This window comes from Alosa pseudoharengus, unplaced genomic scaffold, assembly GCF_046254945.1.
Source record: "Alosa pseudoharengus isolate Yale_2024_CS ecotype anadromous, Long Island Sound unplaced genomic scaffold, YU_APseudo_1.1 YU_APseudo_1.1_scf_9, whole genome shotgun sequence".
Classification (NCBI taxonomy): Eukaryota; Metazoa; Chordata; class Actinopteri; order Clupeiformes; family Clupeidae; genus Alosa; species Alosa pseudoharengus.
In genome coordinates this window covers 4,923,135-4,995,223 of record NW_027468881.1, presented here as the reverse complement: position 1 = coordinate 4,995,223, position 72,089 = coordinate 4,923,135, and the positions used below count along the sequence as shown (strand labels likewise).

Genomic DNA, 72,089 nt, shown 5'->3' with positions numbered 1-72,089 from the left:
TGTTAGTTAAGTTAGCTAAGTAACATGGTTAGCATGTTAACATTGCTAGCACTACTATAAAACATTAGTTAAGTAGCATGGTTAACAGAATTAAAAATCTTAGCATAACTGCTAGCAAACATTAGAGCCGTTCAAACTTTTAGTTATCGTCAAATATCTACCTATGCACAGCCATTAAACTATTTGAATATCAACATTCATTAAACTGCTAGAAAACGTTAGCTAAGTAGCATGGTTAGCAGGTTAGCATTGCTAGCACTGCTATAAAACATTAGCTAAGTAGCATGGTTAGCATAGTTAAAAATCTTAGCATAACTGCTAGCAAACATTAGAGCCATTCCAACTTTCAGTTATCGTCAAATATCAGATATTAAACTATTTGAATATCAACATTCATTCAACTTCCAGTCTGTCAACAACTTTTAAACTATTTACCTTCAACTTTTAAACTGTCTACTTTTAAACTGTAATTAAACTATCTATTAAACTAGCTGTCTATCAACAACTTTTAAACTATCTACTGTCTATCAACAACTTTTAAACTATCTACATTCAACTTTTAAACAGTCTACTTTTAAACTATCAACTTTTATTAAGCTATGCAACCACCATGTCTATCCTAGCATCACCGTAGTAACCATCTCTTTATTATCTGTTTTAACTATACATGATATTTTACATCACAACTTTAGCATTTTCATGCACTGGTAATTCCTTGGAATTGCATTTCTAGTTACAGTGCATGAAAATGCACTGTACTGTTCTTCCTAGGCTTCTTCTTCTTATTATTATTATTAGAGTGCATGAAAATGCACTCTACTGTTCTTCCTAGGCTTCTTCTTATTATTATTATAGTGCATGAAAATGCACTATATTGTTCTTCCAAGTCTTCTTATTAGAGTGCATGAAAATGCACTCTACTGTTCTTCCTAGGCTTCTTCTTCTTCTTCTTCTTCTTATTCTTCTTCTTCTAACGCAGTTAATGCAGCTTCAACCGTTTAACGTAGAAACTTCATTCAAACTGCGTTGCGTAGGTCTTACTTATGACATGTGGGCTTTGTATTTTTCATCTTTGTAACTTTTATACTTTTTAAACTATTAATTAAAAACTGCTCAAAATTTCCCCATAGACTTAACATGGGCTGATGACATCACAATGGACTAATTAACTTGATTTGCACCTGGTATCATCTTCCAGCTGCTCATCTAGGCCCCATCAAAGAATCAGTTCAACTGATTGCACCTGTATCAACTGCTTTCTACTGAACTAGACCAACTCTCTCTGTCTCTCCATTCTACAAGGATATAAGACACATTTCCTCCAACTTTCTATCCATTCATCCTCTTCAAACCATTCACTCATCCACCCATTAAACTATCCATCAACATCCATTAAACAATCTGCCTATCAACATCCATTCAACTTTCTGTCTATCAACATCCATTACACTATCTACATTTAACTTTTAAACTATATACTCTGTCTCAGGCTTTAAGCATACAATATGGCTCTATTAAGACTGCCGTTAAGCAATTAGAATCCTAGGCCAGGTGGCCAGGCCACCTGCACCCTATCAGTTTCTCAGGCTAACCTTTTAAACTATCCAGCTATTTGACTGTTCAGTCAATCCAACTATATTAAACCTCATCTACCTAGTTCAGTCATTCCAACTATATTAAACCTCATCTACCTAGCAAATAATTTAACCTTTTACACTATCCACCTATTTAACCGTTCAGTCATTCCAACTATATTAAACCTCATCTACCTAGTTCAGTCATTCCAACTATATTAAACCTCATCTACCTAGTTGTCATTCCAACTATATTAAACCTCATCTACCTAGCAAATCATTTAACCATTTGAATCCTATGGCAGGTGTTCGGGCCACCTGTTTCAACTGCCATTCTCAGGCTTTAAGCATACAAACTGGCCCTATTAAGACTACACATCCTGTTCAACTGCCTCCTCTGCCAGAAACTGTTTCAAAATAAAAGTCCTCACTACAATATTTCACTGTTAAACAATTTAACCCTTTAAACTACTGAACTTTTTAACTGTTCAGCCATTGTAACTGTTACTTGTCATCAACTATGACTCCTACCCACTGTAGCTAGTTAGCATGGTTAGCATAGTTAGCATGCTAACATGTTAGCATGTTAGCATGCTAGTTAGCATTTTTTACAAAACTTCTAAAAATGATTAGCTAAGTTAGCTAAGTCACATGGTTAGCATAGTTAGCATGCTAACATGTTAGCATGCTAGTTAGCATTTTTTACAAAACTGCTAAAAATGATTAGCTAAGTTAGCTAAGTCACATGGTTAGCATAGTTAGCATGCTAGCATGTTAGCATGCTAGTTAGCATTTTTTACAAAACTGCTAAAAATGATTAGCTAAGTTAGCTAAGTCACATGGTTAGCATAGTTAGCATGCTAACATGTTAGCATGCTAGTTAGCATTTTTTACAAAACTGCTAAAAATGATTAGCTAAGTTAGCTAAGTCATATGGTTAGCATAGTTAGCATGCTAACATGTTAGCATGCTAGTTAGCATTTTTTACAAAACTGCTAAAAATGATTAGCTAAGTTAGCTAAGTCACATGGTTAGCATAGTTAGCATGCTAACATGTTAGCATGCTAGTTAGCATAGTTAGCAAAACTGCTAAAAATGATTAGCTAAGTTAGCTAAGTCACATGGTTAGCATAGTTAGCATGCTAACACGTTAGCATGCTAGTTAGCATTTTTAGCAAAACTGTTAAAAATGATTAGCTAAGTTAGCTAAGTAACATTGTTAACATAGTTAGCATGTTAGCATTGCTAACATGCTAGTTAGCATAACTACTAAAAATGAAAACATTAGCTAAGTTAACTAAGTTAAGTATTATCCACCTATTTAACCGTTCAATCATTCCAACTATATTAAACCTTATCTACCAAGCAAATCATTTAACCATATAAACTATCCACCTATTTAACTGTTCAGTCACTCCAACTATATTAAACCTTATCTACCTAGCAACCAATATAGTTTGTTTTTACTCTGTAATATATTTTACATCATATTTTTTGCATTTTCATGCACTGTATTTCCTTCAGGAAATGCTTTTCTAGTTATTATTATTACAGTGCATGAAAATGCACTGTACTGTTATTCCAAGGCATTTTATTATTATTATTACAGTGCATGAAAATGCACTGTACTGTTATTCCAAGGCATTTTATTATTATTACAGTGCATGAAAATGCACTGTACTGTTATTCCAAGGCATTTTATTATTATTATTATTATTATTCTTCTTCTAACGCACTTAATGCAGCTTCAACCGTTTAACGTAGAAACTTCATTCAAACTATGTTACGTAGGTCTTACTTAGGACATGTGAGCTTTGTATTTTTCAACTTTGTAACTTTTATACTTTTTAAACTATTAATTAAAAACTATCAAAATTTTCCCATTGACTTAACATTGCCCTTTATGACATCACAGCAATTAGAATCTTATGGCAGGTGTTCAGGCCAGCTGGCCCAACTGCCATTCTCAGGCTTTAAGCATACAAACTGGCCCTATTAAGACTACACATCCTGTTCAACTGCTTCCTCTGCCAAAAACTGTTTCAAAATAAAAGTCCTCACTACAATATTTCACTGTTAAACAATTTAACCCTTTAAACTACTGAACTTTTTAACTGTTCAGCCATTGTAACTGTTACTTGTCATCAACTATGACTACTCCTACCCACTGTAGCTAGTTAGCATGGTTAGCATAGTTAGCATGCTAACATGTTAGCATGTTAGCATGCTAGTTAGCATTTTTTACAAAACTTCTAAAAATGATTAGCTAAGTTAGCTAAGTCACATGGTTAGCATAGTTAGCATGCTAACATGTTAGCATGCTAGTTAGCATTTTTTACAAAACTGCTAAAAATGATTAGCTAAGTTAGCTAAGTCACATGGTTAGCATAGTTAGCATGCTAGCATGTTAGCATGCTAGTTAGCATTTTTTACAAAACTGCTAAAAATGATTAGCTAAGTTAGCTAAGTCACATGGTTAGCATAGTTAGCATGCTAACATGTTAGCATGCTAGTTAGCATTTTTTACAAAACTGCTAAAAATGATTAGCTAAGTTAGCTAAGTCATATGGTTAGCATAGTTAGCATGCTAACATGTTAGCATGCTAGTTAGCATTTTTTACAAAACTGCTAAAAATGATTAGCTAAGTTAGCTAAGTCACATGGTTAGCATAGTTAGCATGCTAACATGTTAGCATGCTAGTTAGCATAGTTAGCAAAACTGCTAAAAATGATTAGCTAAGTTAGCTAAGTCACATGGTTAGCATAGTTAGCATGCTAACACGTTAGCATGCTAGTTAGCATTTTTAGCAAAACTGTTAAAAATGATTAGCTAAGTTAGCTAAGTAACATTGTTAACATAGTTAGCATGTTAGCATTGCTAACATGCTAGTTAGCATAACTACTAAAAATGAAAACATTAGCTAAGTTAACTAAGTTAAGTATTATCCACCTATTTAACCGTTCAATCATTCCAACTATATTAAACCTTATCTACCAAGCAAATCATTTAACCATATAAACTATCCACCTATTTAACTGTTCAGTCACTCCAACTATATTAAACCTTATCTACCTAGCAACCAATATAGTTTGTTTTTACTCTGTAATATATTTTACATCATATTTTTTGCATTTTCATGCACTGTATTTCCTTCAGGAAATGCTTTTCTAGTTATTATTATTACAGTGCATGAAAATGCACTGTACTGTTATTCCAAGGCATTTTATTATTATTATTACAGTGCATGAAAATGCACTGTACTGTTATTCCAAGGCATTTTATTATTATTACAGTGCATGAAAATGCACTGTACTGTTATTCCAAGGCATTTTATTATTATTACAGTGCATGAAAATGCACTGTACTGTTATTCCAAGGCATTTTATTATTACAGTGCATGAAAATGCACTGTACTGTTATTCCAAGGCATTTTATTATTATTATTATTATTATTCTTCTTCTAACGCACTTAATGCAGCTTCAACCGTTTAACGTAGAAACTTCATTCAAACTATGTTACGTAGGTCTTACTTAGGACATGTGAGCTTTGTATTTTTCAACTTTGTAACTTTTATACTTTTTAAACTATTAATTAAAAACTAATCAAAATTTCCCCATTGACTTAACATTATGATTATGACATCACAATACGGCCGTTAAGCAATTAGAATCCTATGGCAGGTGTTCGGGCCACCTGTTTCAACTGCCAGTCTCAGGCTTTAAGCATACAAACTGGCCCTATTAAGACTACACATCCTGTTCAACTGCTTCCTCTGCCAAAAACTGTTTCAAAATAAAAGTCCTCACTACAATATTTCACTGTTAAACAATATAACCCTTTAAACTACTGAACTTTTTAACTGTTCAGCCATTGTAACTGTTACTTGTCATCAACTATGACTCCTACCCACTGTAGCTAGTTAGCATGGTTAGCATAGTTAGCATGTTAGCATGCTAGCATGTTAACATGCTAGTTAGCATTTTTTTCAAAACTGCTAAAAATGATTAGCTAAGTTAGCTAAGTCACATGGTTAGCATAGTTAGCATGCTAGCATGTTAGCATGCTAGTTAGCATTTTTTGCAAAACTGCTAAAAATGATTAGCTAAGTTAGCTAAGTCACATGGTTAGCATAGTTAGCATGCTAGCATGTTAGCATGCTAGTTAGCATTTTTTGCTAAACTACTAAAAATTATTAGCTAAGTTAGCTAAGTCACATGGTTAGCATAGTTAGCATGCTAGCATGTTAGCATGCTAGTTAGCATTTTTTGCTAAACTACTAAAAATTATTAGCTAAGTTAGCTAAGTCACGTGGTTAGCATAGTTAGCATGCTAGCATGTTAGCATGCTAGTTAGCATTTTTTACAAAACTGCTAAAAATGATTAGCTAAGTTAGCTAAGTCACATGGTTAGCATAGTTAGCATGCTAGCATGTTAGCATGCTAGTTAGCATTTTTAGTAAAACTGCAAAAAATGATTAGCTAAGTTAGCTAAGTCACATGGTTAGCATAGTTAGCATGTTAATTAGCATAGTTATCATAACTAATAAAAATGATTAGCTAGGTTAGCTAAGTCATATGGTTAGCATAGTTAACATTTTAACATTGTTAGCATGCTAGTTACCATAGTAACTTGGTTAACATTATTATCTTTATTAACATAGTTAGCATAACTACTAGCAAACATTGGAGCCATTCCAACTGTTAGTTATCGTCAACTATCTGCCTAAATAATTTAACCATTTCAATTATCAACCTATTTAACTGTTCAGTCATTCTAACTATATTAAACCTTATCTACCAAGCAAATAATTTAACCATATGAACGCATCATATTTTTGCATTTTCATGCACTGTATTTCCTTCAGGAAATGCTTTTCTAGTTATTATTATTATTCTTCTTCTAACGCACTTAATGCAGCTTCAACCGTTTAACGTAGAAACTTCATTCAAACTATGTTACGTAGGTCTTACTTAGGACATGTGAGCTTTGTATTTTTCAACTTTGTAACTTTTATACTTTTTAAACTATTAATTAAAAACTAATCAAAATTTCCCCATTGACTTAACATTATGATTATGACATCACAATACGGCCGTTAAGCAATTAGAATCCTATGGCAGGTGTTCGGGCCACCTGTTTCAACTGCCAGTCTCAGGCTTTAAGCATACAAACTGGCCCTATTAAGACTACACATCCTGTTCAACTGCTTCCTCTGCCAAAAACTGTTTCAAAATAAAAGTCCTCACTACAATATTTCACTGTTAAACAATTTAACCCTTTAAACTACTGAACTTTTTAACTGTTCAGCCATTGTAACTGTTACTTGTCATCAACTATGACTCCTACCCACTGTAGCTAGTTAGCATGGTTAGCATAGTTAGCATGTTAGCATGCTAGCATGTTAGCATGCTAGTTAGCATTTTTTGCAAAACTGCTAAAAATAATTAGCTAAGTTAGCTAAGTCACATGGTTAGCATAGTTAGCATGCTAGCATGTTAGCATGCTAGTTAGCATTTTTTACAAAATTGCTAAAAATGATTAGCTAAGTTAGCTAAGTCACATGGTTAGCATAGTTAGCATGCTAGCATGTTAGCATGCTAGTTAGCATTTTTTGCAAAACTGTTAAAAATGATTAGCTAAGTTAGCTAAGTCACATAGTTAGCATGCTAGCATGTTAGCATGCTAGTTAGCATTTTTTGCAAAACTACTAAAAATGATTAGCTAGGTAAGCTAAGTCTCATGGTTAACATTGTTAGCATTTTAACATTATTAGCATGCTATTTTTGCATTTTCATGCACTGTATTTCCTTCAGGAAATGCTTTTCTAGTTATTATTATTCTTCTTCTAACGCACTTAATGCAGCTTCAACCGTTTAACGTAGAAACTTCATTCAAACTATGTTACGTAGGTCTTACTTAGGACATGTGAGCTTTGTATTTTTCAACTTTGTAACTTTTATACTTTTTAAACTATTAATTAAAAACTAATCAAAATTTCCCCATTGACTTAACATTATGATTATGACATCACAATACGGCCGTTAAGCAATTAGAATCCTATGGCAGGTGTTCGGGCCACCTGTTTCAACTGCCAGTCTCAGGCTTTAAGCATACAAACTGGCCCTATTAAGACTACACATCCTGTTCAACTGCTTCCTCTGCCAGAAACTGTTTCAAAATAAAAGTCCTCACTACAATATTTGACTGTTAAACAATTTAACCCTTTAAACTACTGAACTTTTTAACTGTTCAGCCATTGTAACTGTTACTTGTCATCAACTATGACTCCTACCCACTGTAGCTAGTTAGCATGGTTAGCATAGTTAGCATGCTAGCATGTTAGCATGCTAGCATGTTAGCATGCTAGTTAGCATTTTTTACAAAACTGCTAAAAATGATTAGCTAAGTTAGCTAAGTCACATGGTTAGCATAGTTAGCATGCTAGCATGTTAGCATGCTAGTTAGCATTTTTTGTAAAACTGCTAAAAATGATTAGCTAAGTTAGCTAAGTCACATGGTTAGCATAGTTAGCATGCTAGCATGTTAGCATGCTAGTTAGCATTTTTTACAAAACTGCTAAAAATGATTAGCTAAGTTAGCTAAGTCACATGGTTAGCATAGTTAGCATGCTAACATGTTAGCATGCTAGTTAGCATTTTTTACAAAACTGCTAAAAATGATTAGCTAAGTTAGCTAAGTCACATGGTTAGCATAGTTAGCATGCTAGCATGTTAGCATGCTAGTTAGCATTTTTTACAAAACTGCTAAAAATGATTAGCTAAGTTAGCTAAGTCACATGGTTAGCATAGTTAGCATGCTAACATGTTAGCATGCTAATTAGCATAGTTAGTAAAACTGCTAAAAATGATTAGCTAGATTAGCTAAGTCACATGGTTAACATAGTTAGCATGTTAGCATTGCTAACTACTAAAAATGCATTAGCTAAGTTAACTAAGTTAAGTATTGTCCACCTATTTAACCGTTCAATCATTCCAACTATATTAAACCTTATCTTCCAAGCAAATCATTTAACCATATAAACTATCCACCTATTTAACTGTTCAGTCACTCCAACTATATTAAACCTCATCTACCTAGCAACCAATATAGTTTGTTTTTACTCTGTATGATATTTTACATCATATTTTTTGCATTTTCATGCACTGTATTTCCTTCAGGAAATGCTTTTCTAGTTATTATTATTATTCTTCTTCTAACGCACTTAATGCAGCTTCAACCGTTTAACGTAGAAACTTCATTCAAACTATGTTACGTAGGTCTTACTTAGGACATGTGAGCTTTGTATTTTTCAACTTTGTAACTTTTATACTTTTTAAACTATTAATTAAAAACGAATCAAAATTTCCCCATTGACTTAACATTATGATTATGACATCACAATACGGCCGTTAAGCAATTAGAATCCTACAGCAGGTGTTCGGGCCACCTGTTTCAACTGCCAGTCTCAGGCTTTAAGCATACAAACTGGCCCTATTAAGACTACACATCCTGTCCAACTGCTTCCTCTGCCAAAAACCGTTTCAAAATAAAAGTCCTCACTACAATATTTCACTGTTAAACAATTTAACCCTTTAAACTACTGAACTTTTTAACTGTTCAGCCATTGTAACTGTTACTTGTCATCAACTATGACTCCTACCCACTGTAGCTAGTTAGCATGGTTAGCATAGTTAGCATGTTAGCATGTTAGCATGCTAACATGTTAGCATGCTAGTTAGCATTTTTTACAAAACTGCTAAAAATGATTAGCTAAGTTAGCTAAGTCACATGGTTAGCATAGTTAGCATGCTAGCATGTTAGCATGCTAGTTAGCATTTTTTACAAAACTGCTAAAAATGATTAGCTAAGTTAGCTAAGTCACATGGTTAGCATAGTTAGCATGCTAACATGTTAGCATGCTAGTTAGCATTTTTTACAAAACTGCTAAAAATGATTAGCTAAGTTAGCTAAGTCATATGGTTAGCATAGTTAGCATGCTAACATGTTAGCATGCTAGTTAGCATTTTTTACAAAACTGCTAAAAATGATTAGCTAAGTTAGCTAAGTCACATGGTTAGCATAGTTAGCATGCTAACATGTTAGCATGCTAGTTAGCATAGTTAGCAAAACTGCTAAAAATGATTAGCTAAGTTAGCTAAGTCACATGGTTAGCATAGTTAGCATGCTAACACGTTAGCATGCTAGTTAGCATTTTTAGCAAAACTGTTAAAAATGATTAGCTAAGTTAGCTAAGTAACATTGTTAACATAGTTAGCATGTTAGCATTGCTAACATGCTAGTTAGCATAACTACTAAAAATGAAAACATTAGCTAAGTTAACTAAGTTAAGTATTATCCACCTATTTAACCGTTCAATCATTCCAACTATATTAAACCTTATCTACCAAGCAAATCATTTAACCATATAAACTATCCACCTATTTAACTGTTCAGTCACTCCAACTATATTAAACCTTATCTACCTAGCAACCAATATAGTTTGTTTTTACTCTGTAATATATTTTACATCATATTTTTTGCATTTTCATGCACTGTATTTCCTTCAGGAAATGCTTTTCTAGTTATTATTATTACAGTGCATGAAAATGCACTGTACTGTTATTCCAAGGCATTTTATTATTATTATTACAGTGCATGAAAATGCACTGTACTGTTATTCCAAGGCATTTTATTATTATTACAGTGCATGAAAATGCACTGTACTGTTATTCCAAGGCATTTTATTATTATTATTATTATTATTATTCTTCTAACGCACTTAATGCAGCTTCAACCGTTTAACGTAGAAACTTCATTCAAACTATGTTACGTAGGTCTTACTTAGGACATGTGAGCTTTGTATTTTTCAACTTTGTAACTTTTATACTTTTTAAACTATTAATTAAAAACTAATCAAAATTTCCCCATTGACTTAACATTATGATTATGACATCACAATACGGCCGTTAAGCAATTAGAATCCTATGGCAGGTGTTCGGGCCACCTGTTTCAACTGCCAGTCTCAGGCTTTAAGCATACAAACTGGCCCTATTAAGACTACACATCCTGTTCAACTGCTTCCTCTGCCAAAAACTGTTTCAAAATAAAAGTCCTCACTACAATATTTCACTGTTAAACAATATAACCCTTTAAACTACTGAACTTTTTAACTGTTCAGCCATTGTAACTGTTACTTGTCATCAACTATGACTCCTACCCACTGTAGCTAGTTAGCATGGTTAGCATAGTTAGCATGTTAGCATGCTAGCATGTTAACATGCTAGTTAGCATTTTTTTCAAAACTGCTAAAAATGATTAGCTAAGTTAGCTAAGTCACATGGTTAGCATAGTTAGCATGCTAGCATGTTAGCATGCTAGTTAGCATTTTTTGCAAAACTGCTAAAAATGATTAGCTAAGTTAGCTAAGTCACATGGTTAGCATAGTTAGCATGCTAGCATGTTAGCATGCTAGTTAGCATTTTTTGCTAAACTACTAAAAATTATTAGCTAAGTTAGCTAAGTCACATGGTTAGCATAGTTAGCATGCTAGCATGTTAGCATGCTAGTTAGCATTTTTTGCTAAACTACTAAAAATTATTAGCTAAGTTAGCTAAGTCACGTGGTTAGCATAGTTAGCATGCTAGCATGTTAGCATGCTAGTTAGCATTTTTTACAAAACTGCTAAAAATGATTAGCTAAGTTAGCTAAGTCACATGGTTAGCATAGTTAGCATGCTAGCATGTTAGCATGCTAGTTAGCATTTTTAGTAAAACTGCAAAAAATGATTAGCTAAGTTAGCTAAGTCACATGGTTAGCATAGTTAGCATGTTAATTAGCATAGTTATCATAACTAATAAAAATGATTAGCTAGGTTAGCTAAGTCATATGGTTAGCATAGTTAACATTTTAACATTGTTAGCATGCTAGTTACCATAGTAACTTGGTTAACATTATTATCTTTATTAACATAGTTAGCATAACTACTAGCAAACATTGGAGCCATTCCAACTGTTAGTTATCGTCAACTATCTGCCTAAATAATTTAACCATTTCAATTATCAACCTATTTAACTGTTCAGTCATTCTAACTATATTAAACCTTATCTACCAAGCAAATAATTTAACCATATGAACGCATCATATTTTTGCATTTTCATGCACTGTATTTCCTTCAGGAAATGCTTTTCTAGTTATTATTATTATTCTTCTTCTAACGCACTTAATGCAGCTTCAACCGTTTAACGTAGAAACTTCATTCAAACTATGTTACGTAGGTCTTACTTAGGACATGTGAGCTTTGTATTTTTCAACTTTGTAACTTTTATACTTTTTAAACTATTAATTAAAAACTAATCAAAATTTCCCCATTGACTTAACATTATGATTATGACATCACAATACGGCCGTTAAGCAATTAGAATCCTATGGCAGGTGTTCGGGCCACCTGTTTCAACTGCCAGTCTCAGGCTTTAAGCATACAAACTGGCCCTATTAAGACTACACATCCTGTTCAACTGCTTCCTCTGCCAAAAACTGTTTCAAAATAAAAGTCCTCACTACAATATTTCACTGTTAAACAATTTAACCCTTTAAACTACTGAACTTTTTAACTGTTCAGCCATTGTAACTGTTACTTGTCATCAACTATGACTCCTACCCACTGTAGCTAGTTAGCATGGTTAGCATAGTTAGCATGTTAGCATGCTAGCATGTTAGCATGCTAGTTAGCATTTTTTGCAAAACTGCTAAAAATAATTAGCTAAGTTAGCTAAGTCACATGGTTAGCATAGTTAGCATGCTAGCATGTTAGCATGCTAGTTAGCATTTTTTACAAAATTGCTAAAAATGATTAGCTAAGTTAGCTAAGTCACATGGTTAGCATAGTTAGCATGCTAGCATGTTAGCATGCTAGTTAGCATTTTTTGCAAAACTGTTAAAAATGATTAGCTAAGTTAGCTAAGTCACATAGTTAGCATGCTAGCATGTTAGCATGCTAGTTAGCATTTTTTGCAAAACTACTAAAAATGATTAGCTAGGTAAGCTAAGTCTCATGGTTAACATTGTTAGCATTTTAACATTATTAGCATGCTATTTTTGCATTTTCATGCACTGTATTTCCTTCAGGAAATGCTTTTCTAGTTATTATTATTCTTCTTCTAACGCACTTAATGCAGCTTCAACCGTTTAACGTAGAAACTTCATTCAAACTATGTTACGTAGGTCTTACTTAGGACATGTGAGCTTTGTATTTTTCAACTTTGTAACTTTTATACTTTTTAAACTATTAATTAAAAACTAATCAAAATTTCCCCATTGACTTAACATTATGATTATGACATCACAATACGGCCGTTAAGCAATTAGAATCCTATGGCAGGTGTTCGGGCCACCTGTTTCAACTGCCAGTCTCAGGCTTTAAGCATACAAACTGGCCCTATTAAGACTACACATCCTGTTCAACTGCTTCCTCTGCCAGAAACTGTTTCAAAATAAAAGTCCTCACTACAATATTTGACTGTTAAACAATTTAACCCTTTAAACTACTGAACTTTTTAACTGTTCAGCCATTGTAACTGTTACTTGTCATCAACTATGACTCCTACCCACTGTAGCTAGTTAGCATGGTTAGCATAGTTAGCATGCTAGCATGTTAGCATGCTAGCATGTTAGCATGCTAGTTAGCATTTTTTACAAAACTGCTAAAAATGATTAGCTAAGTTAGCTAAGTCACATGGTTAGCATAGTTAGCATGCTAACATGTTAGCATGCTAGTTAGCATTTTTTGTAAAACTGCTAAAAATGATTAGCTAAGTTAGCTAAGTCACATGGTTAGCATAGTTAGCATGCTAGCATGTTAGCATGCTAGTTAGCATTTTTTACAAAACTGCTAAAAATGATTAGCTAAGTTAGCTAAGTCACATGGTTAGCATAGTTAGCATGCTAACATGTTAGCATGCTAGTTAGCATTTTTTACAAAACTGCTAAAAATGATTAGCTAAGTTAGCTAAGTCACATGGTTAGCATAGTTAGCATGCTAGCATGTTAGCATGCTAGTTAGCATTTTTTACAAAACTGCTAAAAATGATTAGCTAAGTTAGCTAAGTCACATGGTTAGCATAGTTAGCATGCTAACATGTTAGCATGCTAATTAGCATAGTTAGTAAAACTGCTAAAAATGATTAGCTAGATTAGCTAAGTCACATGGTTAACATAGTTAGCATGTTAGCATTGCTAACTACTAAAAATGCATTAGCTAAGTTAACTAAGTTAAGTATTGTCCACCTATTTAACCGTTCAATCATTCCAACTATATTAAACCTTATCTTCCAAGCAAATCATTTAACCATATAAACTATCCACCTATTTAACTGTTCAGTCACTCCAACTATATTAAACCTCATCTACCTAGCAACCAATATAGTTTGTTTTTACTCTGTATGATATTTTACATCATATTTTTTGCATTTTCATGCACTGTATTTCCTTCAGGAAATGCTTTTCTAGTTACAGTGCATGAAAATGCACTGTACTGTTATTCCAAGGCATTTTATTATTATTATTCTTCTTCTAACGCACTTAATGCAGCTTCAACCGTTTAACGTAGAAACTTCATTCAAACTATGTTACGTAGGTCTTACTTAGGACATGTGAGCTTTGTATTTTTCAACTTTGTAACTTTTATACTTTTTAAACTATTAATTAAAAACTAATCAAAATTTCCCCATTGACTTAACATTATGATTATGACATCACAATATGGCCTTTAAGCAATTAGAATCCTATGGCAGGTGTTCGGGCCACCTGTTTCAACTGCCAGTTTCAGGCTTTAAGCATACAAACTGGCCCTATTAAGACTACACATCCTGTTCAACTGCTTCCTCTGCCAAAAACTGTTTCAAAATAAAAGTCCTCACTACAATATTTCACTGTTAAACAATATAACCCTTTAAACTACTGACCTTTTTAACTGTTCAGCCATTGTAACTGTTACTTGTCATCAACTATGACTCCTACCCACTGTAGCTAGTTAGCATGGTTAGCATAGTTAGCATGTTAGCATGCTAGCATGTTAGCATGCTAGTTAGCATTTTTTGCAAAACTGCTAAAAATGATTAGCTAAGTTAGCTAAGTCACATGGTTAGCATAGTTAGCATGCTAGCATGTTAGCATGCTAGTTAGCATTTTTTGCAAAACTGCTAAAAATGATTAGCTAAGTTAGCTAAGTCACGTGGTTAGCATAGTTAGCATGCTAGCATGTTAGCATGCTAGTTAGCATTTTTTGCAAAACTGCTAAAAATGATTAGCTAAGTTAGCTAAGTCACATGGTTAGCATAGTTAGCATGCTAGCATGTTAGCATGCTAGTTAGCATTTTTTGCAAAACTGCTAAAAATGATTAGCTAAGTTAGCTAAGTCACATGGTTAGCATAGTTAGCATGCTAGCATGTTAGCATGCTAGTTAGCATTTTTTGCAAAACTGCTAAAAATGATTAGCTAAGTTAGCTAAGTCACATGGTTAGCATAGTTAGCATGCTAGCATGTTAGCATGCTAGTTAGCATTTTTTGCAAAACTGCTAAAAATGATTAGCTAAGTTAGCTAAGTCACATGGTTAGCATAGTTAGCATGCTAGCATGTTAGCATGCTAGTTAGCATTTTTAGCAAAACTATTAAAAATTATTAGCTAAGTTAGCTAAGTAAAATGGTTAGCATAGTTAGCATGCTAGCATGTTATCATGCTAATTAGCATAGTTAGCAAAACTGCTAAAAAGGATTAGCTAGATTAGCTAAGTCACATGGTTAACATAGTTAGCATGTTAGCATTGCTAACTACTAAAAATGCATTAGCTAAGTTAACTAAGTTAAGTATTGTCCACCTATTTAACCGTTCAATCATTCCAACTATATTAAACCTTATCTTCCAAGCAAATCATTTAACCATATAAACTATCCACCTATTTAACTGTTCAGTCACTCCAACTATATTAAACCTCATCTACCTAACAACTAATATAGTTTGTTTTTACTCTGTATGATATTTTACATCATATTTTTTGCATTTTCATGCACTGTATTTCCTTCAGGAAATGCTTTTCTAGTTATTATTATTATTCTTCTTCTAACGCACTTAATGCAGCTTCAACCGTTTAACGTAGAAACTTCATTCAAACTATGTTACGTAGGTCTTACTTAGGACATGTGAGCTTTGTATTTTTCAACTTTGTAACTTTTATACTTTTTAAACTATTAATTAAAAACTAATCAAAATTTCCCCATTGACTTAACATTATGATTATGACATCACAATACGGCCGTTAAGCAATTAGAATCCTATGGCAGGTGTTCGGGCCACCTGTTTCAACTGCCAGTCTCAGGCTTTAAGCATACAAACTGGCCCTATTAAGACTACACATCCTGTTCAACTGCTTCCTCTGCCAAAAACTGTTTCAAAATAAAAGTCCTCACTACAATATTTCACTGTTAAACAATATAACCCTTTAAACTACTGAACTTTTTAACTGTTCAGCCATTGTAACTGTTACTTGTCATCAACTATGACTCCTACCCACTGTAGCTAGTTAGCATGGTTAGCATAGTTAGCATGGTTAGCATGCTAGCATGTTAGCATGCTAGTTAGCATTTTTTGCAAAACTGCTAAAAATGATTAGCTAAGTTAGCTAAGTCACATGGTTAGCATAGTTAGCATGCTAGCATGTTAGCATGCTAGTTAGCATTTTTTGCTAAACTACTAAAAATGATTAGCTAAGTTAGCTAAGTCACATGGTTAGCATAGTTAGCATGCTAGCATGTTAGCATGCTAGTTAGCATTTTTTGCTAAACTACTAAAAATGATTAGCTAAGTTAGCTAAGTCACGTGGTTAGCATAGTTAGCATGCTAGCATGTTAGCATGCTAGTTAGCATTTTTTGCAAAACTGCTAAAAATGATTAGCTAAGTTAGCTAAGTCACATGGTTAGCATAGTTAGCATGCTAGCATGCTAGTTAGCATTTTTAGTAAAACTGCAAAAAATGATTAGCTAAGTTAGCTAAGTCACATGGTTAGCATAGTTAGCATGTTAATTAGCATAGTTATCATAACTAATAAAAATGATTAGCTAGGTTAGCTAAGTCATATGGTTAGCATAGTTAACATTTTAACATTGTTAGCATGCTAGTTAGCATAGTAACTTGGTTAACATTATTATCTTTATTAACATAGTTAGCATAACTACTAGCAAACATTGGAGCCATTCCAACTGTTAGTTATCGTCAACTATCTGCCTAAATAATTTAACCATTTCAATTATCAACCTATTTAACTGTTCAGTCATTCTAACTATATTAAACCTTATCTACCAAGCAAATAATTTAACCATATGAACGCATCATATTTTTGCATTTTCATGCACTGTATTTCCTTCAGGAAATGCTTTTCTAGTTATTATTATTCTTCTTCTAACGCACTTAATGCAGCTTCAACCGTTTAACGTAGAAACTTCATTCAAACTATGTTACGTAGGTCTTACTTAGGACATGTGAGCTTTGTATTTTTCAACTTTGTAACTTTTATACTTTTTAAACTATTAATTAAAAACTAATCAAAATTTCCCCATTGACTTAACATTATGATTATGACATCACAATACGGCCGTTAAGCAATTAGAATCCTACGGCAGGTGTTCGGGCCACCTGTTTCAACTGCCAGTCTCAGGCTTTAAGCATACAAACTGGCCCTATTAAGACTACACATCCTGTCCAACTACTTCCTCTGCCAAAAACCGTTTCAAAATAAAAGTCCTCACTACAATATTTCACTGTTAAACAATTTAACCCTTTAAACTACTGAACTTTTTAACTGTTCAGCCATTGTAACTGTTACTTGTCATCAACTATGACTCCTACCCACTGTAGCTAGTTAGCATGGTTAGCATAGTTAGCATGCTAGCATGTTAGCATGCTAGCATGTTAGCATGCTAGTTAGCATTTTTTACAAAACTGCTAAAAATGATTAGCTAAGTTAGCTAAGTCACATGGTTAGCATAGTTAGCATGCTAACATGTTAGCATGCTAGTTAGCATTTTTTACAAAACTGCTAAAAATGATTAGCTAAGTTAGCTAAGTCACATGGTTAGCATAGTTAGCATGCTAGCATGTTAGCATGCTAGTTAGCATTTTTTACAAAACTGCTAAAAATGATTAGCTAAGTTAGCTAAGTCACATGGTTAGCATAGTTAGCATGCTAGCATGTTAGCATGCTAGTTAGCATTTTTTATAAAACTGCTAAAAATGATTAGCTAAGTTAGCTAAGTCACATGGTTAGCATAGTTAGCATGCTAACATGTTAGCATGCTAGTTAGCATTTTTTACAAAACTGCTAAAAATGATTAGCTAAGTTAGCTAAGTCACATGGTTAGCATAGTTAGCATGCTAACATGTTAGCATGCTAGTTAGCATTTTTAGCAAAACTGTTAAAAATGATTAGCTAAGTTAGCTAAGTAAAATGGTTAGCATAGTTAGCATGCTAACATGTTAACATGCTAGTTAGCATAGTTAGCAAAACTGCTAAAAATGATTAGCTAGATTAGCTAAGTCACATGGTTAACATAGTTAGCATGTTAGTATTGCTAACTACTAAAATGCATTAGCTAAGTTAACTAAGTTAAGTATTATCCACCTATTTAACCGTTCAATCATTCCAACTATATTAAACCTTATGTACCAAGCAAATCATTTAACCATATAAACTATCCACCTATTTAACTGTTCAGTCACTCCAACTATATTAAACCTCATCTACCTAGCAACCAATATAGTTTGTTTTTACTCTGTATGATATTTTACATCATATTTTTTGCATTTTCATGCACTGTATTTCCTTCAGGAAATGCTTTTCTAGTTATTCTTCTTCTTCTTCTAACGCAGTTAATGCAGCTTCAACCGTTTAACGTAGAAACTTCATTCAAACTGTGTTGCGTAGGTCTTACTTATGACATGTGGGCTTTGTATTTTTCATCTTTGTAACTTTTATACTTTTTAAACTATTAATTAAAAACTGCTCAAAATTTCCCCATAGACTTAACATGGGCTGATGACATCACAATGGACTAATTAACTTGATTTGCACCTGGTATCATCTTCCAGCTGCTCATCTAGGCCCCATCAAAGAATCAGTTCAACTGATTGCACCTGTATCAACTGCTTTCTACTGAACTAGACCAACTCTCTCTGTGTCTCTACATTCTACAAGGATATAAGACACATTTCATCCAACTTTCTATCCATCCATCCTCTTCAAACCATTCACTCATCCACCCATTAAACTATCCATCAACATCCATTAAACAATCTGCCTATCAACATCCATTCAACTTTCTGTCTATCAACATCCATTACACTATCTACATTTAACTTTTAAACTATATACTCTGTCTCAGGCTTTAAGCATACAATAAATATGGCTCTATTAAGACTGCCGTTAAGCAATTAGAATCCTATGGCAGGTGTTCGGGCCAGCTGCATAAACTGCCAGTCTCAGGCTTTAAGCATACAAACTGGCCCTATTAAGACTACACATCCTGTCCAACTGCTTCCTCTGACAAAAACTGTTTCAAAATAAAAGTCCTCACTACAATATTTCACTGTTAAACAATTTAACCCTTTAAACTACTGAACTTTTTAACTGTTCAGCCATTGTAACTGTTACTTGTCATCAACTATGACTCCTACCCACTGTAGCTAGTTAGCTAAGTTAGCTAAGTAACTTGGTTAGCATAGTTAGCATGCTAGCATGTTAGCATGCTAGCATGTTAGCATGCTAGTTAGCATGCTAGTTAGCATTTTTTATAAAACTGCTAAAAATGATTAGCTAAGTTAGCTAAGTCACGTGGTTAGCATAGTTAGCATGCTAACATGTTAGCATGCTAGTTAGCATTTTTTACAAAACTGCTAAAAATGATCAGCTAAGTTAGCTAAGTCACGTGGTTAGCATAGTTAGCATGCTAACATGTTAGCATGCTAGTTAGCATTTTTTACAAAACTGCTAAAAATGATCAGCTAAGTTAGCTAAGTCACGTGGTTAGCATAGTTAGCATGCTAACATGTTAGCATGCTAGTTAGCATTTTTTATAAAACTGCTAAAAATGATCAGCTAAGTTAGCTAAGTCACATGGTTAGCATAGTTAGCATGCTAGCATGTTAGCATGCTAGTTAGCATTTTTAGCAAAACTGTTAAAAATGATTAGCTAAGTTAGCTAAGTCACATGGTTAGCATAGTTAGCATGCTAGTATGTTAGCATGCTAGTTAGCATTTTTAGTAAAACTGCTAAAAATGATCAGCTAAGTTTACTAAGTCACATGGTTAGCATAGTTAGCATGCTAACATGTTAGCATGCTAGTTAGCATTTTTAACATAACTGCTAAAAATGATTAGCTAAGTTAGCTAAGTCACATAGTTAGCATAGTTAGCATGCTAGCATGTTAGCATAACTGCTAAAAATGATTAGTGAAGTTAGCTAAGTCATATGGTTAGCATAGTTAACATGTTAACATTGTTAGCATGCTAGTTAGCATAGTAACTTGGTTAACATTATTATCTTTGTTAACATTAGCATAACTGCTAGCAAAAATTGGAGCCATTCCAACTGTTAGTTATCGTCAACTATCTGCCTAAATAATTTAACCATTTCAATTATCAACCTATTTAACTGTTCAGTCATTCCAACTATATTAAACCTTATCTACCAAGCAAATAATTTAACCATATGAACTCATCATATTTTTGCATTTTCATGCACTGTATTTCCTTCAGGAAATGCTTTTCTAGTTCTTATTATTCCTCTTCTTCTAACGCAGTTAATGCAGCTTCAACCGTTTAACGTAGAAACTTCATTCAAACATTGACGCGTAGGTCTTAATTAGGACATGTGGGCTTTGTATTTTTCAACTTTGTAACTTTTATACTTTTTAAACTATTAATTAAAAACTATCAAAATTTCCCCATTGACTTAACATTGCCCTTTATGACATCACAGTCCAACTGCTTCCTCTGCCAAAAACTGTTTCAAAATAAAAGTCCTCACTACAATATTTCACTGTTAAACAATTTAACCCTTTAAACTACTGAACTTTTTAACTGTTCAGCCATTGTAACTGTTACTTGTCATCAACTATGACTCCTACCCACTGTAGCTAGTTAACATGGTTAGCATAGTTAGCATGCTAACATTTTAGCATGCTAGTTAGCATTTTTTGTAAAACTGCTAAAAATAATTAGCTAAGTTAGCTAAGTCACATGGTTAGCATGTTAGCATGTTAGCATGCTAGTTAGCATAACTATTAAAAATGTTTTGTGAAGTTAGCTAAGTCACATGGTTAATATAGTTAGCATGTTAGCATGCTAATTAGCATAGTTATCATAACTAATAAAAATGATTAGCTAGGTTAGCTAAGTCATATGGTTAGCATAGTTAACATTTTAACATTGTTAGCATGCTAGTTAGCATAGTAACTTGGTTAGCATTATTATCTTTGTTAACATAGTTAGCATAACTACTAGCAAACATTGGAGCCATTCCAACTGTTAGTTATCGTCAACTATCTGCCTAAATAATTTAACCATTTCAATTATCAACCTATTTAACTGTTTAGTCATTCCAACTATATTAAACCTTATCTACCAAGCAAATAATTTAACCATATGAACTTATCATATTTTTGCATTTTCATGCACTGTATTTCCTTCAGGAAATGCTTTTCTAGTTATTTTTCTTCTTCTAACGCAGTTAATGCAGCTTCAACCATTTAACGTAGAAACTTCATTCAAACTGCGTTGCGTAGGTCTTACTTAGGACATGTGGGCTTTGTATTTTTCATCTTTGTAACTTTTATACTTTTTAAACTATTAATTAAAAACTACTCAAAATTTCCCCATAGACTTAACATGGGCTGATGACATCACAGTGGACTAATTAACTTGATTTGCACCTGTATCATCTTCCAGCTGCTCATCTAGGCCCCATCAAAGAATCAGTCCAACTGATTGCACCTGTATCAACTGCTTTCTACTGAACTAGACCAACTCACTCTGTGTCTCTCCATTCTACAAGGATATAAGACACATTTCATCCAACTTTCTATCCATTCATCCTCTTCAAACCATTGACTCATCCACCCATTAAACTATCCATCAACATCCATTAAACAATCTGCCTATCAACATCCATTCAACTGTCTGTCTATCAACATCCATTACACTATCTACATTTAACTTTTAAACTATATACTCTGTCTCAGGCTTTAAGCATACAATATGGCTCTATTAAGACTGCCGTTAAGCAATTAGAATCCTAGGCCAGGTGGCCAGGCCACCTGCACCCTATCAGTTTCTCAAGCTAACCTTTTACACTATCCACCTATTTGACTGTTCAGTCAGTCCAACTATATTAAACCTCATCTACCCAGTTCAGTCATTCCAACTATATTAAACCTCATCTACCTAGCAAATAATTTAACCTTTTACACTATCCACCTATTTAACCGTTCAGTCATTCCAACTATATTAAACCTCATCTACCTAGTTCAGTCATTCCAACTATATTAAACCTCATCTACCTAGTTGTCATTCCAACTATATTAAACCTCATCTACCTAGCAAATAATTTAACCATTTGAATCCTATGGCAGGTGTTCAGGCCACCTGGATCTCAACTGCCAGTCTCAGGCTTTAAGCATACAAACTGGCCCTATTAAGACTACACATCCTGTTCAACTGCTTCCTCTGCCAAAACCTGTTTCAAAATAAAAGTCCTCACTACAATATTTCACTGTTAAACAATTTAACCCTTTAAACTACTGAACTTTTTAACTGTTTAGCCATTGTAACTGTTACTTGTCAACAACTATGACTCCTACCCACTGTAGCTAGTTAGCATGGTTAACATAGTTAGCATGCTAACATGTTAGCATGCTAGCATGTTAGCATGCTAGCATGCTAGTTAGCATTTTTAGCAAAACTAAAAATGATTAGCTAAGTTAGCTAAGTCACATGGTTAGCATAGTTAGCATGCTAGCATGTTAGCATGTTAGTTAGCATTTTTAGCAAAACTGTTAAAAATGATTAGCTAAGTTAGCTAAGTAACATGGTTAGCATAGTTAGCATGCTAGTTAACATAGTTAGCATAACTGCTAAACATTATTAGCTAAGTTAGCTAAGTAACATGGTTAGCATAGTTAACATGTTAGTTAGCATAACTGCTAAAAATGATTAGCTAAGTTAGCTAAGTATCATAGTTAGCATGTTAGCATGCTAGTTAGAATAGTTAGCATAACTAGTAAAAATGAAAACATTAGCTAAGTTAACTAAGTTAAGTAACTTGGTTAACATTATTATCTTTGATAACATAGTTAGCATAACTGCTAGCAAACATTAGAGCCATTCCAACTGTCAGTTATCGTCAATTATCTACCTAAATAATTTAACCATTTAAATTATCCACCTATTTAACCGTTCAATCATTCCAACTATATTAAACCTTATCTACCAAGCAAATCATTTAACTATATAAACTATCCACCTATTTAACTGTTCAGTCATTCCAACTATATTAAACCTCATCTACCTAGCAACCAATATAGTTTGTTTTTACTCTGTATGATATTTTACATCATATTTTTTGCATTTTCATGCACTGTATTTCCTTCAGGAAATGCTTTTCTAGTTATTTTATGTTATTCCACTGCTTGGTTGAATTTCCCATTGTCCTACGTAATTTAGAACGACCATTAACCGTATGTTATCTGCACACCTATGAAGTAGATCCATTTTTTGGCCGTATCACACTTGTATATTAATTCGCCAAACTCGTTGTGAAGTTTAAATGAACTGTCACGTTGCATCCGAGCTGTAAAATGCAGACGTTCAGAACATTGCAACATTGTAGCATATGACGGAGGTGGCTTTTAGCTAGATGGATGACAGCAGGCTAAGTAAAATAGCGATGTTTCAAAGCTAAAGTTCATCAGAATCTTGGGATACGCCCGCTTGACAACGGGAGAGATAGAACTAACGACTGGCCTTTGGCCGTAGCAACCATCCATTTAGATAATGCGGGATAATGGACTCCACGGTGGTCTGTTCACAGAAGTTAAAGAAGCCCTATGCAGGTCTGGTTATTTCTTCGCTGTTTCTGGGTTTTCGCCTGATTTGGGCTCGCATTATTCACGACATAGCTCCCCCTGCAGCTTCGGTAGCAAGTGACTGCTACGCTAAACCCCCAATAGCTAGCGAGCTAGCATCAATAAACCAAGCTAAACACATAGGGCTCACAATAAAACGGTCGAGCAAAAATCACATTACAAAAACGAAGTTCACCCAAAGGTAGGCTACTTACAATTTCAACAGCAACAAAGCCAAGTCGGAGTCCGTTTTGCAGTCTTCTTAGAAACTACAATCTGACTAAATCTGACTACATTTTCGAGTATTTCCGCTGAGTTACATCCGGATGTGTTCCGACCGTGACCAGAAAGTTGCATATTCGGTTTTTCCGCGGAGAAGCACTAGGGGGAGACGAAGCACCCACCAAACGACCCAAAAAGTGTTGTAGAACCATCAGAACGACTCTCAACCTGCATAATTAAGGTCATTTTTGCTAAAATTGTTGCATAGGGCCTCTTTAATGCACTACGAGGTTTAAACAGCCCTCCGCTTCGCGTCGGGGCCGTTTTACAACCTCGACAGTGCATTAACTTCTGTGAACAGACCACCGTGTCGTCCATTATCCCTTACTTAAGTAAGGGGGTCAGTCGTGTTTATGACGTACAGACAGCCTTGTAGCCCATTTTGCTTAGGCCTCACTTTTAATGACAGTAGGTTGTGAGCGTATGTTGACAAAAAATAACCATGCAATTAAAATAGTCAACTTAAAACTTTGCTATTATTAATGTATAGCACAAAACCATAACCAGTAGGCCTACCAGAACCTCGCATATTAGCGTCATGATTTGTGTACGTTTATCTATAGCTGACCGTTTTTGCGCTAAGTAGGCTATGCATGTTCTTTCATAGCACAACATGACCTGTCCCTCACCATATCGCAACCTCTTGTCAACCTTATACAATCTGTTGCTGAAGACAAAAGCGCCCTCTCCAGATTGTTGTTATCAGATGCGCAGACCTCCTGCATGAGCACACACAGTATTGCTGCTCATTGGAAAACTGAGTTGTCTGTAAAACTCAAAATTACCATGTTTTCATTAAATGCGGATGAGGCAACAAATGGAAATATGAACAGTATCTAGACTGTTCTGATTCATTACTTTGATGAGGAAATGTGAAGTCTTGCAAACTTCATTTTATAGATTTTACTTGGTGTTGAATTGCATATTAAGAAAAAAAATCTCCCCTTTAAATACTTTTGGCCTGAAGTAATTAAATAAGAGTTTAAGTTAAAGCCTTGCTACAATATTGCTGCAGTAGAAAAGAACAGCAATGGCTAATCAGCAATGGTCAGGGATGGTATTGAAATATTGTTTTGTTCATCAGGAAAACTCAATCTCAATCAAGAACACTCTCAATTCGCCTTATTCACATGGTGGCTAAAACGAGGCTACAGGGTACACAAACCATAGGATTGTTATGTTCTATGCCTTCACCTGCATTAATTATATAGTAACTTAAGAGTACCCTGTAGCCTCGTTTTGGTGTTTATTTGGTGCTTTACTTTGCTGTTTGCATCTTTTTGTACATTAAAAACCAATAGGTCGCGACCGCAAAAGGGGTGCTATCTCTATAGGTAGATATGAACAACTTATGACTTATGGCCTGAAAAAAGTTTTTTTTTTTCACTTTAATCCCTGAAATCAACTAGGTTCTATTCTGTGTAAATTTGTCCATGAAGCAGGACATTCAGTCACGTTACTACCACGACAAATCTTTGCGTTGCCACTGCACTGCTGTCATGTTCATCTTGGCATGTTCAAACACTTGTAAATAGTAATTATTTGAGGTTTAATCTTACCTTTAATATTATTTATTCTATCCGAATGGGTGCGATGTAGGTATTAAATTTCATCTGAAGTGGTATTAAAAAGGTCTTAAAAAGTCTTAAATTTAGGTCTGACAATTCTGGGGGTACCCTGCGCATGTATGAAATCACGTCCTCCGAATGCATTATAGTACAGCGGAACTAAGCCCTCAAATCAAGGGGAATTGTGCACTTTTTGAAAGAAACATGAAACTTCTACCATAGTTAGGTTATACCATAAGGTTTATTTTCAGATTTGGAGGGAAGTCAAATTTGACCTCTGAGGCCCGGGAGAGGTCAAATCCAAGATGGCCGCCAACAATATTCAAAAGTGCCTCACGTTGGAACCAAATACAGTAGAAAAACACTTAAGGTGTCATTTCCCACTAACATTTGGGTGCCCATTCTGTATCTGATAACTTTGAAACCACCAGAGTTCAAGAAAATGCATTTATGTAAAGGTCAAGGTAAACAAAACATCAAAATATTCATTTTTTATGTACCCTATGTACCCCAATTCATTTCTTTGTTGTCCCTGTATTATTCAGTTATTTCATGAGATGTGTGGCTAATTTCATTTCTTCACAGCACAGCATTATCCACAGATGACCCCCCTAGACCATTTTCACAGACCACCTGCCATACCACCGCTGGTTAAAAAAACCCTGCTTTAGAGAGTTGTTGCTACAGGCCACAGTACGCACAATGTAGAGAGCACTTCAATCGACATATTCTAACAGGTAAACTATGAACAAACAATATTATTACATAATTACATAATATTATTCATGTTGCAAATTAATTTAACCATAGCCAAGAAGGAGTTTTCCTTGGTAGTTAGCTTTTGAGGTAAACATCATGGACATTCATCAAAATAATTATCCTAGCTAAACTAGAAGACAGTCTGGAACATTTATGTGAGCTGAAGCTAGTTTAATGATTGAACAGAGTATATTGTAGATATGTCAGCTTGGTAATGTGAAATTTGTTATGGCTGAAATAGGTAATGTTAACAGAGTATTCCAGTTAAAAAGCCGGTCAACCGGGCTTGAACACATTTGTAGCTAGCATGTTAATATAAGGCTGTCTTTAATTACTACTACTTCTTACTGTTAAAGACTATCAATTGGGAGATTGTTAGGGCAGGTTTTGTGGTGGACTGATGCTCAATGTTTGTTCCATCAAGTACCATGTTGATAAAGGCCAAGAGAGATGGTGGCACAGCCCTCTGCTGGCAGTTTTCTTTGAATGACCCGTCAAAAGAGAAAGATGAACTAGACTGCATTTCCGGCGGGAACTGCGAAAGTGTGCTTGCCCTGGTCCGGTCACCAACATGAGCAGACAGTGACATACGCTATGCTGAACCTGGCTTGATCCAAGCATTCTAACAGTGCCTTTCAGTGTTGGAGCAGTGGCAATACCTCAAAAGCTCTATTCAATGAATGCGGTTCGTTGGATTTTACCTGTGGCCTGCCTTCGAATTTAGCTTCTATGACTAAAATCAAATCAATAAAATAAAACAACAGCAGTGATTGGCTGCAAAAATAAATAATGTCACGCGTCTTGCACCTCTCAAACTGGGCTATCAGGTAACCTAGAGAAAAATTTGAAATTATAAAATATGACTAAGGCATTCAAATGCTGCTTGTTTGTCAGGATAGTTTTTCACTGATTTATTTTAAAAATATGAGCTATGAGTGTGAATGTTATATATTCCATCCCCTAATTCTGTTTTACTGGTTTATTTGACAAATAATCTTTATGGATTTGCTCTATAAAGACCTTATGTCTGTTTGGGATTGTTTTGAGAGCCTATTGATGTATCTCAGAATAAAGGAATGTCCACAACATTAGTGATGGGGTTTTTTTTGTGTGTGAATGTATTTTACTTAACTCATTGAATGTAGCTGGATACTCATGAACGCATGTCTCTAATAGCCACAATAGGAGTAATTTTAGCAACACCGTATTTTGTGTGGCCCATAACGACCCAGTGGATCATGAAAATGTGCCAAAATTCACATTCCTTGCTTGTTGTTGGTACATTAATCCCATTCAGATTGCCACTTATCTGAGATGTAAGAGTTCAGTATAGGTTTAAGGTCTGGGGCAGGGATTTGACATTCTGTGACTTCTTCATTGAGGGCTTGCTTAGCAGCACTGTCCGCTTTCTCATTTCCCCTCAGACCAACATGGCCTGGGACCCAGCAAAAAACTACACTCAAGTTCTGGTTCTTTAGACGTTCTAGTTGATCAAGCTCAGCTTTGGTTGTACTTTTTGCGTGACATTAAAGCCTACTGGAAAGATTTTTAATTGCAATTTAATTGAATGCAATTTACTTTTACGATTAAATAAAATTAATTTATCCCTCTCACCCATAGTTTTCTATTTATTTACAAATGTACATAGGCCTACTGCAATTACATTTATACAGTTATTCTACTGATCTTTATACTATTCATCCTGCACATAGACTTATTCTTACTACTCTTATAATGTTGTTTCTGCACTACAATGACACTGTTTCCACACTGCACATAGCTGTATGTTATGTACATATCTGTTATATATTATTCTGTTTTATTATATTATGTTAATACACTGCATATATCTATATTATTATTTCTACATTATAATGTTACTGCTACATCTACATACATTATTCTACTTATTGTATGAGATAACTGCTAATACACTGCACATATTTATATTTAATTCATATTACTCTAAACCACCTTCTGTAAATCAACTGTATACTACTGTCTACATTGCACTAAATTTCTTGACCTGGCTCTGTATATTTCATCACCTTTCTATACTTTGCATCACATTGTATGCATACTGTAGCTACATGAATCACAGCTAAGATCCTTGGTTGCTATGAAGGCCAGTCGTTCTAAATGGATGGTTGCTATGGCCAAAGGCCAGTTATCTCTGCCGTTGTCAAGCGGTCATATCCTAACTTTATATTATTTTAAACATCTCTATTTTACTTAGCCTACTTCCATACAGTGACTCCTATTAAGAAGTGGCCACTTCATTCGCGCTTACCATGATTCACGCAGCAACATTATTAAATTAATCTGTCACCATGTATGGAGGACCGCAGGTGTCACTGAAAAAGTAATACAAGATTTCATTAATTTGCCATTGTAAATATGAAAATATGAAAACAACTTTTAAATTATGTATTAATCCATCAATAAATGCTTTTAATTCAAAGGGGGATTTACAAAACCAACATTAAACACCCAATAAAAAAATTAAATTGCAAAGTACATTAATGAATTTGTGAATAAATGATGGATTTTCATAATCTTTTTGAAAATTCAGTTTAATAAAATAGATAAGTAATTGGGTACTCCAATTTAATAATCTCGCATTTTAAATTATTTATTTTGGTTATCTGTTTTCCAGCTGCTTTTCCTTTTCCTTTTTCAAATTCGATTTGCAAAAGAACCATTGAAAAGAACGCTTCTTAAGAATGTTGATGGACGGCTGGTCATTTGGCAAATCCGTTTGGCAAAGAATGCCTTAAAAGAACGCTGATGAAACATTGTAACACACCTATTCTAGTTCTAGTGGGTAAACACGTTAACCCTCTCAAAGACAAACGGATGGACAAATGGACATCTCACGGATTTTGAGGGACCTCGCTGCTGAGATGGAACGGACCAGAGGGGCGAGTACTTCTTCTGCGGCCCACCCCGTTGATGGTAAGCCATGTTATGAAAAGTGCATCAGCTGTTAGCCATCGGTAACATAGACCAGCCCCCTCAGAACTTCACAGCTGTTAACCATACGATATTCATGGGTTTCATCAGGTCCCTTTCCACAGGTGTATAGGGCTTATTCGCAAACACTGCCGCGGCCATATTGTTGATATGACATTCCGTGACAATCGCCTGTAGCGCGTAGATTTGAGCTGAGCAGAGCACAGTAGCCTAACGGCTTCATCTCGTCAATATAAGTAAATAAACGTATGGACCCATATCTAATAGCATTAAGTAAAGATCCGTCATTATGGTCAACTGTAAATTACCCCGATATTTATTTATAGCCTAACTGTCTTGTTCATACATCGGCACACGTCGCAGCTGAAGGGGACAAGCGTTCAAGTCGCCTGAGTCAAGGTCGGCGAACTTATATTTGTTCCACCAACGACATCGTCTAACATTGCCATGATCGCAGAGAATAAAGTTGCATCTCATTGGACTGCAATTGTATCTTGCGTTTGCCTGTTGCTCACAACCTGCAGCCAAGGACTTTGCTAAAGTAGTTTAAAGTGGGTTAGTCAGTGATCGTTTTTGTCTGATAACTTCTACAGGAGATGCAACTACATGTCTGGAGGCAGAAAGGGCTAACATATTTCTCTGTAACATTTCCAAAATCCAAGTGAACAAAACACTATACAAATCAGAAGTATCTACTGATATCTTTCTCCGCTGAGTTTGTTCCTACTATTTGCCACTTGCCCTGCCACTAAGACAAGCTGAAAAGGGCGCATCATGAATAAATATATTAGCCTATAGGCTACTGTAAACGTTGGCTAACATTGCCTACCTAGCAATGCTATCTATGCAAATGCAATTATGTCCAAAGGTAATCTACGGTAGGCGACTACATCAGGCTATACTGCTGATGTCTCCGCATTGCATAGGGGCAGCTGTCTGCGCTGTCTAAAACGTATTTAACTTAAGCCCACAGAGGACAATAATATAGTATTAATAATACAAATATAATAATGGCGAATGGCGATGTGAGGAGTTGGCTGTAAGTTTAGCCTAGGCTATTTATCCTATGTATCCACAAGTCTCTCCTGCGCTGACTACTTATCAGTCTCATTCTCTTCTCGTTTTCTGACCATGTCAACATTGAGCAACGAAAATAAGGGAGATTTTCCGGGTTACTCACCCAAAATACAGGGAAATTTCAACATTCGTCTTTCTGTTGCTATCCCTCTGCTGAGAGCAAGAATTCGTAGGCCTACTACAAAACTGCTGCACTAATTAAACGAGGTGTGAAGCTAAGCTACTAGTTCTAATGAGATTGGCGTCAAATCGTGCTCTCTCCCACACTGTTCTGATCACTCAAGCAAAACGATGCTTTAAAAACATATTTTCGCTGGAAAGGCAGGGGGTACAGGACAACAGTAAAGAGACGGCCAAGTCCGATGGGGCTAATGTTATGAAAGTAATAAAATATGGGATATTTTACGGGAAAATATTAAAACAGGAAGACAGCTGGAAAAAAGTTGACAGGTAGGCAGTGGGTGACTCTAGGGCTATTTGCTGTTGTTAGAACGGCCTGCCCTGTAGCCTAGGCCTATTGCACAACATAGGCCTACCATCACGTTACATTTTGTACAAATAAATAAATAGCCTACAGCGATCATACCGGCGCTGTCGCGCTTGTCAATTGACAGCTGCATTAAATAGACCCACCTATGCATTTTCTATATCAACAAAATGGCCGCTGCGAACGTTATTACCTGGTTATTACGTAGATCGAATAAGCCTAATACAATCATGCACCTTGATTATGAATGCAGACTGCATGGTGCTTGATTAATACACCTGTGTAAAGGGACCTGATGAAACCCATGAATACCTTTGCTCTGAGTAGAACTAGCACTAGAAGCTACCTGTCCGCCTGGCTCAAGGAAAATGTTCACAAATCTGGTATCAAAATATCAAAGTATCAAATTGTCGATTGTAAGTAATTAAGTCATTATTATACAACGTATTATGTCGACTAAAGTGAACGTTAGCGTCACTTGATGTAATGTTAGCAGCTAGCCTAACGTTATCTCAGGGGTCTTCAACGCGTTAGCTCGCGAGCTAGAACTGACTTTAACAGTGTTGCCAGATGCCAGCAAGGTTTTCCAGCCCAAAACCTCATCAAAAACCGCGAGAATGCACAAAAAACCGCCCAAATTTGCTTTTGCTTGTTTCTCATTTGAACACATTGAAATCATTAACAAGCTTTAAAATTACCCATTTTTCGACTTAGCCTATCCAATTTCAGAAACAATATTCAATCAAATGAACACAAAAGTAGGCTACACGGACGTCAGACTATTCTTCTATAAGCTTATGTTACGGAAAATAATGCAATAGGCTAAACGTAGACTATCAATGAGTGTTTGTGTCAATAGACGCTTCAAACAAAAGCATTCAGTAGGCTATATGAACATACAAAATAGCCTAACGCACAACATTTCAATTATTTATAATAGCAACATGACACATGCATATTCATGTATAACATTAGATGAAAATCGCATTGATTATAGAACAGGGGTGTCGACTCTTTGCAGAGGCAGTGCGTTCATAACTGGTGGGCCAACTCTAGGCTACACAAAAAATATTTTCATAGGCCTACCCCAAATGTAGGCTAAAGGCTTGAGTTAAACTTGAGTCTGACACCTGTGATTTAGAACAATTAATTAATACCTAGGCGCTATCTATTCCCTGAGACAGGCAGTTAGGCCTAGAGTTTTCATGAAAATCGCGCTGAATAGGCTATTTAGGACAGTGTCAGTGCGCTCTTTGCAGAAGCAGTGCGTTCATGCATGGCAACTCTATACACGCAAAAAATATTTTCATACGCCAGATATAGGCTAAAGGCAAACTTGAGTTTGACACCTGCAATTTAGAACAATTAGTAGGCCTACCTGACAGGCAGTTAAACCTAGAGTTTTCATGAAAGTCGCGTTGAACGAACAGGGGTGTCAGTGCGCTCTTTGCAGAAGCAGAACGTTCATACATGGCGGGCCATCTCCACAAAAAACATAGGCCTATGGCCCTAGGCCCTTCGTGAAAATCGCTTTGAGCAATTGTTATTAGGCCTAAAAATAATAAAAAAGTTCTAGTAGGCTTTGTCAAACTTCCTCAACAACTGTCGGGCTGGACGGAACGTGGGCCGTAGTCCTATGTCAAGCCATTCGCGCAAGACCTGCGCACATCCATCAACCCTGAAAGAAGGGGTAAGTCCATCCTGTCTCGTAGGTAATCTTTCAGCAGTGTGCACACTCATGAAGAGATTGACTGTAATGAGAAAATGCTCTTTGCCCACTTTGGCATATTGACATTGTCAGCTAGCTAAGTTTGAAAACCCCGCGAGCTGTGTGTTTGAAGGGCGGTCTGCGCCGGAGTAGGGGAGAACTGGACTCAAACACTTTTTAATTAAACGTAATTTACAAAGACATCGTAAAACACTGAAAGCTAATATTTTGTCACAAGCAACCTACATCTGTCCTCTGTCAAATACCGTTGCATTTTCAGCTCTGAACAAAACCATTCAGGAGTTATTTAAGGAGAAATCGAACGTGCGTTTTGTTTCATTCGTCCCTCCTGAAACGACATGGGGGACGAAAGAAACATACAGCTTAAACTTCCCACAACTTCAATATTTGACAACATCATGAATGGTACTTGACATATGTGTTAATTTGGATAAATTACTGCTGGGCTTTACTGTCTGCTGTGAATATCTAACAACTAATTGCCGTCATTGTGAAGCGCATATCTCGCGGTTATGGAAATACCATGCACTATGCCATTTATATAGCTAGAATGCATAAGGTGACGTGAGCTGAGAGTGTCGTGAGTTTAGGGGGCACGTCAGCCAGAGGGTGTGTGAGTGACTGAGTGAGAGACTGCTGCCTGCTGACCAGAAACGGTCGCTGGAAGAAGGGTCTGAAGTGCCTCTGTTAAGGCTACAAAAACCCGCCGAACTGATCCGAAACCAGCCCAATTTTTATACACCCGCCCAAACCCATTTTTGCCCGCAAAATAGATGGCAAAACCGCCCAATTGCCCAATCTGGCAACCCTGTGCTTAACTAGCAGTAGAATACTATTGCACCTTTTTGTGAGTAGCACTAGAAGCTAGCTGTCCACCTGGCTCAAGGAAAATGTTCACAAATCTGATATCACAGTCAATTGGTAAACATGCTAAAAATGATGTCGATTGTAAGTTATTAAGTCATTATTATATAACGTATTATGTCGACTAAAGTGAATGTCAACAATGGGAACAGATGCATGTTTTAGATAGCCTCTCAAAATGATATGTTGACTGATGTAGTTAGTTCCTCAAGTGTTCACCTTACTAATCCAGTAAATATAAATGTTTTCCAGCTGAAGTAAGCAGAATATTTGCGCCATATCCCTGCAATTCCTCTACCCCAAGACGACGATCCAGCTACACTAGGACCTACTTTTGTTTCAGCGAAATGGATGATTTATTTGTGCCCAGTAGAGATGAGAAAGCCAGACTTGGTGCAGTGGGTCTTGGTGAAAATAAACTAACTTTTTTTGTTAAGTTTGGTGAAGGGTTTATAAAGGGTCAGTTTGATTGTTGACAATTAATCAGTTATTTGTTAATCAATAGGATGCTTGGTCTATAAAGTAGCAGCTAGTGTTAATTTCGTCAGACGAGACAAGAGGAAATATGTTCGTCAACGACCTTTTTTTTCATTACTAAGAGGAGACGATGTCAAGACGGCAGTAATGTCCTGAAACACTGACTAAGACTATCTTAAGATGCATTATTGTTGACGAAAAAAGACGAGACTAAAATGTTTTGCATGAAATAAAAACTAAGATAAAATCTCGTCTACAAAATGAGAAGACAGAATATCTAGCTCTTACGTTTTCAAAATATTCCGAATGAGTTCATACGCAACAGCTTTCCTGTAGGCTAGTCTGTGGCTGCAACTCTATGGGCTGCAACATGGAACAAGAACACCTAAGGAGATTTCTGCCAGAGTTAGCAAACTAACTACCTAAGCTTTATGCCACAATGCTACATACCCAGAAGTTGAAGCTTCTCTCAAACAAATTAACATCCCCCAGAATGTCCATACGAAAATGTTCATCATGTAATGTCAACTATTTTACTAGTTAGACTGATGATGCAAAGTTTGCTAGCAAGTAAGCTAATATGGAAAGTTCGCTAGCAAGTTAGCTATGGCTAAGATGGAGAGTTTGTTTGGGGAATGTGTTGCATTTGGGCGCATATCGCCATCTTAGTCAATTTAATGGTCTACAACTAATCGATTAATTGTTTGTTATTTCTGTTTTTTCTCTCTTTTTTGCAGGAGATGAGAACAGTGTGGAGGACTTTAGGGCACATATTCTGGGAGCTTACCCAAAACTGTCAGACTGTGGGGGATTTTAAATTTTGAGGTTGGGGGGTATGACGAGAAGCAAAAAACTCTGTGATGCCTTGTCCAAGTACAGGATATACAATCAAATTCATAAAAAACACCATTAAGAGCGCCATCATATACATCCGGCTGATGCAAAAAAACATCAATGTAATACCTGTAGGTTTTAAAGAGTATTTTGATAGAAGGAAATTATCCAAAACAAACTAGTATTGTCCTTCGTATTTTGTCTGGTGACTTTAACTCCTAACCTCTCACCATAGGTGGAACTTGAGGCTGTTGTGCCTGGGCCAAAAGAGAAGTGTATATTTTGTCACGAAGACATATTTTTTAATGACTTAAAAGATCATCTGAAACACTGCAGGTATGCACAGGATCTTAACTGACCCCTCCCCTGCATGTGAATTTTAAAAGGATGTAAACCTTCTCTAATGTACTATATTGAACAGTGTAGTGTAGCGTGTGGTCGCTAATACACTAACATACATTTTCATTTTCTTTAAAGGCATTCAAGTGAAAACGGCAGGGCATCGCCTAACGTCATTTGCACTCCAGACAGCCCAGAGTACTGCTGCTTCACCCCTAGTCCAAATGAAGTCGACGGAGAGTCATCCACAGATGCTTCACCATTACAGCTCATTGATTTAACCGAAGACGAAGCAATGCAGGTAACTTGTGACACTTCTATAGATTGGCGCATGCTTGTCTCAAATTTGTTGTCTAATTGAGTTTCTTTTTTATTGCTATTATTTTATTCTTGGAAAAATTATTGTTAGGAGTCTTTGGATGAGTGGAGAGCGGTGCGTCATCAGCAGGACCAAGAGTACCAAGAGTCTTTGGTTGCTGATCAAGAAAAGGTACGTCTGTCACCTCTTATATATCTGCTCAAGACATGGATTAATAACATCGACCATGGTAAAAAAATGTATATTAATCGTCTCGTTTAAAAATATTGATGGTAATTTTGATACCATAGATTTAATAGAGACCCAGTCAGACCAATAGTATGAAAAATCAGGAATAGAGTTTATTTACAATGATGCGCATCAAGGGAGAGACAGCATGACTTCACCTAAAGATCCATCAGCTGCTCTAACTAGACAAGGAAATAGTTAGAGTTTAAGTATCCTTCCAGGCTGACGGGAGATGCCGTTGGTCATCCCATCTCACGTGGACTACACTGAATCAGACCCTGATTAGTGGCAGCCTGGCAATCTGGAGCAGATAGCTACTGACGCAGCCATGCAGAACAGTGAAACACTGCAAAGTCATAATATTCATGCTTATCTCTAAACACAGTCACACACAGATATACACAGGGACAGTACAGATATCATACAGTCATTACATAGAATCATATTTTTAGTATAAAAGTGACCCACTAATGAGAAATGCAGAACATTAAACCACATATTGGAATATTGGACATAATGTTCTATTCCACTTTCTCTCAATATTAATCACCGCATGATCTCCTGACGGCATCATCTGAAATAGATGAAAGGCGCAGAAAGGTATGTGTCAGACTAACAAGTGTAAAACATAACCATTGCATATACAGTTTATTTAATTACACCCCCCCCCCCCCCCCCCCCACAGATCATACGTGAGAGGCAATTGAGAATGGCTCATATTTCCGAAGCAGCTCATGGGGTTCCCCTCAGATTTAAATACCCCAGTGGCATTATCAGAACAAGAAGATTTGAACTATCTGAATCCATCCAGGTTGTTATGGTGTACACTTTTATTGTTATTGTGATACAGACAGTGACTACTACACAATATTTTCAGTGATGAAGATGAATGTAAATTTAAATCTTTAAACATTGTTTAGATTTTATTCGACTTTGTGGGAGAAAATGATGATGCCACAGAATGTTTCCATATTCAAGATGCCCTGTCAATAGCAACCCTTAAAAGCAACATGTCTGGAACACTTTTGGAGAATAAAATTAGGGGGTCAAGAACACTGTATGTGCACTGGGTTCAACCTGATGATCCTGAGGTGAGAGACATGGGATTTGAGATTTGAAACTTAGCTGCATCACCTTTGTTTTTAGTATTTTGCTAGTTTGTAAGGTGAATGGATAACTTTATTCCAATGCAAGCTTATTAGAATGTATGAAAGTTAAAGGTCCTCTAAGCAATGCCATGCGTTTTAGGCTAAAACATTTGATGTCACTTACTGCAAACATCACCTAACCAACTGCTAGCTGTCTGTGTCCTGAATACACTGTAACAAAACCTGATCTCTGTGGACAGCCCAGGCTCCAAAAAAGGCAACAAAAACAACCTGGGCAAACCTAGCCCATAAAAACATAACAAACTGTTCCAGCAAATCACAGGCGAGATGCGCGTTTAGGAGGGTTTCAATTGCACGGGAGCAGCACGGAGGGAGGGGGAGGGAGGAAGTAGCAAGCTAGCTCTCTGTTTTGTTTGAAAGTCAACAGATGTGACGTTACCCAGCATCGCTTAGAGCACCTTTAACTTAGAGCAATTCAAATGTACAAGCACTCATATTCAAGCACTTTTGTGTTACTAATTCATTGCAGTTTGAGCCAGCACTTGATTCAAACCAAGAAATTGAACATTCCAATTCTGACAACTTTGCCCCCTCCTCTCTCTTGTCATCACCTGTGCTTTCACGCTGTTCTTCTCCTGAAAGGTATGTTGTTATAGAAATACAGTACATGGTTTTAGTTTTAATATGCCCGGTCCTTGTTATGTATGAAATCTTATGCTTTTCTACAAACAACTCCCATGCAAATCCTCTGATAAAATAGTTGTAAAACCGACACAATATTTTCTCTTGTCTCCTTGTTTCCAAAATCTGCTTTTCCCATCACTAAAAACCTTATTTGTTTGTACGCTTATTTGAATTTCCACAGGACTGACCTTAGAACAATTCTTAACCGTCTTCGGGAGAAAGTTGACGACACTTCAGCCCCAACAAGCAATCAAGTAAACATATGCAGGGACTACACTGGCAATGTACACAACATCTTCAAAAGTAGCCTTCAGGCATTCAGCCGACGGCGATTCAATCCAGAGGCTAGGCTGGATGTGGTGTTTGTTGATGCGGAAGAAACCGCTGAAGGTGCTATAGATGGTGGTGGACCCACTAGAGAGTATTTGAGGCTTCTGATGAAGGCCATTCATCAGTCCAGCATTTTTGAAGGACCTGAGACCGATAAGAGATTGACCCTCGACACCCTTGGTAATTCCACCATCCTTTTTACTTGTATTCCTTATTACAGTGCATGAAAATGTTTAGTTTGTCTAGTTTTGTGTTGAAATGTTTTTTGACAGCTTAAAGGATAATTCCGGAATTTGGCACTTTGAGTCCCTGTGACGACATCAGTAATCAAATATTATAGTTATGGTTCTTGGCAGATGCTTAATAGATATTACAGCTTTCAATACTTTCGGTTTGCAGCCTTGGAAAAAAAACTGTATGCACAGATATCGAGGATGATATCTGTGTGTATAGTACATGGAGATGTGCAACCAAGCTTTTTCTCAGAGAGACTATTTTGCCAGCTTTGCGACAAACCTACTCCCCAAGCAACAATTGATGACATAAGTGATGAGGCGTTTAAGGAGAAAATGTTGAAGGTGAGTTTTTTTTATTTTATTTATTATTTTTTTTAATTAGGGTTCCCACAGGTCATGAAATTTCTGGAATATCATGGATTTTTGATAAAAGTCTATTCCAGATTGTCAGTGCAACAATTGTTTGATCTTTTAGATCAAAGAAGCGAGAACAGTCCAAAACGCGAAAGCGGCAATTGAGAACGCAGAGGACAGCCTGGCTCTTGTTGGAGCGTGTAGGAACATCACAACTCTCAAACAGAGGGATGCCCTGGTGAATTCGGCTGTCGAATTCTTTGTTGCGGGCAGATTACATGCTGCATTGCAACAGTAAGTATTAGTTTAAACTTGTGAGACAGATTTGTTCTGGTATTTCTCTACACCTTAAATTTTAGGACTCTCCATGATTAAATAAGTAAGGGATACTGTATTGTCCGCCAGTCATTATCGAAAAATTAAGTCCCCACAGGGCGAACAGGACCCCGACGCGGATGGGTCTTGCTTCGTCCTGAAGGGACGTATTATTATATATATGAAAGACTGAATTCAGAGGCACAAAACATATTTCCTTGGCAGCAGTCTATTATACAAAATTGTCAGACATCTGAACGTTGGGTGGGCTCATTCAAGTGAATGGAGCATTCTACAGCATTATTAAGAGAGCCTTGTAATAACTAATGTTAACATTGATTTGTGTGCTCAGGTTTGTGGAGGGCTTCAACACCCTCGGACTCCTCCAGGAGATAAGGGCTCACCCGGATCTCTTCCATGGATTGTTTGTGGAGAATGCGGCCCCCTTGAAGGCCACTGACTTGTCATCACTCTTTCAAGTAAACTTCTCAGCAACAGGAACCCACACTAGAGAACGGGAAAATCAAACCATATGCTTCTGGAGAGACTGGCTCATTGATGTTGAAGGTAATAAACCATCTGCCTTTTTAAAGCCTTCCTTGTTTCCTCAGTGGTTCCTAGTTGGAATGAGTTGCCCAGTGCTCTCCGTTCCTGTTCTAGTTTTGGGTCTTTAAGAAGGGATGTAAAGGCATATCTGTTAAAGGTTGTATCATCGATTTCAGGCCCAAGAAAAGGCCCAAACATAAATGATCACATTCATCTAATCTTTCCAAACGATCCGCTAGCTGCCTGCCCCATAAGCAGGCCGTCAAAAAAACGCGTCTCTGTAGGCAGCCTAGGCTCCGAGATCTGTACACAAAAACAATTGCTACCAACAATTGCAACCAATAACCGACGAGATGCACGTTTAGGAGAGTTTTAATTGCACGGGGGGGAGGGAGTAGCGAGCTAGCTCTCTGTTTTGTTTGAACATCAACAGAAGTGACGTATCCCCGCTATCGCTGATACAACCTTTAAGCATGCACTTAGTAAATGAAGTGTTTCTTGTGAGTAAGGGTTTGTATATTATATTATAGTATTTTATTGTTTTTATTTACAATGTTTATTTTAATTAGGCTAATGATTGCATTTAAAATGTTTATTATTGCTATTCTCCTTAATATAGTCTTAACAACTTTTGAAAACTGTTCATTGTTAATTTCACTATTGTATTGTTTTATTTGTAAGTAGCTTTGGACAAAAGTGCCAGCCAAATCTCATAACCATAACAGGGGACAGGTGTTTGAAATACAGGGAAAATCCGTTTTCAACAACAAACTCAACTTTCGTTTCAGAAGGAGAAAGTGCCCCTTTAACGTTGGAAAAAGTCCTGGAGTTCTGTTCGGGCTCATCTTCTGTCCCCCCAAATGGCTTCCTTTTCCAGCCAACTATAGAGTTTTTATCTTCAGAATCCGGCAAGATTTTCCCTGAGGCCAACACGTGCAATATAATTTTAAAATTGCCCATTCTCAGAGATTTCGAATTATTCAAAAGAAACATGTGCAATGGAATTCTATGGGCTCCAACATTTGGCGTAGCATAAAATTGTGTGTGTGTGCGTGTGTGTGTGCGCGTGTGTGTGTGTGCGTGCGTTGTGTGTGTGTGTGTGTGTGTGTGTGCGCGCGCGGTGTGTGTGTGTGTGCGTGCATGCTACTAAAAAGTGCCTCTCATATGATGTTTGTTTAGTTGTTTTTGCTTGTTAACTTTTGTTCAAGTAACAGGTTTTTAAGCTAACTAGTATTACTTGAAAAACAAATTGTGTGTGTGTGTGTGCGCGCGTGCGTGCTACTAAAAAGTGCCTCTCATATGATGTTTGTTTAGTTGTTTTTGCTTGTTAGCTTAAAAACCTGTTACTTGAACAAAAGTTAACTAGTATTACTTGAAAAACAAATTGTTATTTTAACATGTAAACACTGTATTAGCTTAAAAACCTGTTACTTGAACAAAAGTTAACTAGTATTACTTGAAAAACAAATTGTTATTTAAACATGTAAACACTCCATTTATGTGAAAACATGTAAACACTCCATTTATGTGATGAATTGAAGATATACTGGTATTTTAAAATGTCATTTTATTATTAAAATAATTTACATTACATTCATCAACATTCATTTTGTCATTTCATCTGATGCAGTCTTTAACTCCCAAATCAATGCTCCAACAAGGTTCGAAGAATACGTACAGTCTCAATGTAAGTAGGTATTGTCTCTGGGAATGGGACAGAGGGATTTGGCAGTGTTGCCAATTCTGTGGCAGACAAAGCACGGGACAGCTCCAATTCAGGGATGTGAACTTCATCTGGTCTCTGTGGCCCACTCCAGTCAACTATACGGGTATCATCTGCCTGTAATTGTGTTCATTAGGGATAAAAGTGACATTTGTTCAGTTATTTGAGTCTGGTAAGCTTATGTACTTTGAATTAATTGAAAGTATTTCAATCACCTGACAAGGGCTTGTCCTGTTCCCATCTCTTGCTTTGCTAAACCACAATTGCAGAGGAGTTTTGTTTCTTTCTGATCTTACAGAGTGGTTGTTCCAGGCTCTCTGGAATTGCTGCAGATTGGACTGTATGTGAGGCATGTAACATCTATGTAACGCATACAGGTCTGTGTCATTAACAGGATTCAGCAATCCCATAGTTTCCAGTCGCAGGAACGTAATGTAAAACAGATCCAGGACATTTTCAAAAACATCCCTCCACAGCCGTTCCACTCTAAAAAAAAAAAAAAAGAAAGTCAGTTTGTTTCACCATTCACCTGTCATTGCCATTCTTTGAAACTGCTATGTTGTCTATTACAATAGATCGAAATTCTGGTGTTAGGCTAAGTAAGCACCTCTGATTGTGGACACTTCTTCCAGCAATATGAGAGTTCCTATTGAGTCCATTATTGGTCACCATGAAACGTGCCACAAGGATGTTCTCTCCTCCTTTGTCTGAACGCACTCTTGAGGGGATACCGTAGTGGTATACAGCAGTAAGGAAACTCTCAACAACAGTTTGAGCTCTGTTGTTATTTGCCGCTGTCAGGTAAACGATCAGTCGTGAAAACCCATCAATACCTCCGTGCACAACCACTCTCCATCTACGAATATGAAAAAGAAACTTTGATTACACAGTATCATGTTCATATTGGGTAAAGCTTCTAGTGCTGCTTTTAGAAATTAGATTCAGATTAGATTCAACTTTATTGTCATTTAGCAGAGTACAGGTGCAGAGCCAATGAAATGCAGTTGACATCCAACCAGAAGTGCAAAGAAGCATTAAATACCAAGTGCAGGTAGACTATAAATATAATGTATAGTATGGGGTGTTAGCAGTGCAAGGTTAGGCTATAGGTGAGACAGTATCGGAGTAAATGTAAACAGGTAAGCAGTGCAATACAGTCAATGTAAACAGTGCAGTAGTAAAAAGTAAACAGGTAAACTAGTAACAGCTAAAGTGCGAATGCTAGACAGGAGGTGAGGTTTTGTTCAGCAGTGTTACAGCCTCTGGCTGCCTGCTGTACAAACAAAGGTTGTAGGCATACCGTATAAGTTTGTGATTTCCGTCGATATGCCAAAGGCTGTTGGGGGCCGGAACAGAGTAACGCCTTCGCCTTATGGTTCGTAGTGACAGCCTGCGCATCAGTACACCTTGCGGATCCACACGCCTTAATGATGCCAGCACTCGCCTCTCTACAAAAGCAAGGGCACAATATTTCTGTTCAAGACATTTGTTATGCAATAGCAAAAAATAACGTTACATGCTAATCAGTTTCTGACTTTGACATGAGCTGTTCACTAAGTGTGCATAACTTACTTTTAACAAAATGTTGCCTTGATCTCAGGTGACCCAATATCATCTTGTAGCCAGCGCTGGGGTAATGGCGATGAATGTCAGACACAATTACATCCAATTCCTGGTCACTGATACTGTTATCCAAATCATCCCGTCTGAGACCACACACATGAAAGGCATTAGTTCTACAACCAGTGACGATGAATAAATAGGCCTACTATTCAGACGGAGCTGTCAAGTTCCAAAGCGTTAGCGTTACTAGGCAACCTATAGCCTAACTATCTAATGCTAGCTAACTTGGCGTCATACAACTCAATTTTGCTTTCTTACCTTAACCCCCATTGGGCAATCCTGCGTTGCAGTCTTCAGAGACACACCAAAGTTCCTCGCCATTTCCTTGCGCGGAAGTCCAAGTTTGATCTGACGCTTTAATTGCTCTCTTTCCATATTACGGCAGGCATCAGTGTTGGGAGAAAGGGCGATGTGTTGGCGCAGTAGATGCTCAGCTTGATCAAATCTGATCCCAATATCATCCTCCAGCTGGCTCGTTTCTTCCAGGTTTTCTTTTATTTGAAGCAGCCTGGCTAACGCACAATCATAGTCCACTGCCACGGTGTCAACATAATGTGACAGTGAAATTAGGGCAGTTACGTTGCACCTTATTGTCACCTCTTCCATTCTTGTTTAGGCTATGACCACAGATTCTAGAGCACTACGCGCTATGACTCCACCAGCCGTCCATCAACATTCTTAACCCTTAAAGGTGTAGGTTTTTGAACGTTCTAAGTTCCGCAACAATTTAAGGTTCTAAAATTCTATGTTGAATTCAATGAACCCAGATATTCTTTAGAATGTTAATTTCCCAACATTCCCACTCCTTTAAGGGTTAAGAAGCGTTCTTTTCAATGGTTCTTTTGCAAATCGAATTTGAAAAAGGAAAAGGAAAAGCAGCTGGAAAACAGATAACCAAAATAAATAATTTAAAATGCGAGATTATAATATTAAATTGGAGTACCCAATTACTTATCTATTTTATTAAACTGAATTTTCAAAAAGATTATGAAAATCCATCATTTATTCACAAATTCATTAATGTACTTTGCAATTAAATTTTTTTATTGGGTGTTTAATGTTGGTTTTGTAAATCCCCCTTTGAATTAAAAGCATTTATTGATGGATTAATACATAATTTAAAAGTTGTTTTCATATTTTAATGTTTACAATGGCAAATTAATGAAATCTTGTATTACTTTTTCAGTGACACCTGCGGTCCTCCATACCATATGCCTATGCCAACGTTTGCAAAGAGGAAAATCTTTTAATTTGATTCACAATGAAACGTTACATTTAATGCAGTGGCGTAACTATAGTAGGTGCAGCAAGTGCAGTCGCACCAGGGCCCGTGACCTCCCGGGGGCCCGTCGCTACCCCCGCCCTGCCTCCTTTTTTTTTTTTTTTTAGAACTTTAAAATGTTAGAGCACGGAGAGTGAAGCGTCACTTTGACGATCTATCTGAAGATGAGCGCTTAACCGATGCAGAGAGATACTTCAAAGTGCAGGTATTTAATGCAACTCTGGACATCATAATCAGTCAGCTCTCCCAAAGATTTGGAAGTATGCGGGAAACTTGTCATGTCTTTACGTATGACCCTTCAACTCGCAGGTGATGATGAACTGCTTGAAAAGGCAAGACGTTTGTCCGACCATTATAGCAGGGACATTGCACCGACATTCCCAACACAACTCCTCTCATTCAGGTCTTGCTTTAAAGCAGAGATTTCACAGAAGTCATCTATTTTTCAACTTGCCAAAATGCTGGTGGTAGATTATGACAGTGTAACATCCACATTCGGGGAAGTGTGTAATCATGTTTCTGACATTGCCTGTGACTGTGGCAACAGCTAAGCGATCTATTTCCAAACTCAAACTTATTAAGACCTATACCTTAGGAGCAGCATGGGGCAGGAGAGGCTCCGTGGGTTAGCTATCCTGTCCATTGAAAATACGAGAGCCAGAGCATTAAATATTGGGAACATCGTTGACGATTTTGCACAACGAAAGGCTCGTAAGATGGCCTTCTTCTAATGGCCTAATTCACGCATATTGGGGATTGTATGCATATGAATGATTTTATTTGGTTTCTGGACGGTTAAATAAGTTAGGCTACATTAAGTTTTGTGTCTGCGCAGTGCGAATTTATAAGCAAGCAATCTACGCTTGCAGTTTCAGCAGAGGTTTGAAGAGGGGCACTGAGTGTTCCCATAATTCCATGCGAGTTGATGTTAATGCAGTAATATTAGATTACCCTGGCCTGCAGGCTGTTAATACAATTATTTTTTAATGTTTTCACATGTAATGAAATAGTCGTGTGTTTTTTATTTGAAATTGTAATCTGTAACTACTAAACTACTTCGGTGCCTCAGGCCCTTTGCATAAACAATTGAAGTCACCCTTAATGTGTATTGCATGTATCAGAGCTAATTCATCCTGGGCCCAAAATTTGTCGGTATGAGGCCCGCACAGCGTTCTCGCACCTGGGCCCACCAATGGTTTGTTACGCCACTGATTTAATGTACAAGTAAACAATGAGTAGGCTAGTTTTGGTTGTTGTTGGTGGTGTTACTGCATCCCTTAGTTATGCCTACAATGCAAAATTGTTCCCTCATGATTGTTAGACGCATTTCAAAACATCGCGACGAGAAATGCCACCACAAAACATTGTTTGTGAATCGGTCTTATTAGGAGTCCTCGCTTAAGCTGTCACAGATTCAGGCGCTACTTTTAGGGCTAAAATGCTTCCTGAATTACTCTTAGTAAAAGGAGTCCTAAAGTTACGAGTGACGAAGTTACGAGTACAAGCATCTCATATCAAATGACCATGGCATTACACTAAGCAATAAATCTCATAACGTTACAGCAACATATCCTCCCTATGACCTAGCTAGCTAGCTTCTAGCCACACAAGAAATGAATGATGTTAAAATCTCCGCTTAGCATTCTAATAACAGAAAGGGCACATTTATGTGGACCACTACAACATGACTCATTATGTCTGTAACGTTAACTGTATAAAACACTTACTTTCATAAAGGAAGCACACCATCCAGCACATACACATGGAAACCGATATTTTAGGTACTTGGCCACGAACTCAAAACTCTGTGTCTCTCTGAAGCTCTATTCTAGAATCTTTGCTCTGAAGTCTTGGTTGCTAAGCAACATCAAATAAACGAATAGACAGTCTTCCAGTATTAAATGTGTACGTGTGATTACGAATGGGTGTGGTTTGTAATTACAATAAACAAGAAATAACATTTCCAATAATTTCCCATGATAAATTACATAATATTTGCACCTTCCTTACTTGTGAAGCTCACACCTAGTGAAATGTAATACAATGTTGCCACCTAGCGTAATTGCTTGCTTAGTCTTTCGTCAACTCCATGCTTTTAGGAAAACAATCTTTTTATCACAGTTCCCTCTTCAATGAGCGATTACCAGCTCGTTTTTGTAACAGAGATAGCTGTTTATTGTCCCTAGGTTTACAGAAACACCTATTCATATTAATACGTAGCCTATGGAGTGCTGCCGACCACTGTTCATTACGGCCCAGAATGCCTTGCATGTCTTTACAACAAAACAACACAGTAAAACCTAAATGCCCATAAACATATGCATTTGCATACTCGTAACATTTTTAATAATACTCTCCCATCATGATATTTAACAATAATTAAAATTTTAATTTGAACACCGTCAATGTGAAAACAACTCTATTATGTAAGCTATATATAGCTACTGTTCTCCTTGCTATTTCAGTTTGTAAGTCCATACTATCCCATGGCAGAGCAAGGATTTCATGATTGGGCAAGGGTAAGGTTGCCCCAAGACAATGTGGCTGCCCAGGGACATTGTGCATACTTGGAAGGCATTGTGATAGAAGTGCAACTGTAAAGGTGAAAGGTGATAGTTACCAAATACCTATGGGTGGTATGCCAAATGATGAGAACTTTTGGAATATTTCTTTTTTTTTTTTAGCTTATGCACCCTCACATTGGAGTCCCGAGTTCATATACAAAATTTGGTATCGATATGTGACAGTGTTCCTGAGATATGGACGACTTCCTGTTTTGGAGCTTCGCCACCGATTTCGTTTGGCTGTGACGGGCAAACGCTTTTGAAAATCAAAAATCCTTTCTGTAACTTTTGTGAAGCTTGGTCCAAGGATCATGTACGTCAAGTTTCGTGAAGTTCGGACCAAATTTGTGACCTGTGAAACTTTAGTTTCGCTTTCTATTCAATCCAATATGGCGGAAGAATGACAAGGGTCAGTGACATCCTTTTCAATTTCCACACTACACCGGTTCGGGCCGGACGTTCTAGAGTTGGACCGGTGGCGATATCTCAAAAGGTCTAGGAGCAGGAGCTGATGAAAAATTGGGCTTACAGGAATAAGAAAACTTAAGAAGAACAATAAGTGTGCTGCTTTCAGCAAGCACACTTAATTAAGGATCTCTTTGCGCACTACTTGTGCTGCTCGACTGCTTTCTGAGCTTCCACATCTGAGGGCACATTTACGCGAAAGAGACACACTCCTGAGTTTTGAGAAGGACATTGGACCAGGTCTCATGATAGTCTGTCAAACTGACAGTGATGCCATGCACTTAATGCGAGCAGCACAAGTAGTGCGCAAAGAGATCCTTAATTCATCTTTCTCTTTTGACGGGTCATTCAAAGAAAACTGCCAGCAGAGGGCTGTGCCAGGATCTCTCTTGGCCTTCATCAACATGGTACTTGATGGTACAAACATTGAGCACCAGTCCACCACAAAACCTGCCCTAACAATCTCCCAATTGATAGTCTTAACAGTAAGAAGTAATCAATTAAGTAGTAATTAAAGACACAGCCTTATATTAACATGCTAGCTACAAATGTGTTCAAGCCCGGTTGACCGGCTATTTAAAGGGACACCAGGCAAGCCTACTGCTTTTTCTCTATGAAACTCCCCCTCGCTCGGTCTGAAGCTCTTTTCCTTTTCTTTGCATCTTCTGTCAAGGGTTTTCGTTGCTTCTTCGCCGGCTCTGCCATACACACGTTTTCAACAATCTCTAGCGTTTCGTTAGCCTGCCTGCTTCGGTCGGCGGGTAGGATACACTGAACTTGCAAGCGGGATATTCTTCCTACAGGCAATAGGGGCGGGCGAGAGAGTCTTCACTCGCCCTGTAACGAGTCATTTAACCATATACCGACTTACGAAGATGAGTAATTAACACAAAAACGTTGCCTGGTGTCCCTTTAACTAGGCTACTCTGTTAACATTACCTATTTCAGCCATAACAAATTTCACATTACCAAACTGACACATCTACAATATACTCTGTTCAATCATTAAACTAGCTTCAGCTCACATAAATGTTCCAGACTATCTTCTAGTTTAGCTAGGATAATTATTTTGATCAATGTCCATGATTTTTAACTCAAAAGCTAACTACCAAGGAAAACTCCTTCCTGGCTATGGTTAAATTAATTTGCAACATGAATAATATTATGTAATTATGTAATAATATTTTTTGTTCATAGTCAATATGTTTACCTGTTAGAATATGTCGGTTGAAGTGCTCTCTACATTGTGCGTACTGTGGCCTGTAGCAACAACTCTCTAAAGCAGGGTTTTTTTAACCAGCGGTGGTATTGCAGGTGGTCTGTGAAAATGGTCTAGTGGGGTCACCTGTGGATAATTCTGTGCTGTGAAGAAATGAATTTAGCCACACATCTCATGAAATAACAACTAATAACTGAATAATACAGCGACAACAAAGAAATTAATTGGGATACATAAAAAATGAATATTTTGATGTTTTGTTTACCTTGACCTTTACATAAATGCATTTTCTTGAACTCTGGTGGTTTCAAAGTTATCAGATACAGAATGGGCACCCAAAAGTTAGTGGGAAATGACACCTTAAGTGTTTTTCTACTGTGTTTGGTTCCAACGTGAGGCACTTTTGAATATTATTGGCGGCCATCTTGGATTTGACCTCTCCCGGGCCTCAGAGGTCAAATTTGACTTCCCTCCAAATCTGAAAATAAACCTCATGGTATAACCTAACTATGGTAGAAGTTTCATGTTTCTTTCAAAAAGTGCACAATTTTCATGGTTACCCGCTGTACTATTACATCAATGATGAGTAGACATGGACCTTTATACCGCTATAGGCTAGGATGCTGCTTTCACATCTACGGTGTCATTTTCTTAATAAAGTAATACGACGTTTTAATGGGCATATCCCGTAGCATATTGTTCAAAACATCATCAGAGTAGGCCTAGGCTAGCCTAAGCTAAATTGTTCAAGCCATATTGTTTCAAAATATTAAAAACTAATAATAGCCAAAAATACTAAATGAATCGCAATGCATGCTGGGAAGCAAAACTCAACATGAAATAAAGTACATGAAATATAACTAGAATGCATTGAAGTTATATCCACTCTAAGCCGTTTTCTTGGACCTGTGATCAAACAGGCACAGCCTATAAATAGCCTATGTAAGCCTATCTTCCTGGAACATTGCAGATAAAGAACAATGTATCGTTTTCTCTAGGCTATGAATGCTCTTTGTAGCCAACTTTAAGCTGAAATAAATAGATTCCAGATGTTTCTATTCTATATCATTTTTTATTAATAAACAGTAAGGCTCTGGTGAGGCAGAGATCTTCTGCTCCTCGTCAGAAATATCATCGGATATGTGCACTCTTTGCTGTTTCCACAAGGAGCTGCTGTAACATCGGGGACAGCTATGCGTGACACTTTTAAACGCGAGCGTGCGTCAAATAAATTACAATGACATTTAAACAAGTCATGAAGAAGCAGTATCCTTAATTCTTCTGCAATGTAGAGCTTGTGGATTGTTTTGCTTTACAAATTAAGTAGTCACTTCTGTTGCTAGACAACCCTAAACAAATACGTGGTCTGTTTTTAACATTTCTCTAGTTTTATTGCCAGTGGTGGTTCTAGGATTTTTCTGAGACAGGGGCCATAAAGGGGCCACATCATACACTGAGGGGCCAAGAACCGGTCAACATCCATACACAGAAAATCCCTTGTTCAGTAAGGCAGAGGCACGTTGTCTACGTGATATGCAGGACTAGGCAGGACGAGGCACTCATCGGGCATCCTATTCAGCAGAAATGCGCGTGCGCAAGGCTTCACGACACCAATCTTGCTCCAGCGGCAAGTTCACAACACTTTGGCACGATGTCTTCACAACACACCATATGTAGTGACAGCTTTGCGGCGGTCACTTCTGAGAGCGGATAACTCCGGACAACGCGCGTCTTAGAATATAGAGTAATTTTATTAATCCACTTTTCGTCAAAATACAAACAAAAGCCTCTATCGCATTCACGCGGTTGAAAAATTGTTTGCCACTTCCGCTCTACCTGGCCACAGGTGTCCCAGCCCTATAATAGCTATCCGTCAATCAGACAGCCAGACGTTACTCTTAATTGGCCAGACAGTTTTAACATGTAAAATTATATACATTTAAACCATATTCATCATAATTATAAACCATATTACATGAACATAAATATTATCTTAATGTCATTGGCATTTCATCAATATTAATAATTTAAATGATTTTACAAACATAAATATCAAAATGGCTCCAACACTCCAGCCCCTAATTGACCATAATGTGGCAATTCATAACATAAACATTCATAAGGAGCCGCACAGTTCAAAGTCCATTATAACAGCATTTACATTCAAAGTTCTTTTTTTTTCTTTTTTTCACATATTAGTTTCAATAGTTCATAGAAAGTCCATCAAAAATGTTTTCCTTTCAAAAAATATTGCCCCTTGTAAAAAGAAAAAAGGTCAAGGGGACTTCAAAGTCTTTTCTCAAAAGGTTTTGCAAAATCAAAGTCCATTCAATAGTCCTTGTCAAAATCACATTATCTCACATTTACACATTCTTTTAATCTCTTTTTTCATAAACATCAACAGGTAAGTGTTCAACAGATTCATAGTTTATACTCACACCCATTCAATAACGTCAAAATATATATTACTTCGGTGAATGGCAAAGATTTCAGTAGGTATCAGGATATTATTGAAACAAACACCATGTTGTGTGCAGGGTAGTGTGTGTAGTGTATCAGTGTGTCAGTCTGGTCAGTTGATCAGTCAGGACATGTCTTTAAGAAGACACAGCTTGGTAATCGGTCTCTCCAAGATTCCTGTCTGAGTTTTTACTCTGACATGACGTACAAAGCCCTTTCTATCTGGAAAAGTTTCCATGATTCGTCCCATAGGCCAGGAGTTTCGTGGAGAGGTTTCATCTAGGATCATTACTATGTCTCCAGGTTTTAGATTTCTTTTAACCTCATTCCATTTTTGTCTCTCCTGCATTAAGGGAAGGTACTCCCGTGTCCATCTCTTCCAGAAGAGGTCTGATAGGTACTGAACCTGCTTCCACCTTCTTCTGGAGTAGCAGTCCTGCTTGGTGAAGAGCCTAGGTGGAAGTATGGGTTTCCCTTTTAAGAGAAGCAGGTGATTTGGAGTTAAGGGTTCAGGATCTTTAAAGTCTCCAGATGTTTCTGTAATGGGGCGGGCATTGAGAATTGCCTCCACTTCGCACAGGGTAGTTTGAAGACATTCATCATCTAAAGTCTGTTCCTTTGTGATGGAGTAAAGGATTTTCTTTATTATTCGAATAAGACGTTCCCACACGCCTCCATGGTGAGAACCATAAGGCGGATTGAACGTCCATTTGATGCCCTTTTCACGTATGGAATTCTGGATCTTATTCATGTTTAAGTGAGCAAGTGCTTGTTTTAATTCTCGCTCTGCGCCCACAAAATTCGTTCTGTTGTCTGAAATTATTTCTTTTACCTGACCACGTCTACAGATGAATCTTCGTAATACTGAAATACATGAGTCGGTATCCATAGAGTAAGCCATCTCTAGGTGTACAGCTCTACTTGCAAGGCACGTAAACAAGGCTCCGTATCTCTTTACCCGATTATGGCCAGATTTGACTTCTATGGGCCCGAAATAGTCCAAGCCAGTGTGTGTAAACGGGGGAAGATCTGGTGTTATGCGCATGAGGGGTAAGTCAGCCATTTTCTGTTTCATAGCAGTACCATGCCATCGTCTGCAGAGTATGCAATCACGGGTTATTTTCCTTGCAGCCTGATTTGCCTTGAGTATCCAGTATTTCATCCTGAGTTTCGAAAGCATTTGATTTTTTCCAAAGTGACCTACCAGATGGTGGGTATGGCTCAGAAGAAGTCTTGAGAGGTGGTCATCATTAGGCAGAATAGCCGGGTGTTTTATCTCCTCCGTCATGGCCAGCTTACTCAGTCTGCCTCCCACTCTTAATATTCCATCATGAAGCATGGGATCCAATTTGTAGAGTCTGCTATTCCTTCTTACAGCTTGGCCTGTTTGTAAGGCTTTCACTTCATCCCTAAAGGCTTGCCGTTGAACATAAGCTACAAGCGATTCCTCAGCATCTGCGAGATCCTGCATAGATAGCTGCTGGTCTGCAGGTTCTGATTTTATTGATTCAGTCTGTGAGGTACCTGCTCGTTTCAATTGGATTAAGTGTCTCAGAGTCATTTTAAACTTCAAGAGCCAGGCTGTAGATCTGATGAGTTTGTCCCATGATGAAAAGTATTCAATAAAGTGAGTCAGAGGATCTTCATGGGCTGCTGTTGCAAAAGCTACAACAGTTTTCTTTACCTCGGAGTCACTGTCTGAAAGCATCAATGGTTCTGTGGAACGTTTTGGCCAATCAGCTTCACATTTGGCCAGAAAGTCTGGACCCTTAAGCCAATTACCTCCTTTCAGAAAAGACTCAGCTCGCATTCCCCTAGACGCATTGTCTGCTGGGTTGAGATCAGTCTTAATGTGACGCCACTGAGATTTCTGTGTCAGACCGCGAATCACAGTTACCCTGTTCGCCACGAAAGTTTTGAATCTCTGTGTGTCGTTCAGGATGTACTTCAGGACCGAAGTACTATCTGTCCAGAAGAAGGAGTCTGAGATCGGAAGTTCCAGTTCTTTCTTGAGCAGATTATCCATCCGAGCAGCCAAAACTGCTGAAGTGAGCTCCAGTCTGGGAATTGTCACTACTTTCAAGGGTGCAACCCTCGCTTTCCCCATCACAAACGCAATGTGAGGTGGTCTACTTCTGCAGGTAAGTCTTAAGTAACTGACTGTCCCATAGCCCCTCTCACTGGCATCGCAGAAGTGGTGTAATTGGGCTTCAGTGACATCAAAATCCGCTGGTTTGTAACATCTTTCTATTCTGAAGTTAGAGATCATGTGAAGATCGTTCTGCCACTCGCTCCATTTTGACGCAAGGGCAATTGGGATTTCATCGTCCCATCCGCAGTTGATCTTACACAACTCCTGCTGTATCAGTTTTCCTGTGAGCATAACTGGTGATAAAAATCCCAGAGGATCATAGACAGAATTGAGCATGGACAAGATTCCCCTTCGACTAACCGGTCGTTGTTTCAGTGTGCTGTCAAAGAAGAATGTGTCTGACTCAACATCCCATCGCATGCCAAGGGCTCGCTCCACAGGAAGCCTGTCCTTCTCAAGGTCTATGTTCTTAACTTCCTTTGCTCTTTCTCCTACAGGTAAAGATGCGAGGACAGAACGGCTGTTACTGGTCCATTTGGTAAGTTTAAATCCTCCAGTTGCGCATATAGTCTTCAGGTTCTGAACCAAACTGATGGCTTGCTTTTCATCTGAAACAGATTTCAGACAATCGTCCACATAGAAATTGTGACAAATGGTGTTGAGTACCGAGGCATCAGCTTTCCCTTCATTATCCTTGGCTGTCTGCTTGAGAGCAAAATTTGCACAGCTGGGAGATGAAACTGCACCAAAAAGATGCACAGTCATTCTGCACTCTATTAGTGCTTGGTTACAGTCACCACCTGGCCACCACAAGAACCTCAGGAAGTCCACATCCTTTTCAGGAATCCTCACTTGGTGGAACATTCCCTCAATGTCCCCCATTACAGCTACTGGTTCCTGTCTGAACTTCATAAGTACACCTAACAAGGTGTTCGTAAGGTCTGGGCCTTGTAGTAGCTCAGTGTTCAAAGATATACCTTGGTAGGCTGAAGTACAGTCGAAGACCACCCGGATTGACTTTTTCCTCTTGTGATACACTCCGTGGTGGGGAATGTACCAGAGTCTCCCATCAGTCCGGCAGAGCTGTTCTTCAGGTACCATTTCCGCATGCCCTTTCTCAAAGAGATCATTCATAAAGCACACAATCATTTTTAAAAGACTCATCCTTCGCAAATCTTTTCTTAAGGCTCTGTGTTCTTTGTTCAGCCACTTGCCTATTATTAGGCATACAGATGTCATCCTTACGAAAAGGAAGTCGGATTTCATAATGACCATCCTTTTTTCTGATGGATTCATTCATGATTTTCAGAAACTTCTTGTCCTCAAATGAGTGTTCTGCTTTCTCTTTGTAGGTCAATTCTGGAAAGTCTTGTTTGTACTGTTGGACCAAAAGATCCTCCAGACAAGCCACTGATATCCTATTGGTTGTTATCTGTGGTCGGCCATGTTTGTCAACGAAAGAGTTGATTCCCAGTGGTCCATTTACTATCCACCCCAGATGTGTCAGGACAGCATATGGGCCATTGTCTTGACTGTTGATGACCTTCAGTGGTTCCATGGCTTTCGGTATATTCACACCAATCAACAGACTGACATCAGCTTCGATGGACTTCAACTTGACCGCATTCAGGTAAGGCCATCGTTTTAAGTCTTCTTCTCTCGGGATGTTCTGATGGTTCACAGGAATGGCTTGTTGTGTGAAAACCTCTGGAAGTTCTATGAAATCATTGCCTTCAAGGCTGCATACTTCCAGTCCACTCAATTTATATGTTTTCACAGGCTTTTCATAACTCATTGTTTGAAGCAGAATTTCTGTTTTCCTCCCTCTGACGGACAGTTGTTCCATTAATTTCTCCGTACAGAAAGTTGCAGAACTCCCGGGATCCAGGAACGCATATGTTTTGATAGACTGACTACCCTTAGCCGTCTTCACTCTTACAGGTACAATAGCCAGTTTGTGGTCAGTATTGCCAGCCCCTGTTTGATCGGTTGGTGCCATGGTGACAGTGACAGAGTTGGCCTGAACAGCTGTGCCACAGGTGGTATTGTTCGTGGTTACTACAGATGTTTTAGTATATGTGGCGCCACCTGGTTGCCAGTTTCCAATGTGCAAGATGGTAGGGTGTTTCTTATCGCATGAGCGACATGTTAGACGTTTTTTGCATGTTTTACTGAGATGTCCTCTAATCAAACAGCCAAAACAAAATCCATGTTTCTTGAGAAACTCCACTTTCTCCTTATGAGCAAGTTTTAATATCATTTTACATGTTTCCAATGCATGCTCTCCTTGACAGAAAACACAGGGTTCGGAAAAAGCATCCTTTGCATTAACGTGAGTAGAATTTTTGAAAGTTTGATTTCCATTTTCTTTGATGTCGGCATTAGCAACAACCGCATTAGAGATAACTGGAGAAACTGCAGTGACGAAGCTCTGCTTGCTGCTAGATTTCCCGTAGGTCGAGCTCACTGTAGGTGCTCTCACCACCTTTATTTCTCTGCGAGCATCTTGAATATTGCCAAAGACCGGATCCTGCATTATTCTGGCCTGCTTTTCAACGAATCTGACAAGGTCATTGAATTTAGGTCTCTGTTGGGTCTGTTCCATAATGTCGCATGCCACCGCTCTCCATCTCTCTCGGAGTTTATAGGGGAGTTTTGAAACAATTTGTTTCATATTGGATGGTAAATCAAGTTCTGACATATAGCGAAAGTTTTGGGCAGCATTATTACAACTTCTTAGGTATAAAGCATAACTATGAAGCGCCTTTCCATCGTCTGGTCTGATTACACTCCAATTTAAGGCTTTCTCCATATAGGCAGTCGTGATCCTAAAGTCATTGCCAAAGTGGCGCTTGAGCAGGCGCTTTGCTTCAGCATAACCAGCTGCTGCATCCATGTACAAACAACTTCTAACTAGTTCTTTTGGCTGTCCAATTGTATACTGTTCTAAAAAGTACAGTCGGTCCTCATTACTGTCAGTCTTATCCTCTATATTGTGTTTAAATGCTTGCATAAATAACTGAAAGTCCAGAGGGTCACCATTGAACACAGGCACCTCCTTCTTTGGAAGAGATGATTGGCATAGAACAGATACAAGCAGATTTGTCAACTCTGTGCCATCAGGGGGATCTACTGGTTCCCTTCCAGGAGTAGATTGTGTTCTTCTCGGCTTAGTCACAGTAGTTCGGTAAGTTCCTTGGCTTGGTACATTTCGCCTTGTTGCTGCAGTAGTGGTTGGTTCTGGTGCAGCTACCAACTTCTGATGTACACACATAGCTTTCTGAAATGGTGTTTTAGGTATTGGTCCCAATTCCACAAAATCCAGATGAGACATGCCAGTAACTCTGCTGCTTTCCACTGATTTGGACTCCACTGGCTCTTCGGCTCGGTGTGATCTTTTGTCCATATATTTCTCCAGGTAAGCATTCATGTCATCCTCAGACCTCAGACCTGATTCTGTTGGTTCAGTTTCCTCCAGGGCCTGTAGTTTTGCATTAGTGACAGAAATTTCCTCTCTTAATTGTAACGCTTCCATTTTAGCTTGTAACCTAACCTTGTCCATTTCCATTTCATGTTTCTCTCTCAAGGATTTGGCTCGGGCCATTAAACCAGCTTTATCCACAGCAATTTTAATGCGTGCTGTGTGGGCAGATGATTCCTTTGAGGCAGCCTTAGAAACTCTTGACACACTATCAGTCACATCAACAAGTGATTGTTCATTTGATTGACGTTCCAACCAGATCTCAGTTTGAGAAATAAATTCATTAAACTTTGCAATCTTTGGTTCATACCAGTCAATATTTTCATTTTCTTTCACATGATCAGTTAACAACATTTGAACAGATTCATGAGATATTTTAAATTTGTTCAGAATTTCATGAAATGCATTCAATTGTGTTGTCACCTTATCAGCATCACCAGTGCTAAACATTATCATTTCATTAATTTCATTCATTTTGCGAGTGCAATGACCAAGTTTGCCGCGACGCGTTGAGCTCTTTAAAAACAGGTTTTCTCTGATCGTCTTTATTTGTTTCTGGGCCTTCGGGCTCATATTGAGTTTGTTCAGGTTGTTCCGTTTCTTCCTCAGACATGATCACAATTATTTTATTTCGTTTTAGTACAATTAATATTATTCCCTCTTATTCAGTCACATGCATACAAACAGCGTTTTCATTTAATCATTGTTTAATTTTCTGCCGCCTGTTCGTTCGTTCTGTGTTGCGTGCAGGCTCGTAATTACTGTATTGCTTTATTGCAGGTTATGCTTAGTCTTAGTTTGTTATGAGAAGTTCTCTTACAACAATGTCCAATTTCAATCAAGACGTCGGGATCTCAATGATCAGAATCAGTTCGAATTGTCAACAATTGCGCAATTGTATTGTCCCATCAAACAAGTCTCTCTCGTAATGTCTGATCATACCTGGGTCTGAAGACAATGCAAATCGCCAGGTTACTCACAAAAGAAGATACTGAGTGATCGTAGTTCCAGGTATTTCCAGGTATATAATCCACGGAATAATCCACAAGTTTCCCGGCTTGTCCGACGTTTCATGAACCATTTTTCAACTTGATGTAGTGACAGCTTTGCGGCGGTCAATTCTGAGAGCGGATAACTCCGGACAACACGCGTCTTAGAATATAGAGTAATTTTATTAATCCACTTTTCGTCAAAATACAAACAAAAGCCTCTATCGCATTCACGCGGTTGAAAAATTGTTTGCCACTTCCGCTCTACCTGGCCACAGGTGTCCCAGCCCTATAATAGCTATCCGTCAATCAGACGGCCAGACGTTACTCTTAATTGGCCAGACAGTTTTAACACGTAAAATTATATACATTTAAACCATATTCATCATAATTATAAACCATATTACATGAACATAAATATTATCTTAATGTCATTGGCATTTCATCAATATTAATAATTTAAATGATTTTACAAACATAAATATCAAAATGGCTCCAACACCATATGATTGGCTCAATGTATTCACATCACACCACATGATTGGCTCACATGTATTCACATGTTGACGTTTTGCCGAGGAAGGGGTGGGATATGTGTAGGCCATATTGGCGTGACAAACTAGCCCCATGCATTTCTATGGAGGATTTTTTGAGTGCTGTGTCTCCTCATTAGAAAGTCTCTGGTATACCCACTTAAAAAGCATCACCATCTCAGTATACACACTTAAAACAGACAAGGATAGGTATTAATATTTGGGGTTGATCACAGTATACCCACTACAGCTAACTACACTACACCACAGCAGTAAGCTGTATACATTTCACCAGTCTTACCTTGTTCAAATACTTGAATGCTAAATGCTAAAAAACAAAAAAAGCAAATACAATTCTTAACAATTTTCCCATTTATTTATAATGTGCATTGAAAACACAATATAAAACTAAAATATAATAGACGCAAGTTTTACTTTAACTGTTTCCCTTTTTGTTGATAAGAGAAACCACTTTCAATGCCAGTTTGCATACATTAAAACAAAGACACACACACACACACACACACACACACAGCATGTCAGCAACAACTACATCATATTTACACAATTTTTTCAACAACTATTTTTACAATGGTCTTATTAGGGCCCGAGCACCGAAGGGCGCAAGGCCCTATTGTTTTTGTAAGGATTATTATTATTAGGGCCCGAGCACCGAAGGGCGCAAGGCCCTATTGTTTTTGTAAGGATTATTAGGGCCCGAGCACCGAAGGGCGCAAGGCCCTATTGTTTTTGTAAGGATTATTATTATTATTATTATTATTATTATTATTATTAGGGCCCGAGCACCGAAGGGCGCAAGGCCCTATTGTTTTTGTAAGGATTATTAGGGCCCGAGCACCGAAGGGCGCAAGGCCCTATTGTTTTTGTAAGGATTATTATTATTATTATTATTATTAGGGCCCGAGCACCGAAGGGCGCAAGGCCCTATTGTTTTTGTAAGGATTATTATTAGGGCCCGAGCACCGAAGGGCGCAAGGCCCTATTGTTTTTGTAAGGATTATTATTATTATTATTATTGTTATTCCACTTTTTTGCTTTCCTGTTTTTGAGGTGGTTAACATGGTCGAAACCTCTTGAAATTTGGCAAAAACGTCAGGTGTCATGCATCGCAGTTAGGTACAAGAGCTTGACCCCGGGCGTGGCCCAGGGACTTGCTAGCGCCCCCTTAGGTGACTGATCGATCCCGTGGTTGGCAAATATTTTGAGGTGGTTAACATAATCGAAAACGCATGAAATTTAGCACACACATCAAGTGGTACAGTGAATAGACAGGGATAAAAGCTTGGCACCGGGCGTTGCCCAGGAACTCCATAGCGCCCCCTTACGTCCCAGTGACTTGTGGTTGGCATATAGTTTTAGATACACACACCAAATTTGGTGGGTGTATGTAACTCCCAAAAACAAACAACTTTTGTATTAACATGCCATTAGCCACGCCCACAGGAAGTGAGGTAATTGAGATTTTGTGCGTTGTGGACATGATCAATTTTAACGTACTCCTCCTAGACGGTTGATCCGATTCATGTCAAAGTTGGTATACATGATGCCGAGATGTTCCTGATTATAAATTGTGAAGTTTTTTTTTGATTTGTTGTAATTTGACGAAATGGCGAAATTATTAATTTTAATACCCTTCCACATAAACAATAAATGTGTCATAATTCACCATGCATGGCTTGAAATGTTTTACATTTCACAGGTCATTGAAGACCATGTTAATGATAATATTCACATGCCCATAATGCATGTTTGGCATAGCGCCACCAACTGGCAACAGAAAGAATGACAATTATACTGATGTCACATGATCAATTTGAACATACTCCTCCTAGACGGTTTGCCAGATTCATTTGAAATTTGGCAAACATTATGCCAAGATGTCGCTGATGTTAAATTGTGAATGGATTTTTGAATTTTGTAATGTATTTGATATGATTTTAATATCTCACCACATAAACAGGAAATGTGTCATAAATCCCAGTGCATTGAATGAATGGTCTGAAACTTCTCAGGTTAATAGATATCATGATTATGATGATATCCAGACACCCAATGGGCCTGCCTGGCATAGCGCCACCACCTGGCCAAGCAGGAAATGTGCCAGAAATGGACAATGCCTTAAGTGATTGATCTGAAACTTTATAAAATATTGTATATCATTATTGTAATGATATTCACATGCGTAATTCACAGGCCTAGCATAGCGCCACCTTCTGGCCAAGCAGGAAATGTGCCAGAAATGCTCTATGCTTTGAATAAATGGTCTGAAACTTCTCAGGTTAATAGATATTATGATTATGATGATATCCAGACACCCAATGGGCCTGCCTGGCATAGCGCCACCACCTGGCCAAGCAGGAAATGTGCCAGAAATGGACAATGCCTTAAGTGATTGATCTGAAAGTTTACAGACATTTTGGACATCATTATTGTGATGATATTCACATGTGTAATTTTCATGCCTAACATAGCGCCACCATCTGGCCAACCAAAAAGTGTATCAGAAATGTTCTTTGCTTAAAATGAATGGTCTGAAATTTCTCAGGTTAATATATATTATGATTATGATGACACCCAATGGGCCTGCCTTGCATTACGCCCCCACCTGGCCAAGCGAGTAAATGTGGCATAAAATAAAATACAAAAACAAATAGCACACGCATCAAATATGTACATTTCACAAACGCACCACGTCGGTGCTTTGTTGGATTCCCACATGTCACGGGTTGCGGCCCGCAGGTGCTCGGGCCCGCCATTGCCGCTTGCGGCTATATTTCTGTATTATTATTGTTATTCCACTTTTTTGCTTTCCTGTTTTTGAGGTGGTTAACATGGTCAAAAACTCTTGAAATTTGGCACACACGTCAGGTGTCACGCATCGCAGTTAGGTACAAGAGCTTGACCCCGGGCGTGGCCCAGGGACTCGCTAGCGCCCCCTTAGGTGACTGATCCCGTGGTTGGCAAATATTTTGAGGTGGTTAACATAATCGAAAAGTCTTGAAATTTGGCACACACATCAGGTGTCACACAAAGCAGCTAGGTAAAAAAGCTTGGCCCCGGGCATGGCCCAGAGACTCGCTAGCGCCCCCTTACGCCCCCTTAGATGACTGATCCCGTGGTGGGCATATACTTTCAGTTACACACACCAAATTTGGTAGGTGTCTGTATCTCCCCAAGATGAACGACTTTCGTATGTACAATGCATTAGCCACGCCCACAGGAAGTGAGGTAATTGAGATTTTGTGCGTTGTGGACATGATAAATTTTAACGTACTCCCCCTAGACGGTTGATCCGATTCATGTCAAAGTTGGTATACATGATGCCGAGATGTTCCTGATTATAAATTGTGAAGGTTTTTTTTGATATGTTGTAATTTGACGAAATGCCGAAATTATTAATTTTAATACCCTTCCACATAAACAATAAATGTGTCATAATTCACCATGCATGGCTTGAAATGTTTTAAATTTCACAGGTCATTGAAGGCCATGTTAATGATAATATTCACATGCCCATAATGCATGTTTGGCATAGCGCCACCAACTGGCAACAGAAAGAATGACAATTATACTGATGCCACATGATCAATTTGAACATACTCCTCCTAGACGGTTTGTCAGATTCATTTGAAATTTGGCAAACATTATGCCAAGATGTCGCTGATGTTAAATTGTGAAGGGATTTTTGATAAATTATATATTTGATATGATTTTAATATCTCACCACATAAACAGTAAATGTGTCATAAATCACAGTGCATTGAATGAATGGTCTGAAACTTTTCAGGTTAATAGATATCATGATTATGATGATATCCAGACACCCAATGGGCCTGCCTGGCATAGCGCCACCACCTGGCCAAGGAGGAAATGTGTCAGAAATGGACAATGCCTTAAGTGATTGATCTGAAACTTTATAACATATCAGATATCATTATTGTGATGATATTCACATTTGTAATTCACAGGCCTAGCATAGCGCCACCTTCTGGCCAAGCAGGAAATGTGCCAGAAATGCTCTATGCTTTGAATCAATGGTCTGAAATTTCTCAGGTTAATATATATTATGATTATGATGACACGCAATGGGCCTGCCTTGCATTACGCCCCCACCTGGCCAAGCGAGTAAATGTGGCAGAAAATAAAATACAAAAACAAATACAAAAACAAATAGCACACGCATCAAATATGTACATTTCACAAACGCACCACGTCGGTGCTTTCTTGGATTCCGACATGACACGGGTTGCGGCCCGCAGGTGCTCGGGCCCGCCATTGCCGCTTGCGGCTATATTTATTATTATTATTTATTATTGTTATTCTACTTTTTTGCTTTCCTGTTTTTGAGGGAGTTAACATGGTCGAAAATTCTTGAAATTTGGCACACACGTCAGGTGTCACGCAACGCAGTTAGGTACAAGAGCTTGACCCCGGGCGTGGCCCAGGGACTCGCTAGCGCCCCCTTAGGTGACTGATCCCGTGGTTGGCAAATATTTTGAGGTGGTTAATGTAATCGAAAAGTCTTGAAATTTGGCACACACATCAGGTGTCACACAAAGCAGCTAGGTAAAAAAGCTTGGCCCCGCGCATGGCCCAGAGACTCGCTAGCGCCCCCTTATGCCCCCTTAGATGACTGATCCCGTGGTGGGCATATACTTTCAGCTACACACACCAAATTTGGTAGGTGTTTGTATCTCCCCAAGATGAACAACTTTCGAATGTACAATGCATTAGCCACGCCCAACAGGAAGTGAGGTATTTGGGATTTTGTGCAGACTAATATGTGATGAAATATGTGATGAATCATTATGCCAAAGGAGGTGCTTCCCATGGGTGAAAACGCATGAAATTTGGCACACACATCAAGTGATACAGTGAATAGACAGGGATAAAAGCTTGGCACCGGGCGTTGCCCAGGAACTCCATAGCGCCCCCTTATGTCACTGTGACTTGTGGTTGGCATATAGTTTTAGATACACATACCAAATTTGGTGGGTGTATGTAACTCCCAAAAACAAACAACTTTTGTATTAACATGCCATTAGCCACGCCCACAGGAAGTGAGTTAATTGAGATTTTGTGCATTGTGGACATGATCAATTTTAACGTACTCCTCCTAGACGGTTGATCCGATTCATGTCAAAGTTGGTATACATGACGCCGAGATGTTCCTGATTATAAATTGTGAAGCCTTTTTTTGATATGTTGTAATTTGACGAAATGGCGAAATTATTAATTTTAATACCCTTCCACATAAGCAATAAATGTGTCATAATTCACCATGCATGGCTTGAAATGTTTTAAATTTCACAGGTCATTGAAGACCATGTTAATGATAATATTTACATGCCCATAATTCATGTTTGGCATAGCGCCACCAACTGGCAACAGAAAGAATGACAATTACACTGATGTCACATGATCAATTTTACCATACTGCTCCTAGACGGTTTGTCAGATTCATGTGAAATTTGGCAAACATTATGCCAAGATGTCGCTGATGTTAAATTGTGAAGGGATTTTTGATATGTTATATATTTGATATGATTTTAATATCTCACCACATGAAGAGGAAATGTGTCATAAATCACAGTTCATTGAATGAATGGTCTGAAACTTCTCAGGTTAATAGATATCATGATTATGATGATATTCAGACACCCAATGGGCCTGCCTGGCATAGCGCCACCACCTGGCCAAGCAGGAAATGTGTCAGAAATGCTCTATGCTTTGAATAAATGGTCTGAAACTTCTCAGGTTAATAGATATTATGATTATGATGATATCCAGACACCCAATGGGCCTGCCTGGCATAGCGCCACCACCTGGTCAAGCAGGAAATGTGCCAGAAATGGACAATGCCTTAAGTGATTGATCGATCTGAAAGTTTACACAAATTTTGGATATCATTATTGTGATGATATTCACATGTCTAATTTCCATGTCTAACATAGCGCCACCATCTGGCCAACCAAAAAGTGTATCAGAAATGTTCTTTGCTTAAAATGAATGGTCTGAAATTTCTCAGGTTAATATATATTATCATTATGATGACACCCAATGGGCCTGCCTTGCATTGCGCCCCCACCTGGCCAAGGAAGTACATGTGGCAGAAAATAAAATACAAAAACAAATAGCACAAGCATTAAATATGTACACTTCACAAACGCACCACGTCGGTGCTTTGTTGGATTCCGACATGTCACGGGTTGCGGCCCGCAGGTGCTCGGGCCCGCCATTGCCGCTTGCGGCTATATTTATTATTATTTTTCTATATTATTATTGTTATTCTACTTTTTTGCTTTCCTGTTTTTGAGGTGGTTAACATGGTCGAAAACTCTTGAAATTTGGCACACACGTCAGGTGTAACACATCGCAGTTAGGTACAAGAGCTTGACCCCGGGCGTGGCCCAGGGCCTCGCTAGCGCCCCCTTAGGTGACTGATTCCGTGGTTGGCAAATATTTTGAGGTGGTTAACATAATCGAAAAGTCTTGAAATTTGGCACACACATCAGATGTCACACAAAGCAGCTAGGTAAAAAAGCTTGGCCCCGGGTATGGCCCAGAGACTCGCTAGCGCCCCCTTACGCCCCCTTAGATGACTGATCGATCCCGTGGTGGGCATATACTTTCAGCTACACACACCAAATTTGGTAGGTGTCTGTATCTCCCCAAGATGAACGACTTTCGTATGTACAATGCATTAGCCACACCCAACAGGAAGTGAGGTATTTGGGATTTTGTGCAGACTAATATGTGATGAAATATGTGATGAATCATGATGCCAAAAGAGGTGCTTCCCATCGGTGAAAACGCATGAAAATTGGCACACACATCAAGTGATACAGTGAATAGACAGGGATAAAAGCTTGGCACCGGGCGTTGCCCAGGAACTCCATAGCGCCCCCTTATGTCACTGTGACTTGTGGTTGGCATATAGTTTTAGATACACACACCAAATTTGGTGGGTGTATGTAACTCCCAAAAACAAACAACTTTTGTATTAACATGCCATTAGCCACGCCCACAGGAAGTGAGGTAATTTCGAATTTGTGAGTTGTGAACATGATCAATTTTAACATACTCCTCCTAGACGGTTGATCCGATTCATGTCAAACTTGGTATACGTAACGCCGAGATGTTCCTGATTCTAAATTGTGAAGCCTTTTTTTGATATGTTGTAATTTGACAAAATGGTGAAATTGTTAATTTTAATACCGTTCCACACAAACAATAAATGTGTCATAATTAACCATGCATGGCTTGAAATGTTTTACATTTCACAGGTCATTAAAGACCATGTTAATGATAATATTCACATGCCCATAATGCATGTTTGGCATAGCGCCACCAACTGGCAACAGAAAGAATGACAATTACACTGATATCACATGATCAATTTGAACATACTCCTCCTAAACGGTTTGTCAGATTCATTTGAAATTTGGCAAACATTATGCCAAGATGTCGCTGATGTTAAATTGTGAAGGGATTTTTGAAATGTTGTAATATATTTTATATGATTTTAATATCTCACCACATAAAGAGGAAATGTGCCAGAAATGCTCTATGCTTTGAATAAATGGTCTGAAACTTCTCAGGTTAATAGATATTATGATTATGATGATATCTAGACACCCAATGGGCCTGTCTGGCATAGCGCCACCACCTGGTCAAGCAGGAAATGTGCCAGAAATGGACAATGCCTTAAGTGATTGATCTGAAAGTTTATAAAATATTAGATATCATTATTGTGATGATATTCACATGGGTAATTTCTATGCCTAACATAGCGCCACCATCTGGCCAACCAAAAAGTCTATCAGAAATGTGCTTTGCTTAAAATGAATGATCTGAAATTTCTCAGGTTAATATATATAATTATTATAATGACACCCAATGGGACTGCCTTGCATTACGCCCCCACCTGGCCAAGCAAGTAAATGTGGCAGAAAATAAAATACAAAAACAAATAGCACACGCATCAAATATGTACAGTTCACAAACGCACCACGTCGGTGCTTTGTTGGATTCCGACATGTCACGGGTTGCGGCCCGCAGGTGCTCGGGCCCGCCATTGCCGCTTGCGGCTATATTTAGGGCCCGAGCACCGAAGGGCGCAAGGCCCTATTGTTTTTGTAAGGATTATTATTATTATTTTTCTATATTATTATTGTTATTCTACTTTTTTGCTTTCCTGTTTTTGAGGTGGTTAACATGGTCAAAAACTCTTGAAATTTGGCACACACGTCAGGTGTCACGCATCGCAGTTAGGTACAAGAGCTTGACCCCGGGCGTGGCCCAGGGACTCGCTAGCGCCCCCTTAGGTGACTGATCCCGTGGTTGGCAAATATTTTGAGGTGGTTAACATAATCGAAAAGTCTTGAAATTTGGCACACACATCAGGTGTCACACAAAGCAGCTAGGTAAAAAAGCTTGGCCCCGGGCATGGCCCAGAGACTCGCTAGCGCCCCCTTACGCCCCCTTAGATGACTGATCCCGTGGTGGGCATATACTTTCAGTTACACACACCAAATTTGGTAGGTGTCTGTATCTCCCCAAGATGAACGACTTTCGTATGTACAATGCATTAGCCACGCCCACAGGAAGTGAGGTAATTGAGATTTTGTGCGTTGTGGACATGATAAATTTTAACGTACTCCTCCTAGACGGTTGATCCGATTCATGTCAAAGTTGGTATACATGATGCCGAGATGTTCCTGATTATAAATTGTGAAGGTTTTTTTTGATATGTTGTAATTTGACGAAATGGCGAAATTATTAATTTTAATACCCTTCCACATAAACAATAAATGTGTCATAATTCACCATGCATGGCTTGAAATGTTTTAAATTTCACAGGTCATTGAAGGCCATGTTAATGATAATATTCACATGCCCATAATGCATGTTTGGCATAGCGCCACCAACTGGCAACAGAAAGAATGACAATTATACTGATGCCATATGATCAATTTGAACATACTCCTCCTAGACGGTTTGTCAGATTCATTTGAAATTTGGCAAACATTATGCCAAGATGTCGCTGACGTTAAAATGTGAGGGGATTTTTGATATGTAATATATTTGATATGATTTTAATATCTCACCACATTAACAGGAAATGTGTCATAAATCACAGTGCATTGAATGAATGGTCTGAAACTTCTCAGTTTAATAGATATCATGATTATGATGATATCCAGACACCCAACGGGCCTGCCTGGCATAGCGCCACCACCTGGCCAAGTAGGAAATGTGCCAGAAATGGACAATGCCTTAAGTGATTGATCTGAAACTTTATAAAATATTGGATATCATTATTGTGATGATATTCACATGCGTAATTCACAGGCCTAGCATAGCGCCACCTTCTGGCCAAGCAGGAAATGTGCCAGAAATGCTCTATGCTTTGAATAAATGGTCTGAAACTTTTCAGGTTAATAGATATTGTGATTATGATGATATCCAGACACCCAATGGGCCTGCCTGGCATAGCGCCACCACCTGCTCAAGCAGTAAATGTGCCAGAAATGGACAATGCTTTAAGTGATTGATCTGAAAGTTTACAAACATTTTGGATATCATTATTGTGATGATATTCACATGTGTAATTTTCATGCCTAACATAGCGCCACCATCTGGCCAACCAAAAAGTGTATCAGAAATGCTCTTTGCTTAAAATGAATGGTCTGAAATTTCTCAGGTTAATATATATTATGATTATGATGACACCCAATGGGCCTGCTTTGCATTACGCCCCCACCTGGCCAAGCGAGTAAATGTGGCAGAAAATAAAATACAAAAACAAATAGCACACGCATCGAATATGTACATTTCACAAACGCACCACGTCGGTGCTTTGTTGGATTCCAACATGTCACGGGTTGCGGCCCGCAGGTGCTCGGGCCCGCCATTGCCGCTTGCGGCTATATTTATTATTATTTTTCTATATTATTATTGTTATTCTACTTTTTTGCTTTCCTGTTTTTGAGGTGGTTAACATGGTTGAAAACTCTTGAAATTTGGCACACACGTCTGGTGTCACACATCGCAGTTAGGTACAAGAGCTTGACCCCGGGCGTGGCCCAGGGCCTCGCTAGCGCCCCCTTAGGTGACTGATCCCGTGGTTGGCAAATATTTTGAAGTGGTTAACATAATCGAAAAGTCTTGAAATTTTGCACACACATCTAGTGATACAGTGAATAGACAGGGATAAAAGCTTGGCACTGGGCGTTGCCCAGCAACTCCATAGCGCCCCCTTATGTCACTGTGACTTGTGGTTGGCATATAGTTTTAGATACACACACCAAATTTGGTGGGTGTATGTAACTCCCAAAAACAAACAACTTTTGTATTAACATGCTATTAGCCATGCCCACAGGAAGTGAGGTAATTGAGATTTTGTGCGTTGTGGACATGATCAATTTTAACGTACTCCTCCTAGACGGTTGATCCGATTCATGTCAAAGTTGGTATACATGACGCCGAGATGTTCCTGATGATAAATTGTGAAGCGTTTTTTTGATATGTTGTAATTTGACAAAATGGCGAAATTATTAATTTTAATACCCTTCCACATAAACAATAAATGTGTCATAATTCACCATGCATGGCTTGAAATGTTTTAAATTTCACAGGTCATGGAAGACCATTTTAATGATAATATTCACATGCCCATAATGCATGTTTGGCATAGCGCCACCAACTGGCAACAGAAAGAATGGCAATTATGCTGATTTCACATGATCAATTTGAACATACTTCTCCTAGACGGTTTGTCAGATTCATTTGAAATTTGGCAAACATTATGCCAAGATGTCACTGATGTTAAATTGTGAAGGGATTTTTGAATGTTGTAATATATTTGATATGATTTTAATATCTCCCCACATAAACAGGAAATGTGTCACAAATCACAGTGCATTGAATGAATGGTCTGAAACTTCTCAGGTTAATAGATATCATGATTATGATGATATCCAGACACCCAATGGGCCTGCCTGGCATAGCGCCACCACCTGGCCAAGCAGGAAATGTGCCAGAAATGGAAAATGCCTTAAGTGATTGATCTGAAACTTTATAACATATCAGATATCATTATTGTGATGATATTCACATTCGTAATTCACAGGCCTAGCATAGCGCCACCCTCTGGCCAAGCAGGAAATGTGCCAGAAATGCTCTATGCTTTGAATAAATGGTCTGAAACTTCTCAGGTTAATAGATATTATGATTATGATGATATCCAGACACCCAATGGGCCTGCCTGGCATAGCGCCACCACCTGGCCAACCAGGAAATGTGCCAGAAATGGACAATGCCTTAACTGATTAATCTGAAACTTTATAAAATATTGGATATTATCGTGATGATATTCATATGTGTAATTCACATGCCTAGCATAGCGCCACCATCTGGCCAAGCAGGAAATGTGCCAGAAATGTTCTATGCTTTGAATGAATGGTCTGAAACTTCTCTGGTTAATAGATATTACGATTATGATGATATCCAGACACCCAATGGGCCTGCCTGGTATAGCGCTACCACCTGGCCAAGCAGGAAATGTGCCAGAAATTGGCAATGCCTTAAGTGATTGATCTGAAAGTGTACAAACATTTTGGATATCATTATTGTGATGATATTCACATGTGTAATTTCAATGCCTAACATAGCGCCACCATCTGGCCAACCAAAAAGTGTATCAGAAATGTTCTTTGCTTAAAATGAATGGTCTGAAATTTATCAGGTTAATATATATTATGATTATGATGACACCCAATGGGCCTGCCTTGCATTACGCCCCCACCTGGCCAAGCGAGTAAATGTGGCAGAAAATAAAATACAAAAGCAAATAGCCCACGCATCAAATATGTACATTTCACAAACTCACCACGTCGGTGCTTTGTTGGATTCCGACATGTCACGGGTTGCGGCCCGCAGGTGCTCGGGCCCGCCATTGCCGCTTGCGGCTATATTTAGGGCCCGAGCACCGACGGTGCGCGAGGCCGGGACGGCCTTGCGCACCGAGAGGTGCGAAGCCCTATTGTTTTTGAAAGGATTATTATTATTATTATTATTATTATTTGTTCACCTTTTTGCTATTTTTGAGGTGGTTAACATGTATGAAAAGTCTTGGAATTTGGCACACACATCTGGTATCACACTGGCTACACAGGCATAAAGGCTTGGCCCCGGGCGTGGCCCAGTGACTCAGTAGCGCCCCCTTAGGTGATTGATCCAGTGGTTGGCACATACTTTCAGCTAGACACACCAAATTCGGTAGGTGTGTGTATCTCCCCAAGATGAACAACTTTCGTATGTACGATGCATTAGCCACGCCCAACAGGAAGTGAGGTATTTGGGATTTTGTGCGGACTAAAATGTGATGAATTGTGATGCCAAAAGAGGATCTTCCCATCGGTGAAAACGCATGAAATTTGGCACACACGTCAAGAGGTACCATGAATATACAGGGGAAAAGCCTTGGCACTGGGCGTTGCCCAGGAACTCCATAGCGCCCCCTTATGTCACTGTGACTTGTGGTTGGCATATAGTTTTAGATACACACACCAAATTTGGTGGGTGCATGTAACTCCCAAAAACAATCAACTTTTGTATTAACATGCCATTAGCCACGCCCACAGGAAGTGAGGTAATTGGGATTTTGTGCGTTGTGGACATGACCAATTTTAATGTACTCCTCCTAGACGGTTGATCCGATTCATGTGAAAGTCGGTATACATAATGCCAATATGCTTCTGATTCTAAATTGTGAAGCTTTTTTTGATATATTGTAATTTAACAAAATGGCGAAACTATGAATTGTAATACCCTTCCACATAAACAATAAATGTGTCTTAATTCACCATGCATGGCTTGAAATGTTTTAAATTTCACAGGTTATTGAATACCATGGTAATGACAATATTCACAAGCCCATAATCCATATTTCGCATAGCGCCACCCACTGGCAACAAAAAGAATGACAAGAACACTGATGCCACATGATAGATTTGAACGTACTCCTCCTAGACGGTTTGTCAGATTCATGTGAAATTTGGCAAATATGATGGCAAGATAACGCTGATGTTAAATTGTGAAGGGATTTTTGATATGTTGTAATATGTTATGATTATAATATCTTGCACATAAACAGGAAATGTGTCATAAAGTCAAAGTGCATTGAATGAACAGTCTGAAACTTCTCAGGTTCATAGATATTAAGATTATGAGAATAATCAGAAACCCTATTGGCCTGCCTGGCATAGCGCCACCACCTGGCCAAACAGGAAATGTGTTGGAATGGGCAATTCCTTAAATGATTTATTTGAAACCTAGTAGGTATACAATATTGGAAATCATTATTGTGATGATGTGCACATATGTCATTCAGATGGCTAGCATAGCGCCACCATCTGGCCAAGCATGAAATGTGCCAGAAATGTTCTATGCTTTGAATGAATGGTCTGAAACTTAACAGGTTAATAGATATTATGATTATGATGATATCCAGACACCTAATGGGCCTGCCTGGCATAGCGCCACCACCTGGCCAAGGGAGAAATGTGCCAGAAATGGGCAATGCCTTAACTGTTTGATCTCAAACTTGATAAAATATTGGATATCAATATTCTGATGATGTTCACTTGTGTAATTCCCATGCCTAGCATTGCGCCACCATCTGGACAAGCAGGAAGTGTGTCAGAAATGTTCTATGCTTTGAATGAATGGTTTGAAACTTCTCAGGTTAATAAATAATATGATTATGATGACATCCAGACACCCAATGGGCCTGCCTGGCATAGCGCCCCCACCTGGGCAAGCAAGAAAATGTGCCAGAAAATAACATGCAACTACAAATAGCACACACATCAAATATGTACATTACACAAACGCACCGTGTCAGTGCTTTGTTGGATTCCGAAATGTCACAGGTTGCGGACCGGAGGTGCTCGGGCCCGCCATTGCCGCTTGCGGCTATATTTATTATTATTATTGTTATTCTACTTTTTTGCTTTCCTGTTTTTGAGGTGGTTAACATGGTCGAAAACTCTTGATATTTGGCACACACGTCAGGTGTCACACATCGCAGTTAGGTACAAGAGCTTGACCCCGGGCGTGGCCCAGGGACTCGCTAGCGCCCCCTTATTTGACTGATCCCGTGGTTGGCAAATATTTTGAGGTGGTTAACATAATCGAAAAGTCTTGAAATTTGGCACACACATCTAGTGATACAGTGAATAGACAGGGATAAAAGCTTGGCACTGGGCGTTGCCCAGCAACTCCATAGCGCCCCCTTATGTCACTGTGACTTGTGGTTGGCATATAGTTTTAGATACACACACCAAATTTGGTAGGTGTATGTAACTCCCAAAAACAA

At 38.1% G+C, this 72,089-nt stretch overlaps 4 long non-coding RNA genes across 5 annotated transcripts; all 4 read left to right on the top strand.

Annotated features, from left to right (window-relative positions):
* Positions 1–34,874: 34,874 nt before the first annotated feature.
* Positions 34,875–35,357, top strand: LOC143115359 (uncharacterized). Of its 2 annotated transcripts, none has more exons than XR_012985081.1 (3): positions 34,875–34,925; positions 35,030–35,130; positions 35,272–35,357. It is a non-coding gene; the product is annotated as an uncharacterized LOC143115359 (long non-coding RNA). The 2 variants fall into 2 exon arrangements; XR_012985082.1 differs by having other exon boundaries at positions 34,902–34,916.
* An 873-nt stretch (positions 35,358–36,230) lies between these two features.
* Positions 36,231–37,417, top strand: LOC143115155 (uncharacterized). The gene is made up of 4 exons (XR_012985060.1): positions 36,231–36,280; positions 36,366–36,491; positions 36,601–36,771; positions 37,319–37,417. It is a non-coding gene; the product is annotated as an uncharacterized LOC143115155 (long non-coding RNA).
* A 241-nt stretch (positions 37,418–37,658) lies between these two features.
* Positions 37,659–38,653, top strand: LOC143114729 (uncharacterized). Its single transcript, XR_012984983.1, has 3 exons — positions 37,659–37,983; positions 38,203–38,381; positions 38,515–38,653. It is a non-coding gene; the product is annotated as an uncharacterized LOC143114729 (long non-coding RNA).
* Positions 38,654–38,660: 7 nt separating this feature from the next.
* Positions 38,661–40,328, top strand: LOC143114728 (uncharacterized). Its single transcript, XR_012984982.1, has 3 exons — positions 38,661–38,687; positions 39,061–39,275; positions 40,043–40,328. It is a non-coding gene; the product is annotated as an uncharacterized LOC143114728 (long non-coding RNA).
* Positions 40,329–72,089: the final 31,761 nt, after the last annotated feature.